The sequence below is a fragment of the Eulemur rufifrons genome, chromosome 13 (genome assembly GCF_041146395.1).
Source record: "Eulemur rufifrons isolate Redbay chromosome 13, OSU_ERuf_1, whole genome shotgun sequence".
NCBI classification, from domain to species: Eukaryota; Metazoa; Chordata; class Mammalia; order Primates; family Lemuridae; genus Eulemur; species Eulemur rufifrons.
In genome coordinates, this window is record NC_090995.1 from 10,738,985 (window position 1) to 10,803,231 (window position 64,247).

The 64,247-nt window shown below is 41.7% G+C and overlaps 2 protein-coding genes across 3 annotated transcripts; both read left to right on the forward strand.

Moving 5' to 3' along the window:
- Positions 1 to 8,064: 8,064 nt before the first annotated feature.
- HSD17B11 (hydroxysteroid 17-beta dehydrogenase 11) lies at positions 8,065 to 32,765 on the forward strand. Its single transcript, XM_069485526.1, has 7 exons — positions 8,065 to 8,435; positions 16,269 to 16,376; positions 18,551 to 18,682; positions 20,172 to 20,278; positions 22,991 to 23,128; positions 29,246 to 29,362; positions 32,034 to 32,765. Exons 1-7 carry the CDS (start codon positions 8,226 to 8,228, stop codon positions 32,122 to 32,124), a joined length of 903 nt encoding a protein of 300 aa, XP_069341627.1. The 5' UTR covers positions 8,065 to 8,225; the 3' UTR covers positions 32,125 to 32,765.
- Positions 32,766 to 40,473: 7,708 nt separating this feature from the next.
- Positions 40,474 to 52,397, forward strand: LOC138393884 (17-beta-hydroxysteroid dehydrogenase 13). Of its 2 annotated transcripts, XM_069485363.1 has the most exons (7): positions 40,477 to 40,821; positions 43,063 to 43,170; positions 44,079 to 44,210; positions 46,061 to 46,167; positions 47,676 to 47,813; positions 50,862 to 50,978; positions 52,251 to 52,397. In XM_069485363.1, the coding sequence occupies exons 1-7, from the start codon at positions 40,612 to 40,614 to the stop codon at positions 52,339 to 52,341; spliced, it is 903 nt and encodes a 300-aa protein (XP_069341464.1). In that variant the 5' UTR covers positions 40,477 to 40,611; the 3' UTR covers positions 52,342 to 52,397. The 2 variants fall into 2 exon arrangements, with proteins under 2 accessions (XP_069341465.1, XP_069341464.1); XM_069485364.1 differs by lacking the exon at positions 43,063 to 43,170 and having other exon boundaries at positions 40,474 to 40,821.
- Positions 52,398 to 64,247: the final 11,850 nt, after the last annotated feature.

A 64,247-nucleotide genomic window follows, 5' to 3' on the forward strand; every position in this document is an offset into this window, starting at 1 on the left:
CAAATATTTAACTTTTAAGAGCATAATTCCCTGTTTCAGTAGTGCAATTCAAACGTGGACATAAAATTTTGACCATCTTAGGCCGGCGCAGTGGCTCACGCCTGTAATCCTAGCACTCTGGAAGGCCGAGGCGGGAGGATTGCTCTAGGTCAGGAGTTCCAGACCAGCCTGAGCAAGAACAAGACCCCCATCTCTACTAAAAATAGATAGAAATTATATGGACAACTAAAAATATACATAGAAGAAATTAGCCAGGCATGGTGGCACATGCCTGTAGTCCCAGCTACTTGAGAGGATCGCTTGAGCCCAGGAGTTTGAGGTTGCTGTGAGCCAGGCTGACGCCACGGCACTCTAGCCCGGGCAACAGAGTGAGACTCTGCCTCAAAAAAAAAAAAAAAAATTTTTTTGACCATCTTAAAAGCCAGATTAAGAACCCTGAGGCCCAGCAGGTCTCCCCAAAGTGGATTCGGGCATGTATCTGGAAACAGAGACTGGTAGTTCCCTGCTAGGATTGTTGCCCTCCCTCTCCCTCAGGCCACACTCTCCCTCTCCACACTGCTGGACTGGGCTCAGGCTGGAGGCAGGCAGACAAAGGAACAGGATGGGGAATGGGCTTGCTTCTTCAAAACCCACCGATTCTCCATGGTGTCTTCTGGACCAGGAATTAGCTGCTGGGGCTACCACAGGTGAAGTCAATTTCTTTGTTGGTTTCAACAGATCTTTCAGATCTGGTGCTGGCTTTGTCATATTTTTCTTTGGAAAGAACCTCAGGGGTTTTTTTTTTAATATAAGTAATATCTTACAGGTATCTCTGTCTTTTCCCCACCTACACCCCTATAATATCCACAGTGATTAAGGAATAAAGACCGGGCTATTGAAGCTCTGTACACACACACAAAGCCAGATTAATCAAATTTTAATAACATTGTTCTGAAAACTGCAGAACTCTTGGCACATAATGACTCTGTCCAAACCTCTGCACTAAGAGACTTCACCATACTCTAGCATGGCTTCCAGTAGCTTAAGGCCTCGTCCTTGGGTTGACATCCCCCACCCCAACCCAACCTGCTTGAAAAAGCGCAGTGTCAGAAGGGTTTACTGTTTATTCCAGCCAAAACCTAGTGGTAGGCAGAGAGGCCCCTAAACCCCCTCTTATTTTGCTAAAGAGAAGCTATGTTAGAAATCTTACAATTATAAATGCTTTCTCTACCCTTTGAGATAAGTCTACCACCTAACACAGTTTCCTCAAGGACTGGAGAGCCATTGCTTTAAAATGCAAACAAACATTCAGGGAGATAACTCATCCCAGGCCTAGTCCCAGTGGGAGGTAGGCTTTGCTCCTGTCATAAAGATAGCAGAAATTTGTTTCTCCTGTGGTTAAGCTCCAATTAAACACAGATGGCCTAATCTCATCAATCAACCACACCTTAAGATCCTTCAATACCTTTCCCTTAGCATAGCTCATCTTTTTTTTTTTTTTTTTTTTTTGAGACAAAGTGTCGCTTTGTTGCCCAGGCTAGAGTGAGTGCCGTGGCGTCAGCCTAGCTCACAGCAACCTCAAACGCCTGGGCTTAAGCAATCCTACTGCCTCAGCCTCCCAAGTAGCTGGGACTACAGGCATGCGCCACCATGCCCGGCTAATTTTTTTTTCTATATATATTTTAGTTGGCCAGATAATTTCTTTCTATTTTTAGTAGAGACGAGGTCTCGCTCATTGCTCAGGCTGGTCTCGAACTCCTGACCTTGAGCGATCCACCCGCCTCGGCCTCCCAGAGTGCTAGGATTACAGGCGTGAGCCACCGCGCCCGGCCTAGCATAGCTCATCTTTTAAAGAGTCTCCAACCTTTTGTTTCAGGAAAGTAGAGTTCAGTTCCTATTGGATTCTCTTTCCTATTGGTTAGATAAGCTTTGCTCTCCTTGTTGTTGACAACTGTCAGACAATGCTTAAACCAGAACTGTATTAGGCAGGCTCTGGTTTGTTAAGCAAGTCCAAAATCTGCTGACAAATTAGTGACTAGGTAGAAGAGGAATTAGGTAATGAGTCACAAAGCCTCCTATCAAAGAAAGGGAGCAACAGAAAGAAATTCTCACAGGAAGTTCCTCAGGCCCTAGTCTTTTAACTTCACGTTCTTTAAAAGAAAGGGGCATGGGCTGTAATCCTAGCACTCTGGGAGGCCGAGGTGGGAGGATCACTCGAGGTCAGGAGTTCGAGACCAGCCTGAGCAAGAGTGAGACCCCCATCTCTACTAAAAATAAAAAGAAATTATATGGACAGCTAAAAATATGTATATAGAAAAATTAGCCGGCATGGTGGCACATGCCAGTTGTCTCAGCTACTCGGGAGGCTGAGGCAGGAGGATTGCTTGAGCCCAGGAGTTTGAGGTTGCTGTGAGCTAGGCTGATGCCATGGCACTCTAGCCCGGGCAACAGAGTGAGACTCTGTCCAAAAAAAAAAAAATGCTGGCATGGACTTAGTTTAAAAAACAACACAGGTGTGCAAACAAAACCAACTCCATGGCACTGGAACTGAAGAGCAATTAGCTCAGACAGCTAGGTCTCCTGGGTTCCTCCCTTCAGGGACCCATACCCCCAAATCTGCTAGAGTGTAGTGAGCACATGTGCTAAAGCCTGCTCTTGGGCAGGACCTGAACACCTTGTCATCAACGTACCCACATCCCAAATTGGTTAAACAGATGTCATCAGAATGTAACTAAAAAGAAGTGAGTGGTTTTTTTGTTTGTTTGTTTTTGTTTACAAAGCACATACTGACCCTAAGGGCATCTTGCAATAGCTGGTGAGACGGGCAAAAGCTACTGGGAAATGAGTATTTTTAAATTGGATAGCAATGTATGTGCATATTGAAATGTATAGGTATGCTCAAAATAAGAGTAAGAATCCTGTTTCCCCCCTTTTTTCCATTCATTTAGTTATACAGTAATGAAAAATGTTTGTTGGGTGGCCATCCGAAACGTCCGTTCGTGGTGCGCTCTTGGCAGAGGAATGACCAGACACACACCGAAAGCAGGGTAAGCACGAAAATGAGGTTTACTGGGAAGAGAGGATTGCAGAGCAAGAGCAAGATACATTCACCACAGATGATGAACAGACACTGTCACAACATAAAGGCCTTGGTTATGGTCTGGGTCTTGTTTTATAGTGTCTGAATTGGACCCTCCTCGAGGCTCAGATGTCACCACTTTGAGTGGACAGTTGGAAGTTACATGACCTGAGTCTTACTACACCTGTGGCCCTCCCATGAGCCTCTCTGAAAGCCAGTTGTTCTAGGTCACTTTTCCAGGTTCTATTGTACCTGTGCTACTTGGCCCGCGGGCTAGAGAGTCCTCTGCATTCTTTTGCAGTTGGCAGGCTAAGTTCTTTTTTTTTTTTTTTTTTTTTTGAGACAGAGTCTCACTCTCTTGCCCAGGCTAGAGTGCTGTGGCATCAGTCTAGCTCACAGCAACCTCACACTCCTGGGCTCAAGCGATCCTCCTGCCTCAGCCTCCTGAGTAGCTGGGACTACAGGCATGCACCACCATGCCCGGCTAATTTTTTCTATATATATTTTTAGCTGTCCATATAATTTCTTTCTATTCTTAGTAGAGATGGGGTCTCGCTCTTGCTCAGGCTGGTCTCGAACTCCTGAGCTCAAATGATCCACCCACCTCAGCCTCCCAGAGTGCTAGGATTACAGGCGTGAGTCACCGCCCGGCAGGCTAAGTTCTGATTGGCAGTTTCTTGGGGTGTTCCCTCTTCCCCCAGGTGTGGCAGTCTCTCACCTTGTCCCCAGGAGGAGCGGGAGGTCCCTAGCTGTCTGACATATTTACTGACTATTGACTATTTACGGAGAACCACCCTGGGTGCCAGGAATACAGCTGTGAACAAGATAGAGAAGTTCCTTCTCTCCTGCGGCTTACTTTCTAGGAGAGGAAAATGACGTTAATAAATAAACACACTAGGAATCCCAGGTTGGGAAAAGCGCTGTGAAGGAAATAGACAACTTGCTGTGGCAGAGGATAATTGAGAGAGAAGTGACTACTTTAGGCTGCAGAGGAGCTGTGTCAGGAAAGGCTTTTCTGAGGAGGTCACATTTGAACCGAGACCCAAGGACGTGAAGCCGCCAGCCATCCGAAAGCTGGGGAAAGAGCATGAAAGGCACAGAGAGGACTGTAAATTCAAAAAAGCTCTCAGGTAGGAAAGAATAAGAATAATGAAGAATCAGAAAATCCAGTGTATTATACTAAAGCACAGTAAGCCAGGGACATAATCATCTGCAGCGAGGCCAGTATGGTAGACACTGCTGGCTGCTTCCCAATATCCGTTCTTTCTTTTCCTTTTTTTTTTTTTTCTTTTCCATGTTACATATAAAAATATCTCTAGTTCTAAATTTTACCTCCCCATGCTAAAGGGGTCATATGGCCCTTCCTGGTCAATGAGATGAAAGTGAAAGTCTATGTGGGTCTTCTGGGAAGGGTATTGCCTTCCTGATGAAAAGGAACTGGCTCATTTTGCCTCCTTCCTTTATTCCTCCTTGAAAAGAGAACACAATTCCTAGAGGAGGAGTAGTTGCTTCAAGACCATAATGACAACAGGCACACAGTGCCGATGGCAGAGAAGGGAGCAAGAAGGAGCCTAAGTCTTTCATGGCCCCTTCAAGTAGCTGCACCAGTTCTGGGCAGCCTGCTTCTGGATTAAGGAGGACAATAAAGTTTATTTAGCTAAGTCTCTATGACTGCGTTTATTTTAGGTAAAAATCCTGGCACAAGAGCCAAACACATAAGGCCTTACCGACTGTGGTGAGAAGTTAGGTTTTTTTCCCAAGTGCAATGAAAAGCCATTAAAATGCCACCCAACTTTATTCTGCACAACGCAGAGAAGTAGGTATTATAAAAGTGGAAACTGGGTAAACAACAGCATTGGGATGGGGATTGGGGTGGGAAGTCAGGTTACTGGATTCTTAATACTTGCTCACACTACTGCCGTCTCCCTCTTCTTTCTCGTAATTCCCTGGGTCAGAAGCAGCTTCCTTCCCCCTCTCTATTCTCTTATGGCAAGGGTTTTCTTCATATCTTCTGTGTTCTTTCAGCTAGGGAAATCCTTCACACTCGCCAATCCTGCTCCTTGATAAGTTAATGCATGCTGAAGGAATTTTTAAAAACCCTTTCTCACTTGACAAAGCCTGGCTTTCAAGATTAATACTGTGCTAGAGTCTAAAAAAATATCCCATTTGACAGTTGTTTCTTTGTTCTAGTTCATGTCTGTCCTGCCCCCTGAAACACTGAAACCATTATTTCAAGGGATGGAGTGCCTCAGGGCAGTCAGATATCAGAATATAAAAAAACATCAAAAAATATTTCAAAAATACCGTCCTCATAGTATTTGTCATTTTGACCGTGTAATTTTGGCAAATTGTTTAACTTCTCTCTGTCTGTTTCCTCACCTATAAAATTAGGAGATATGGTACTCAATGCCATAGAGCTATGAGAACTAAAGAAGGTAAGTTTTATAAAATGTCAACAAAAATTGTAATAATTTTTTTCCAAGCATTTTCAATTTAGTGCCTACTATTTGCTATGCCCTTTACTCATGTTACCACATTTAATACTGACAATAACCCCAGGAATGCTGGTGTGATTGTCTCTACTTTATAGATGAAGATACGGACTCAGAAAAGTTAAATAACTTTTCACGAGATCACACAGCCTGTCTAAAAATTTGTAGAGCCAGGTGTATTTGTTCCAGTCTCTGCTGCTGTGATCATGTTGCCTTTTCCTTTTCTGTTTGAGACACATCTCCCTTTTGCTCTCTTTTATAAGGCTGCTTGTGAGCTCCTCATAAATGCTTTTCATTTAGTGCTCACCTGGATAATCCAGGATAATCTCCCCATCTCAAAATTCTTAGTTCCATCTGCAAAGACCCTTTTTCCATATAAGGTACCATTTATGGGTTCCAGGGATTAGTACCTGATATCTTTGGGGGTCATTATTCAGTTTACTATACCAGGATTCAAATATAGGTCTGTGTGACTATAAGCTTAACTTGTCAACCATGCATTTGTTCACCAAATATTTATTGAACCTTGACACGTGCCAGGTACTGTGAATACAATGGTGAGCAAACCAGTCGCCATTGGTAATTTGGTTCCAAGCCTTTAGACAAAGCTTCATTTCTTTAACCAATTACAAGTCAAAGAGTCTTTAAATCCACCTGTAAGCCCTCACCCCTCTGCTTTGAGATGTCCCACCTTTTCCAGCCAAACCAATGTATGCCTTCCATGGATTGATTTATGACTTTACCGGTAATTCCTGCCTTCCTGAAATACATAAAAACAAACTGTAACCCAATCACAGCCAGTCCATTTGCACAAGGATTCTTGGGTGTGGCCCTGGGCCATGGTCCTCAAATTTGGCTCAGAATAAACCTCTTTAAATTATTTTACAGAGTTTCTGTTGACACTACCAAGTTTATTTTTTAATAGAATGGAATAAGAAATAGCAGAGCCAGAGCCTCAAGATGTGAAAGTCGACATATATGAAAGCAAACACTCACATGTATACTAAGTCACCACATAAAATGTAATTTCTTCCTGTAGATGTTGGGCAAAAAGTTTTGACAAACATTGACCATGTGTCTAGCCCCAATGACACTTTTACACACTGAGGAAGCTTTTATTAATAAAAATCAGTCTAACCGATTTATTCATTTATAAAATAGAGATATATTTTTCTTCTCTACTTCCTAGGAGGCTTTTTTTTTTTTTTTTTTTTTTTTTTTTTTTTTTTTGAGACAGAGTCTCACTCTGTTGCCCGGGCTAGAGTGAGTGCCGTGGCTTCAGCCTAGCTCACAGCAACCTCAAACTCCTGGGCTTAAGCGATCCTACTGCCTCAGCCTCCCGAGTAGCTGGGACTACAGGCATGCGCCACCATGCCCGGCTAATTTTTTGTGTATATATATTTTAGTTGTCCATATAATTTCTATTTTTAGTAGAGACGGGGTCTCGCTTTTGCTCAGGCTGGTCTCGAACTCCTGACCTCGAGCGATCCACCTGCCTCGGCCTCCCAGAGTGCTAGGATTACAGGCGTGAGCCACCACGCCCGGCCTATTTTTGAACTTTAATTTTCTGTGATCTTTCTGGCTTTTAAATATAAAGACTGACCATCATCACATCACAAAGGTCTGTTGTCAAGCCCCTACGTGTCTCGCACACAGCCCAAGTTAAATTACTGTCAAAAACTGAATCTAAAAAATGCATATAACAGTTAGTAAGCTCTTAACCGCACACAAGCCCTATTTAGGTCTTTCCGTAACCAATGTCCAGGATTTTTTTTTTTTTTAATCACCAGGTAACATACATTAAATACGCACATATATAGGGTTCTAAACCAAAAATTATATAGGTAGTCTTTAGGCAAAGCGATTTTCTTTCTATTTTATTATTCATTCTGGAGGCTGTGATGTATTCATCTGAATAAAGACACAATTACTAAAGTGCAATATACATTTTTTTCAAAGTCTAATAGGTCAAGTGAAACACGGTTATTCAAATATACTGCTCTTTCCTGTGGAAACAGCCCCCTTAAATATAAAAATTGCTCCTGGGGCTTGATTATGGCTGTCCTTGAAGGGACAAAATTTCCTCAGTCCTCCAGAAATTGTGCTCAGGTCAGACTTAAATTTGTGTAGGGTCATTTCTCAACTGGGAGCAGAACAATCAGCCTGTTCAGGCTCCTTTAAGATAAGCAGCTACATTTGCACCCCTTATCTACTGATAGGCGACCTTCAACTTTGAAAGAAGCATCTGGACTGCAGACACCGTCAGTGATCCTTGTAAGTTACAGGAATTTATCCAATTTAGGAAAACAAGCTGGTAATTAACCCTCCAAGGGAGGCTCAGGAGACCAGGGAAAAGTAGGCAAAAGACTTCCGTGGCCACAAACTTGTTGGGGCTGCGGGAAAGAGGAAGCATCGCTGGGTCTGAACTTTGTCCTTCCCAGATTTCAGAGCCAACGAGCAGTCTCTCCGCACTGCAGCCGGAGCCGATTACAAAAGACCTAACAAAGCCCCGCCCAGTGGAAAGAACGGTTTCAGAGTTGTTTCTCTTTGACGAAAGAGCTCTCTTTCTTGTTCTCGTTTCTACTCTCTCTGGTGTTTGACCGAGCAACCCCCCAAAAGCAATTCAGAGTGATCGGTAAAAGAAAACGCTCCAAGTGCTGGCAGCCCCAAAAAGGATGAATTTCTTTCTGCGCAGCTTCCTGCTTCTGCCTTTACTAATCATCTTCTACTTAGAGTCTTTGGTGAAGCTTTTTATTCCTAAGAAGAGAAAATCAGTCACCGGTGAAATCGTCCTGATCACAGGAGCTGGACATGGAATTGGGAGACTGACTGCGTATGAATTTGCCAAACTTAAAAGCAAACTGGTTCTCTGGGATATAAATAAGGTAACAGTGCTTGCTGTGTTTTACTTTCTGGTACCTTTCATCTGTGTACGTGTCTGCATTTTGGCGGCAACCACGCCTTACCCCGTCATCTCTGTAAGTATGTAGAAGGAAATTACTGTTGCCATTTTGCAGATGGAGGGGAGGAAAAATGATTGAATATGTGTATGTTCAGCTGATTAATGGACCCAGAGGACATAAGATTCCCAGGTTCTGCCCACCACTGATTTGATATTGTAAGTCCATCCTCACTTTTGCCCTGAAAATAATTTTTAATCTCCTCCTGAAGCTGATTTCTCTGATCCTGCTATTTTATTTTTTTATTTTTTATTTTTATTTTTTTTTGAGGCAGAGTCTTGCTTTGTTGCCCGGGCTAGAGTGAGTGCCATGGCGTCAGCCTACCTCACAGCAACCTCAAACTCCTGGGCTTAAGCGATCACTACTGTTTCAGCCTCCAGAGTAGCTGGGGCTACAGGTATGCGCCACCATGCCCGGCTAATTTTTTCTATGTATATTTTAGTTGGCCAGATAATTTCTTTCTATTTTTAGTAGAGACGGGGTCTCGCTCTTGCTCAGGCTGGTCTAGAACTCCTGACCTCGAGTGATCCTCCCGCCTCGGCCTCCCAGAGTGCTGGGATTACAGGCGTGAGCCACCGCGCCCGGCGTGATCCTGCTATCTTATTCCTATAGAAAAAGTAATCGTTTTAGCGAATATATTAAAAAAGAAGTTTGTACCTATTAAGAAAAGGCCTACTTGCAGTTAATGAGATAGTGCTTTAAAAGATTATACCCAACAGAAAGCAACTCCTGCCATAGTTATTGCTAGGAGTAATTTTTAAAAAACATCTCTTAGTGAAAACAATAAAAAAGAAAAGAAAAGACCTTCAATGTAAATTATTTACCCAGGACAAGTGTTGATGTGGACTTGCACCTTCAATCAAGGATGTGAAGTTAAATGAGCCGTTTACCTAGTTGAGTGGTTGACTGAGATGGCAGTCAACAAACACAGGGACAATCGGGACAGGGAAGCAAACAGGAAATAGGGTCCCATGCCCTCAGTCTAGTTAGGGGAAAATACACATTAAGTAATTACAAGTACAGTGAAAGATACAAACTAGGCGCAGCCCAGGCAGCATGGTCAAGGTTTGGCGTGGTGGTACGGTCAGACACATAGAGCGCTCTACTCCTTAACTGGGCAATTTACTGAACTTTCCAGACCTGTTCTGCAAGATAAAATAACAGTACCTACCTCAAAAAGCCGGAAGGAGGACATGAGGTAATGCACACAAGCATTTAGCACATTTGGTGCATGGCAAACACACTGGAGTTATTAGCTATTATTGCTCCTCGACAAAGTGAAGTTTAAGCCACAATTCGAAGATGTGTAAAAGTTGGTTAGGTTAATGACTTCCAATGCCCGGTACTCGTTTGTACAGAATTTTCTCTTATCTGGAGTGAAGTGCATTTATCCTACAAACATTTATTGAGCGCATACTATCTGCCAGGCACCACTCTAATGCAGAACTGGGGATACAGCAGTGAGGAGGAAATCATGAGCCTCATAAGCCTCATGAGCCAGGGACAGTAAACAAGTCACACTGTATAATAAAATACGTAATGATTAGATTGTGGTAAGTATAAGGAAAAAAGTAAACGATGAAAGCGGATAAGGACTGTGTCTGGGGGGGAGGGCAGGAGGAGTGTGGGGCTTAATCAGGTGCCCGGGGGGGGGGGGGGGGGGGGGGGAGCCTTACTGAGATGGAGACAGTTGAGTCAAGGTCAGAAGATGCTGAGAGCACAGTGAGTCCTGGGAAAGGGCACAGGGTGAAGGAAGGGAGAGAAGTAAAGCAAAGTTCTGGATCTGTGCTGTCCGTGCAATGGTGGGTACTAGCCACTGGCCCCCTGTGGCCGTGAGCCTTTGAAATGTGGCTAGTCTGAATTGTAGGTGGAAATACCTGTTGGATTTCAAAGACTTAATATGAAAAAAAGAATGTAGAATTTTGTGTTAATACGTTGTATATGGATTACATGTTGAAATGGTAATAATGTGGCTACATTAGATCAAATAAAATATACTATTATGCTAAATTAATTTTTAACATGACTACTGGAACAATTAAAATTACATACATGATTTGCATTTTATTTCTTTTATTGTTTTTTTTAATTTTTTAAGAATGATAATGTTTAATTTGTGACCTTTCCAGAGGTTATTTGTATTTTACCATAAAATGAGGTCTTAAGTTAAACAGATGAATCTCTAATTCTATAAGTCAGGCAACAGGAGAGGTTTTTCTGGGGGAAGGGAGGCCATAGCACTTGGAAGTGACCTTTCTGATATCCTGGAAATCGTGTCGTGTCTAGGAGGCCATTTTGTTTGCAGGCAAGGCATTCTCTTTCCAGGTCTGCATGGTTGATAGCATACCCTCCTTACATTGGGTGACTTGAATTAATTAGAGTCCAGATCTTCAAACCTTCCAAAAATATAGAATCTCAGAATTTTAGAGATTTGGAGAATCTTAGAATTATCGTGGCGAAACCCTTTATTTTATAGGGCAAGAAAATTGGGGACAAAAAATTATAAGTCATTCTGATTGGTTAGAGCCACAAGATACAAATAATCAAGGAAGCTGATGGTGTGAGGACTGAACACGTAATTGACCAAGAGAGTCTCTGGAGACGTATTGCTGTTGTTTAGATCTACAGGCTAGGTACAGTATGTTTTTGCTGTTATTGCTCCATAAATCTAACTGAACTACATCTAAGCAAGAGGAGATGTTACTATTCCAGTGTCTATCAGTTTGTTATTTTCATCTAGTATAATCATTACCTATGTCCCTAGAGTAATTGTTATTACTTGCATTAATATTTTATATTATAATCTTCTCATATTTGTGAAATTTAATATGTAAGCAGAATACTAGAAAAGTCAACTGATTCTTTTTTTTTCTTTTTTTTAAATTTAAATAGATTTAGGAGATAGAAGTGGTTTTTTTATTCCATGGCTAAATTGCATAGTGGAGAAGTCTAGGCTTTTAACATGCCCATCACCTGAATAGTGTACGGTGTACCCAATAGGTAATTTTTCATCCTTCACTCCCTTCCTGCCCTCCCGCTTCTGAGTTTCCAATGTCCATCAAGCCACTCTGTGTGACCATCACAACATATTTCTGGGAGACAATACTGGGCTGGAGACTTTAAGGGGCAGGAGCTCCAGATCACAAAGTTTCCTGTAAACTATTGTGTGTACTTTGAATTTTCCTCTGGGGAGTCAGTGGAGGGTTTTGAGCCAATTTCTACTGAAGAGGATCCTCCTATTGAAGAGACTGAACAGGAGGGGGGGGGGGTGGAAGGAGCAAGCCAAGCAGGGCGAGCAGTTAGGAGGCGGCTGTGACAATGCAGGTGAGAGGTGACATCATGGGGACTGTGGGACCAGGTCGGTAGTCGCAGAGCTTGTGAGAAGTGGTCAGAAGAATTAAGGGCAGTGTAGTAAGTTTGTATTTGGTTAAATTAGTATAATTGAAACAACCCATCCTTTCTTCTGAGATTATGTCCTTCCTCCTTTTTTGTGGGTAAAAAATAACGTATTTTTTAATGAAATTACGATGATGGTATATGAGAATTGTTTTGTTAGTTCTTAATGTCCTTATTTGGCCAAATAAAAGGTTGGCAATCCTGGTTCAGTATACACACTCCACTCTTTTTCTTGGAATTTTGTAGATTTTAAATTATGGGAGTCTGAGAATCACTAAATCTGGAGAAGGGTAGGGTGGGGGTTTGGAGCAGTCCAAGTAGAAGAAACTCAACATGTGAAACTCGTGGTCTGGTGATATGTGGAAAAAGAAGAAGGAAGTGAAGTGGAGTTTAAGAATGTTGGCAGATCCAGCTGGAAGGACAGGGGCCAAAGAGAGGGAACTATTACTTAAGGTACAAAGATAAATTATCCCTAGAAACAGTTTGTCAGACTAACCCAAGTAGTGGGTTAGCAACGTGCAGGTGTACCCAATCTCAGGATGTTAGGGACTGACACCTGCACATTCATCATTAAGGCTATGAAAAAGGAGTGTGAAGTTAGGGAGGCATTAGCGGTGACATCAGCTTTGTTCTACTGAGACTGATAAGCAGGAATTATTCATTTTGCTCTATGTAGACAATCCATCACTTCCTGACGGTTCTCATTCCCATGCCTGAGTAGATTAGTTTGGAAAGACAAATTTACAGGAAGTAGTAAACACATAGTATATGCGCACAGACTGTTTATCAAATGAAAAAGTGAATTAATGAATAATTGTAAAAAAAATAATGGGAGGAACCATAAAAACATTTAAATTCTTAGTAATCCTGGTAATGGGTGAAAAGGTCTTAGGTGTGGGAATAGAGGGCAAAAAATGATAACTGAATGTTAAGACTAAAGGAAAACCCAGGATTGAGCTTTAAGAACTGAATCCAACACATTAGAAAAAAGTTACCAAGGGAACTCTTGAAGAACTCTGAGCAATTCCACTGTGCTTTGAAAAATTTTAAAAGAGGAATTCATTCTCCTTCGAAGGTCTGCTTATTTTTTATTTCTTACCAAATGAATATGGGGCACTATCTGAAATTTTTCCTGAAAGAATTAAAACTTAATGTGTTGCACAGTTCAGAGGGTGTAGAAAGCAGACCGTGGCCCTAATGAGATGTATGAGGAAGACCAAAGAAATGGGCAAAAGGGAGACAGCAAATGTGGGGAAAGGGTGTCTTTGCCTCCACACACTCGGTGGTTAAGAAATCCACCACTAATCAGCAAATCTCTGGAAACAGAATAACTGGAAATGTTGGATTTTTATTATACAATTCGTTCAAAGTAAGAGAGTTTGTTAAAAATAATTCATTTTTATAGAGAGGACCCAAAGAATCAATACATTTTTAAAAATTCTCTTAGTGTGGCAAAATACATATAAAACTTACCGTTATAACCATCTTTGAGTGTACAGTTTAGTGGCGTTAAGTACATTCACACTATTGTGCAGTGATCTCTGCTCTCTCTCTCCAGAACTTTTTCATCTTTCCAAGCTGAAACTCTGCACCCATGAAACAATATCTCCCCAAACCCCTCTTTTCCCGGCCCCTGGCAGCCACCATTCAATTTTCTGTCTCTATGCATAAGATACTCTAGTACCTCATGTAAGTGGAATTATACGATATTTATCTTTTTGTGTCTGGCTTATTTCACTTGGCATAATGTCCTCAAGGTTGTACATGTTGTAGCATGTGTCAGAATTTCATTCCTTTTAAAGGCTAAATAATATTCCCCTGTATGTATATACCACGTTAATAAAATATACTTTTTTTTTTTTTTTTTTGTTGAGACAGAGTCTCACTTTGTTGCCCAGGCTAGAGTGAGTGCCGTGGCGTCAGCTTAGCTCACAGCAACCTCAGACTCCTGGGCTCAAGCGATCCTCCTGTCTCAGCCTCCCGAGTAGCTGGGACTACAGGCATGCGACACTATGCCCGGCTAATTTTTTCTATATAGATTTTTTTAGGTGTCCATATAATGTCTTTCTATTTTTAGTAGAGACGGGGTCTCGCTCAGGCTGATCTCGAACTCCTGACCTTGAGCAATCCACCCGCCTCGGCCTCCCAGAGTGCTAGGATTACAGGCGTGAGCCACCGCGCCCGGCCAATAAAATATACTTTTAAAAGGAAATGCTAAAAGCTGGTTACATACGGGAGGGCAACAGAAGGTTTACCTGAGATGTTAATGTTCCTTGAGGAATAAGGGTTCCTCATCAGAGTACACTACAGTTGGTCGAGATTTCAGTAAACGAAAACACCCTGTTTTCCTTTATTTCCATAACAAGCTCACCACACAAACTACTGATTCTTTCCATAGCTGTCCCGACTTGGGTTTCCTGCAACATTAATTTCTGTTGACAGTTTGTATGCTGCTGCTCTGATTTACCGCACTCACTGTGGGCAAATATGTAAGTTCTCCCTGGGTCCATCCACTTGTGCATTAGCTGACCAATTTCTTGGCTTACGAAGTTCACAGACTAGACCTCAATCCAAGACATCTTGTGAGGCATTCCCTTAAAATGAAAAAGGCTAAAAATTGTTCAAAAGCAAGGAAACAAATAAGCAAAGATTAAAAACAAAAAACCAAAACATAACCGTTATGATATGATCCTGCCACTTAAGGTGACTGAAAATCAGTGCCCGAAATTGGGCTCATCACCCCTTTCCTCGGATCTGCCCTGCCCTGTAATGTGTCTGACATGTCACAGCACTGTTGTGCCAGCTCCCAAAACTAAAAAGCAAGGAGGCCAGCTGTGGCTCCTCTCCCTCCGCCTTCCTCATCCAGTCACCAAGTATTGCTGATTTTGCCTCCTGAAGATACATTTTAAAACTTATTCTCTCCTCTCTCTCTCTCTCCTAGTGCCACAATTCAAGTTTGTATCATCTCTTGCCTGAATCACTGTAATTGCCGCCCAATTTTTCTCTCTTCCTCCAGTATTGACCCCTAAAATCTGCTCTCCATCCATCAGCCAGAATAATCAATCAAAACACATAAACCTAACTCCAGAATTTAATCAGTTGCTCTGCTTCATATTTTTTTTTTTTTTTTGGAGAAAACTTAGTATGACATGTAACACCTTAACTTGGCCCTTCTGCTGGTCTTGAATTTTATGATCTGTCCAACAATGCTGATCCTACCAGTGGCTTCCACGGGACCATTCTCCTGTCCATCTTTGCTCACACCCTGCCTGGCACGCCCTTCCACCCCAGGGAAAGGCAGGTGAAAGGGCATGCCAGCCACTTCTAGAATTGCATTGCATGCCTCTCCTCTGTGTTTGCATAACTCCCTGTATATAACTCTGTTGTTAGACTCGCAGTGTATTGGCCTGAACTGTATAAAACTGCCAGTATTCAATCCTTTATTAAGAAAACAGTAACAATTTTATGTGGTCCTACTTAAATATTATACTTATTTTATGTTTCTTTCTGCTAGAACTTTTTGGAGTTGGGACTCTGTCTCATTCATGTTTGAGCTTAGGTTCTCCTAAGCTCAGTGAGTGTGACCCACACATTGAAACGTTGAAAGAACAGATGGGTCAATGAACTGCAGTTGACTCATTATTTATTTTGTAGCCAGTAAATTGATGTCCATGAAGAGCTCTTACTGACATGGAAAACTTAATGTTTTATTTTTTTAAAGCCTGATATGGAATGCACACAAATACATACATTCATAGAGTATTTAAAATTCATAAATGAAAAACATATATTTTAAGATTTTTATCTTAAAAAAAGCTTGCTTTAAACCAGCAGCCTCCAGCCTTTTCGGCACCAGGGACTGGTTTCCTGGAAAACAATTTTTTCAAGGATGAGGGCGGGGGCAGGGGGGGGGAGGGAGGATAAGGGGAGGGGGGAGGGAGGAGGAAGCAGAGCTCAGGTGGTGATGCCAGCGATGGGGAGTGGCTATAAATACCGTTGCAGCTTTGCTTGCCCACTGCTCACCTCCTGTTGTGCGGCCCCGTTCCTAAGTTGCATGGAAGACAATTTTTCCACGGAAGGGTGGGTCGGGAAGGTGGAGCTCTGCTGCCCAGTTCCTGACAGGCCACAGGCTGGGGTTTGGGGACTGCAGCTTTAAATTCAGTTCCAAATAAAAGAAGCTAGGTGAAGTACTGAAAGCAAAATGTTCCTATATCCCTGCCAAAAATGTGTCAGTTAAATTCTTGCCCAATTCAAGTTGAAAGGATCTACTTTTTTTTATTATTTTTAATTATTTTCAGCTGCTGTCATAATGTGCTCATATCAATTATTTTGTTCTCTTGCCCTCTTTGTTGCTTTTGCTAGCATGGAATTGAAGAAACAGCTGCTGAATGCAAGAGACTGGGTGCCAGTGTTCGTGCCTATGTGGTAGACTGCAGTAACCGCGAAGATATTTACAACTGTGCAAAGAAGGTGAGATTTTATGCTTAGTTAGAATCATATCATGTTAGAGCCAGGAGGTATTTTGGAGATTACCTACCTAGTCTGTTCATGATGAAGACACAGTAAGTGAGAAATTTTGTTATGTGTCAAAGGTTATGTATGCATCTAGCTAGTGCCAAACCCAGAACTAGAGCCTCGAAATGAGGTTCTCAGATGTTAGTGTGTTCTGGAACCTTCCAGGGAGCTTGTTAAAAATATACACTCTTGGGCTCTACCCCCAGATGTTTTCTTTCAGTAGGTTGAGGGCTGGGCCCAGAATGCACGCTAAGCACCCTACATGTGTAACACCCAACACGCCCTCACCTTTACCTGTGTATTCTGATACAGGTAAAGATACTTGGATGACACACAATCGCTGCTCTCCACTTCATACTAGCTGTCTGACCTTGGACTAGTTCCTTAACCTCTCTCTGTCTGAGTTAACTATGTCATGGGGATCACAGCCTCATACCTCATAGGGTTATTAATGATGTAAAGTACTTAGAACAGTACCTGGCCCACAGTAATCACTTTGTAAGTGTTATTAGTAGTATAATGGAACTAACAATGTTATCTATATAATTTTGTTACTAGTCATAGAATTGCTGTGAGAATTAAATGAGAAAAATAGTGAAATGATGTAAAATGCATAATACAGTTATAGCCTCTAATAGGCTATTTGCCACCTCTCCCTCAGTCCCCCAGCACACTGTAACACTATCTCTAAATAATGATAACTCTGTTGATAGAGCCAGCTTCTGTCTGGAACATAATGTATACCAAAATGCATCATGACTCCAGAGTCTATCTACCCCAAGAAGCTTAGTTACTTGAAGAACCATAAAAATATTATATAAGATACTCTTGCATTGCTAGCCCTTGGGACTGTGGTAATCTAACCTTATAAAAGTACAGCTTAAGCATCAAGATTTTATGATCTTTCTTGTTTGAAAATCCTGTTGCTACTTATATTAAAGTCCACAAGCTATACCAATTATTTTGAAAAAAAATTATATTGTTTGTGATTATTCCCTGTTGAGTACAAATAGTCTTTACAGTTTAAAGGGTGCCTTCTATGCTCTTAGCAGCAAGCCTTGTTCTTTTGTCCTAATATATATTTCCTCAACTGAAATCATTTTACCTATGATAGCTGCAATAACCTTTGAAATCTGCCCTCAAGAGCTTACATAAGCCCTTCTACAGAACCACTTTAATTTCTCAAATGTTCTTCCTTCTGGATGAATGCCAAAGCAAACTTAATTATTAAGAGAAAACACGCACACATATTAGAAAAACATACAAATGTATTTTTTATATTATTTACTTCATAGTTATATTACCATATTACGTACTCTCCTAGACACCTGAGAAGGTCAAGAAGAGAACTTTAAAACATAGTACTTGTAGACAGGTATAAATGGTGATGAAATAATGATGTATCATAATGATAGTAAAAGCAGTTTACTGTGTGTACCAGATACAGTGCTAACTCCTTTACATGCATTGTTTTATCTATTTCCACCACAACTCACAGGGAAGCTTTGTTATTATCTCTATTTTATGGAGGAGGAATTGAAGTTTTAGGAGGTTAAGTAACTTGTCCAAGGTCCAACAGATAGCGAGTGGCAGAGCCAGAACTCAACTCAAGGTCCGGAGACACCACACATGTTAACTCTTAAACTTCCTGCCACCGCCTGGAGAATGACTGGTGAACAGTAGAACAGAGTGACCCTGAAAATAAAGGCATAGAAATGCAAAAACAGAAAATATGGTCAGCTTAATAGGGTAATCAATTCTGTGTAATTCTCCATACTAGTCCGTGAATTTGCCAATCAATTTAACTTTTTTTGCTTAGCTTTTGAAGTAGTGTTTAAAAAATAAACGCTGCTTAGCCAAATGCCTCTTGAGCTATAATAAATAGAGCAAAGTCAAGTGACTAAATTAAGTTGCAAAAGAAAATTTCTGCATAGTGGACTTGCAGATAGAGTTGTTTGGTACATAAGTACCTAAGATAAAAAGGGTTTTTTTCCGCCCCACCCATGTTAGTACATAGATTATAAAACTACTTTTTCCCACATCTAGTAGAAATACGCATATTCCTTTACTAGTTATTATATTCAAACATACTGTCATACCTCTCAATGAATATATTTTTATTTTTAAAGGTGAAGACAGAAGTAGGAGATGTTAGTATTTTAGTAAATAATGCTGGTATAGTCTACACATCAGATTTGTTTGCTGCACAAGACCCTCAGATTGAAAAGACTTTTGAAGTTAATATACTTGCACATTTCTGGGTGAGTATAACATCTTTTACAAAAACATTTGCTTTTGAAAATCCCAAAGGTTAAATTTAAAGTAGAGCTTTCAGCAGAGGTAAGAAAGTAATAAATCAATGCTAAAGTTTTCTCCAGGTACCAGGGATGACATTATACAAAGAGAGCACTTTTCATGCTATGACTAAATTCCATCTATCATTTCTCTCCCTAAACGTATTGATAGTAATAATAAACTTCAGGTGTTGTGTATATTTAAATTCTAAGCTGGGTTCTCACATCTGTGCATCATCCTGTTTAAAGATAAAGAGGGGAGTTAGGGACCATCTGAGTTGTGATTCTGTAAAGGTGAACAGTTTGCTTTCAGATTCTCATGAGACTCAGGCCTCATGTTATTTCCTGGCCCGAAAATTGCAAACTTTATCATTCATATACACACACACACATCATGTGTGTGTGTGTGTGTGTGTGTGTGTGTTTCTGAAGTCTCCAAATATTGTCCGTATGTCCAGTTCTTAAAAGGTCTCGCAAAGTTTTCCTGGACATGAGTTTGGAATGACTAATCTCAAAAGAATATTGGGGCCAGGTACAGTGGCTCACACCTGTAAACCCAGCACTTTGGGAGACCAAGGTGGGAGGATCTCTTGAGGCCAAGAGCTCAAGACCAGCCCGACAAAATAGTGAGACCTTGTCTCTACAAAAAATAAGAAAATTAGCCGGGCTTGGTGGTTTATACCTGTGGTCCTAGCTACTTGGGAGGCTGAGGCAGGAGGATCAATTGAGCCGAGGAGTTCAAGGCTGCAGTGAGCTGTGATCATGCCACTGCACTCCAGCCTGGGTGACAAAGTGAGACCATGTCTCTAAAAAAATAACAAAAAATAAGAATATTGGGTTAGGTAAAAATGCAGTGTTATTTTTATGTGAATATCCCCAAGTTAAAGAGATCTACTTTTATGTTTTTCTGTTTGTTAAAATGTATGGTATCGTCTTATTTGTTTCTGCATCCCTAGGACATAGTAGGTACTCAACAAATATTTGGTGCGTGAATCATTTAGTAACTACTGGAAGATTGCTATTCATGTCAATATTTTGATGCTATAACCAAACCGTTTTTTAATAATTTCACACTAAATGTAAATTCTTTTGATAACTCTGGAATTATTATCCCTATTCAGTATACGAGATGACAAAGACATCAGTGACAAGAGGTGGAGGGTTAGGGGACATAAGAGGTTATGTAAAAATCACTAAAAAAAATTTGGTGATTTATTTTGGTAATTTAAATGAGATGGATTCTCAAAGCTTTCAGTATCTGATATTTTGCTTAGTTTTTCTAACGTGGGAATCCTGTCCAGTTGCCTTATGTTGCCGCATTTGGCATTTAATTTAGGTTTTTTCATTTGCGCCAGGAACAATATATATTTTTTTAAATCTTTGTTTCAAAATATTCCCAATGGGTCTGCAAATAAAAAATACAATGTTTTTTGTCTTTTACTGAAACTATTTCTAGACTACAAAGGCATTTCTTCCAGCGATGATGGAGAGTAATCACGGCCATATTGTCACTGTGGCTTCACTAGCAGGGTACATTGTCGTCCCCTTCTTACTGGCTTACTGGTATGTGAACATGTGTTTCCTTCGTTGGTTCTTATGCTTAACTCGTATGTGGGATTTCTTAGCCTATCTAATGAGAACACCTTTATAGGCCTTCAAGTTGCTGACATAGGCAGGAAGAGTTGCACAAAGTCTGTTGTATAACAGCATTATCAACTATTAATCCCCTTCTAGATTTCAACGAGAGGAACCTTCTAGAGGTGGCTGCAGGGAATTTATCTAGTTACAAGCTAACCACTTAGCCAACCACTCCTCCCTTTTAACGGCAAGGAATTACAAACAAGAACAAAATTTTTGTAGCATGAGCAAAAATTAATATTGATGATTTCTAATAGGAATAAAAATGAATAAAATTTTGGGAAAACAAAACAGTGTGTATGTGTGTGTTTGTGTGTGCTAGTTAGCTGAGATTCTAAACATTAAAAATATCAAAACAATGAAATTCTTTAAAAAAAAATTTAATGCTTGTGCATTTAAAAAGCCATGCCTTTGTCATAACTGCAGAACTTGAGGCAGGAAGCAGGTCACAGCAAGGGTGTGCTCCATGGGGCTGTAAAGAATTGATCAGTGAGGCCACTGATCCTGCTTGTTGCATACACTCTAACAATTCTTGTCTGCATTTTATATTTTATTGTATATTTACTATATGTTCTAGCAAATAACTTTTAAATTGTCAAATTATGATGGTGCAAATATATGTGCACATACATCACGCTCAAATTTGTTTTCTACCATTGTGCTCTTTTGGAATTAAGTATCTAAATTCTAAAAGCATGGATATAGTTACACATGCAGCTATAGATACGCGTATAAAGATGTAGACATAGGCATTGGTGGGTTGTTTTTATATAACTTGCATTTTAAGTGTGCAAGGGTATATACCAAAGTGCTTTACTCTAACCAGATCTAAAAAGTGGTTATTTTTAGGAAAGGGCAAATGATTTTATTTTGTTGATTTTTTTTTTTTAGTTCATCTATATTTTCTTTCTTTCTTTCTTTCTGAAAATTATTTGTTTTCTACTAGTTTTAAAAATAAATATAGACTTGGATTGAATTTTCACCAAAAAGATGAAATAACTGGTGAAGCAGTCACCAAACAGACCTCTGGTGTCCAGATTGTGTATTGTCTCTTTCAGAGCCGGTTGAAGTTAGGCAATTAATTAGCCCCCAGCCACCAAGGGCTAATACAATTTGGCATTTATTTCACTTCCTTGAAAGACAGTTCCAGGTGTTGCCCCCGGGCTACTACACAACATTCCACTTCCCTGCCCACCTCTTGTCTTAGTTCCTAGGCACTGACATAAGCAAAGAGGGTCAGAGAACCCAGCTGGCTGTGAGCTCTGTCATCGTTTCTCCTTCCCTTTTCCCTAGTAATACTGTAGCTCTTGGGTTCTGATTTGACTCTGCTCCACCGAGCATTTCGCAGTGAAAACCAAGAGAAAATGTGTTTTGTGTGAGAAATCTGTTTTGGTGATTAATGATAGTGGTTTCAGCAGATATAAAGGTTCTCATTGAGCACTGTCAAAGCAGGGTCAACACATACAGTTGTGCAGAATGTGCACTATGCAATTCTACGGTGCAGTATTCACCTTAAGGTCCCTTTAGACGTGAATGGTTTTTCCAGCAGATGGCAGTAAAATTGCTTGAGAAGAGGAATGGCTTTTTAAAATTCATCCAAAGATGCCATTTGAAAGAACAGGCAGGGTTGCAAGCACACAGGTGGTTTGTACACATCCAACTTTGTGAACAATTTGAGGTTTGCTCGCCTTTGCAGAACTCCTCTCTAGAATCCTCAGCTGTCATGGGCCTGAGCTGCTGCAGACTGCGACCCTTTCTGCCACAACTACAAGTTGGTCCTGGGTTTTGCTCAGTATCTGATCAACGAAGGAACTTTCACAGAGTTGCCCTGAAGACTTCTCTGCCAGCAAAAAGCAGTGTTTATCACGTGTTGTTATTACCAATTGGGCAATTAAACTATAACACTGCTTTTTTAAACCTAACCCTTTTTAATTAAAACGTAACATACATTTATAAAAATGAAGAAATTGTAAGTGTACAGCTCAGTGAGTTACTGCAAAGTGGACACATCCATTTTAACTACCATGCAGGACAAAAAAATAGACTGTTAGCTAGGTATGGTGGCGTGTCCTGGAGTCCCAGCTACTTGAGAAGCTGAAGTGGGAGGATCACTTGAGCCCAGGAGTTTGAGGCTGCAGTGAGCTATGATCATGCCACTATGCCCCAGCCTGGGTGACCGAATGAGACCCTATCTCTAAAAAAAAAAAAAAAAAAAAATTTCTCAAAAATTAAAAAAAATATAGAACATTACAAGACCCTTTAAGCCCCTCCTGAAACTCTTCCCAATCACCAATCCCTCCCTCCTTCCCAAAGGTAACCACTCTACTGACATGTAACACCATAGATTAATTTTGCCTGTTTTTGCCCTTATATACGTGGAATCACACTATATTTACAAGATTTATTCACATTGTGGTTGTTGCATCATGTGACTAGACAACACTTTGTTTGTCCATTCTGCCGTTTATGAGCATTTGGATTATTTCCAGTCAAGAATTAGTGGGAATAATGACATGATGAATCTTAATCACTTGCCAGCTTATGACATTAGGCAAGTTACTCAACTTCTTTGTGCTTCGTTTTGCTCATTCTTAAATGTGTTAATAATAGCGTCTCCTTCTCTCCGTTTATTTTCAGCTCCAGCAAGTCTGCTGCTGTCGGATTTCACAAAGCGTTGACTGAAGAACTGGCTGCCTTAAAAAGAACTGGAGTCAAAACAACGTGTCTCTGTCCTAATTTCGTGAACACCGGCCTCTTCAAAAATCCCACTACCAGGTAAGCTGAGACAGAAATTGAAACAGAAGGGTTGGCGGTTGCTATGAATATCAGCTATTTTGTAGGTTTTCCTAAATATTTTAATCCCTGAAACACCTGATTTTCCGATGCCCTTAGTTCATCTTGACTTCAGCTTCTGCAGGTTGTGGAGAGACAGAGAGAGAAAGAGAGGGAGAGAATGACTATAAATATAAATATGATTGACACAGGTGAACTTGCTAAGCCATCCTTTTTTTCTTCCCCTAAGCAGTGTTGCTCAGACTTAAATATACATACATGTCACCAGGAGTGCTTGGGAACCATGTAGGGGCCCCAGCCCCAGATACGTTGATTTCCTGGGTTTGACTGGGGAAGGGGGCCTGGAACTCTATGTTTAAAAAACATCACAGGTGATTCTGATGGAGATAACCCAGGACTACAATGTGGAAAACAGTTCCCTTTGGTAATCTAGAGATTATTCTCCAAAATGAGTACCACACCATTCTCTTTCCTTGGTTAAAAAAATAAAATTCTAAAAGATTGGTTTGAGGATAATATTTAATGTTTCCTCTCTTTGGGAATAGCTTTCGTGTCTTTGTAAACATCTTGCATACTTTTCTTTTAAATTTCAACATTACAGAAAAATACAAATCGGAAAGTTTCCTTTTAAATTTCCTTAAATCCCTCTATGCAATGGAAACCACTCTTAACATTTTAATGACTATCCTTCTAGACATCTCTCTACCTATAGATCCAAAGTCTAAATATTATACAACTGGTGTATATTACACATGAAGTTCTGGGGGCAGGAAGCATACTGCTTACTTACCTTAGCATTGTGTTGTGGGTATCTTTCATGTCCATCAAGTACAGAGTTTCTCATAAATTGTATTGATCATTGGGAACAATAGTATCTCCTAGTAATGATTTTAGGGTTGTGTTCAATTTTCTAGATTTATAACATAGCAAAGCTGTCATAAACATCCTTGTGCACATAGAGTTTCACATTTGGGTAATTATCTTCTTCAGTTAGATCCACGAATGGGGATCGCTCGGTCCAAGGATATACAAATTGTGAATATTCCTACATACTGCCGAATTCCCCTCCAGAGATGATGTACCAACCTGCCCTCCTGCCCACAGTGAGGGGAGAGCACCTCATTGTACTTCACCAGTCTGCCTTCTGCTAATCGTTTAAACACTGCCAATTCAGTACATGAAGAATAATTTTTATTTTTACCCCGATGACTAGCAGCTAGATGAAAGTGTCCGCTTGTGGTTTTTGGTCTTTTATGAATTGCCTATTTCATGGCCTTTGTTCACTTTTTTCTATTGAGCTATAGTGGTTAAATTGATACAGAAGAAAGAGCTCTTTGTACATTCCAAATATCCCTTTATATGTCACATCTGTTGCTATTTGCCTTTAAGCCTATTTTCATTTAGTTTTGCGTTAAAATTTCTCACAGATTTTTTTCCTTCATGGCCTTTAGGTTCTGTGAGATATTTAGAAAGTTCGTTCTTTTCTCAAGTTTATGGAAATATCTGTATTTTATTCTAGTACATATTTTATGATTGCATTTTTCACATTGAAATCTTTGTTCCACCCAAATTTACTTTGATTTAAGCAGTGGGGCTGGGTGTGGTAGCTCACGTCTATAATCCTAGCACTCTGGGAGGCTGAGGTGGGAAGATTGCTTGAGCTCAGGAGTTCAAGAACAGCCTGAGCAAGAGCGAGACCCCGTCTCTACTAAAAATAGAAAAAACTAGCCAGGTGTGGTGGTGAATGCCTGTAGTCCCAGCTACTTGGGAGGCTGAGACAGGAGGATCTCTTGTGCCCAGGAGTTTAAGGTTGCTGTGAGCTATGATGCCACTGCACTCTAGCCAGAGTAACAGAGCGAGATTCTGTCTCTAAAAAATAAAAAACAAAAATAAGTGAGGTCACAGTACAATTTCATTGTTTTTCCCAAATAGGTAGAGTTGGTCTGCACTGTTTTAAATTAACACATCATTTCCCTCATCAATTTGAAATTTATATTAAGTTCACATTTTACTTGGATCTTCTTTGGGATTCTCTATTCTGTTGCATTGATGAGATTCAATCTTTAAGTTCTGTTTTTCCCCCTTAACCTTCTTCTCCTTTCACCTAATTCAGCTGCCTTTGGTGAAAATGTGTTTGAAATTAATGAGGAATATTCAGTGTGGCCGCTTGAGAGGATAGCAGCTTCTATTTTAAATACACTTTATCCACAGGTAGGCAAAATAGAAAGCCAACATTAGGCTGTGATTTTGGAGCTGTCCAAAGATCTCAAGCCCCCAATAGTCTATCAAATAGTCCTAAAAATCTATTTTAAATAATAATTTTGTTAGAAAGTAAAAGTAAGGGTATTTACTTCAAGAAGGTCAGTGCTTAAATTCATCTATTAATATATCAATCAAGAAAACCCTTTAGTGGGGCGTGGTGGTGCGCACCTGTATTCCCAGCTACTCTGGAGGTTAATTTTTTAACCTCATGCCAGGACAAGGCCACCCACAGCTAACTCTAAGGGTTGGGCAGGAGTGCCCTCTCGTGGTGAAACTCTACTAGTGCAGTTGTAAAAGAATGGTGAGGCTTGCAGTGGGGAGAACGGTGACTAAAAGGGCAGCTTGTAGCTGACTCGGGCAGTGCAAAAGCAATATATGCCACCTCCATGTTTGTACCCCTGTAATATTCTGAAATTTAAAAAAAAACTAATGTGATTCTAGCCTAACCACAGAATATAAACTGGCAAAGTCCAGCCACATGAACCCCTTGGAGGCCAGGCTGGTACTAGAGCAGGCCACAAAGGTAAAGTTTGTTTTGATATAGAAACTTAGTGCTTCTATTTAGGAGAAAGAAAGAGCGTACCCTAATTGAACACCTGCTTATATTTTAGACTAAATAAAATGTCATTTTCTTAAACCTGACACCAGTTTTGAGGCAGGTGTTATTCGTCCTCTTCAGTAGATGAGAGTTACCTGAGGCGTGGAGAGATTAAGTTACTGGCCCATAAGTAAAACTGAGATTCGGATCCAGCTACACCAGCCTTTCTGAATGAAGAAAATTGAACCAACTTGTAAATGGCCAAATTCAAAATAAGGTTTAATATTAATGCTGGAACTTAAATTCTCTATTATAGCACATCTAAAATATAGTTTATTGGTTCTTGTATTTACGTGTCTAACACACTGCAGAGAAACTGGTTTACTGTAAAGGCATAATACACCCTAATCTGAGTTTATTGGAATTAAATGTAATCAGATATTCTGATTAATTTTTTGAAAGCTGAGTTATTTTTGTTAAATAAACTTGGACATCAATAAATAGTTTTATTAAAAACATTTATCGAAGGCAGCTATAAATTTCCCTCTGAGAACTACTTTCACTGCACCCCATAACTCTTTCTTTTTTTCTTTCCTTGTGCTGTTAAAGGGAATACCCCATAACTTTTTTTTTTTTTTTTGAGACAGAGTCTCACTCTGTTGCCCGGGCTAGAGTGTCATGGCATCAGCCTAGCTCACAGCAACCTCAAACTCCTGGGCTTAAGCAATCCTCCTGCCTCAGCCTCCCGAGTAGCTGGGACTACAGGCATGTGCCACTATGCCCGTCTAATTTTTTCTATATATTTTTAGTTGTCTGGCTAATTTCCTTCTATTTTTAGTAGAGACAGGGTCTCGCTCTTGCTCAGGCTGGTCTCGAACTCCTGAGCGCAAATGATCCACCCGCCTCAGCCTCCCAGAGTGCTAGGATTACAGGCATGAGCCACTGCACCTGGCCTGATTATTTTTTTGATGGCCAAGAATTCAAGGATACATTTTGTTGAGCATCCCTTTAAAACATCTATTTTCCTACCTGTAATATATATAACACAATTTATGTTTTCTCTAAAAATTCAGGAGAGTGTGTGTGTGAGAGAGAGAGAGAGACAGAGACAGACAGACAGGTACTGGTTTTTATTGGATAGGACCATAAAAAGATGTTATGTAACAAGGTGACTCAAGTTACATTGTTGTATTATCACTGTGTAACATACTTGCATGTATATTTCCGTTTAACTCTCGTGTTCCCAGTGGAGTGTGGGCGCTGGCTTGTGCAGTACTCACTCAGTGATGTCACCCTGGTAACTGAAAATCAGCCAGGATGGGAGTATTTATACCATGCAAATCAGCAAATGCTACAAAACTGGGATGTTTCCTAGAGATCCAGTTGTTAAACATTCACCACTATGCCACTGCATTCTCCCATTTTTCAGGTTAAAAAATAAGAAAAACAAAAAACTTCAGCTTTAAAGAGTTGAAATGGTTTCTTCAAACTTAATCAGCTATGTAAGTGGTGAAGCAGATAATCAAATACATTCCTTCTAACTGAAAATACTCTTCCTCTCTCAGTATTCTTCTACCCCCACACGTACCCTCCTTCCCCACCCCAACAGATGGGCCCTGAACGTTTGTGGATAGTTTCTACAAAATCCCCTAAGAACATTTGTTTAATAGGATTTGCAATTCTCATTAATATTAGAATGTCAGAGAAAAAAAAAATGTTTCCACATACTGACATTTTAATGATTAAGATTCTGTTCTCCCAAGAAATTGAGTTTTTTTCTGAAAGCCTTTTCTTTTGGTTCTCTTAAGATCACGATATTGGACAGTCATTGCATTTCAATGGAAAGTCCTCTGACAGGGGCTGAGAACTTTCGTGAAAGAGATCGGGTACAGTAAAAAAAAGTTCAGTCATCGCAGCACCACTTGATTGGCAGGTTAGCGAGGCCCTAGTGCGGACAAGGGAGTATATTTGCACAGGTGTTCGTAAGCTTTCGTGGAGCTTGGGAATACTGAAGTCTAGTAGCAACATGCTGCAAAGTGAGTTTCCCTTTGAATGCTTTTCAAGGCACAGCATACTTCTGTTTCTGGATTCATCCTCCTTGGCTCCCATACCTGCCTACACTACAGGATAAAGGACTGCTTTGATTGCTTTTGATTTTTACCTCCATTAGGCCAAAAGCCATTGGTTTCATTATTTATATTTCTTCTCTTGTCACAGCTGCAAGCTTTTCACATATGATATAGTATTCTATTATATGACTGAACTATGCTGAGAATGAAAGCTTATATTATGTATTATAAGCTCTATTTTCCTTCACACCTCCAATTATCATGCTCACTTTTAAATACAATACTATATTCAGTTGTCCCAATTTTACTTTACAATATATTTTTTTTCTTTCCAAATGAACTATTCTGTATTTATTTCCAAAAAACTTCAGCCAGTACTTTTTGTCTCACTTCTTTTAATTAGCCACACCCATTAAAAATCTGCCTCCCCAAAATGTTAGCCACCCAAATAGTTTGGTGGCATTGGCAAAATTCATGAGTGTGTTTAATTATGTACTGTTTTTTTTTTTTCCTAAGTCATTAACAAAATGTTAAAAAGCTGAGGACCAATTCTTGTGCAACTCCTCCCTAAGTGCACTTCCCTAACACACAGATTTTTAAAAAGACACTTTTTATAGACCACCTGTTAACCTGTGGTGCATATACCTGGGTGATTACCCAGTGAAGGTGTAACATGGAACTAAGCAACAAAGCCAAAAAGTAAATCAAGACCTAATAAATGTAAGTGTTCCTTGATCCATAAGATTAAGGACCTAGAGCTGAACACATAACCTGTCATATTTTAATGCCCCTGGCACTTCAGAAATTGTTCACTAAAGAGACTTAGTGTATAATAAAACTTTTATAATAGTGTCTGATTTCTTTCCCAAGACTGCTGAAAGTTTAAAAGTGAACTTGTCAGTCCTAATCTTGCTAAATTATCCTAGTTGCTCCTATAAGTCTCACTGGTTAAAAAAAAAAAAAAAGATTGTAATATTGCCTTTATAAAGTTGTACAACTTCACTGGGGTAACCTACGTAGAATATTGAGCACAGTGTGCAGTACCTATAAGCACCGAATATAGGGTTCTTCTTACTATTAATGGTAAAATGGTTGCCATTTCTGAGCACTCTGACAGGCGCTATAAGCCAGTTATGTTATGGTTCCTATGGTAATTTATTTGTTTAGCACCAAACTAAAGCTGGAGCCACAGTGAAATGCTTTGTTTCTGAAGATTGCCTCTGATTTCAGTTTGGGACCCACTCTGGAACCCGAGCAAGTGGTGAACAGCCTCATGCATGGGATCTTGACTGAGCAGAAGATGATTTTTGTTCCCTCTTCTTTAAGGTTTTTACTGGCATTGGAAAGGTAAGCAACGGTTACGTTTGTCAGCAGTAGAAACGAAATATGAAATAGCAATTATCTATTATATAATTTTTACTCAGATTTAAAGTCAGACAGTTGATTAAATGCAATTACACGGAATTAAATTAATAAATATAATAGGCTTAAAGACTACATCAATTTTAAAACCACATTGTGTTCATCATTAAAGGAAGATTGATGTAGCTATTAGGTAAATGAACTGAATAATGTCCACATATTTTTAAGTTTATTTTATTTATTTATTTATTTTTTGAGACAGAGTCTCACTCTGTTGCCCAGGCTAGAGTGCCGTGGCGTCAGCCTAGCTAACAGCAACCTCAAACTCCTGGGCTCAAGCAATCCTCCTGCCTCAGCCTCCCGAGTAGCTGGGACTACAGGCATGTGCCACCATGCGCAGCTAATTTTTTTCTATATATATTTTTAGCTGTCCAGATCATTTCTTTCTATTTTTTTAGTAGAGACGGGGTCTCGCTCTTGCTCAGGCTGGTCTCGAACTCTGACCTCAAGTGATCCTCCCGCCTCGGCCTCCCAGAGTGCTAGGATTACAGGTGCGAGCCATCGTGCCCGGCCTGTTATTTTTTTTAAGAAAGAAATTTGTATATTTCTGGAAGTCTTGTCTTATAAATGAATGGCTACAAAGAAGCATAGTTTTTAAGCATTTTTACATAATAGAACTATAGGACAATAACATTAAGCACAGTTGGGTTTTAGGCATCATTTAAATATATAACAGATAATCATTGAGCTTGTATTTTGCACAAAACCATACTAAAGCATAGGAATTGCTAAATAATCTTTTATACTTTTAGAGATTTCTTGATCCTTGCTACATCCAGTACGTTCCACAGGCTAGCAGCATCAGTACCCCTGAGAATTTATTAGAAATGCAGAATCTCCTGATCTCCTGAATGAGACTTTGTGCTTTAATAAGATCCCCAGATGATTCATGTACATATTAAAATTTGAGAAGCACTTCTTTGGAGCAGTGGCCCTCAGCTTTGGTGCACATTGGAATTCACTTGGGATGTTTAAAAAATGCTGGTGCCTGAGACCTCCTCTCCAAGATTCTGACTGACTCGGTTTGGAGTGTGGCCTGGGCTTAGAGAGACATAACAACTTTCCAGGCAACTGATGTACAGCCAAGATGGGAAGCCGCTGGTTTAAAGAATGTCTCATCATAACACGCTCCGTTTTTACTCAGTTGGGAAAGCTGGATGGCAATGAGGCTGGTCACATGGGAGGGAAAGAGAAGAGGGTCCCTGGTCAACTGGGGGAAAAAGCCTCTCACTGCCTGTCCCTAGACTCAGGCTTCTTCAAGTTGGTAAGATGTCAGGATCCCTTGGGAAGTATATTTAAAAACTAGATTCCTGGGCCAGGCACGGTGGCTCACGCCTGTAATCCCAGCACTCTGGGAGGCTGAGGTGGGAGGATGATTTGAGCTCAGGAGTTTGAGACCAGCCTGAGCAAGAGTGAGACCCCATCTTTACTAAAAACAGAAAGAAATTAGCTGGACAACTAAAAATATATAGAAAAAATTAGCTGGGCATGGTAGCGCATGCCTGTAGTCCCAGCTACTCAGGAGGCTGAGGCAGGAGGATCACTTGAGCCCGGGAGTTTGAGGTTGCTGTGAGGGAGGCTAACACCATGGCACTCACTCTAGCCCAGGCAACAGAGTGAGACTCTGTCTCAAAAAAAACAAACAAACAAAGAAAAAACCACAATAGGACTTTATAGGGCTGAGAGAAATAAATCAAATAATGCATTTAAAGAACTCAGTACCTTGTAAGTACTCAATAAATGTTATATACCACTATCACTACCATTATTATTAACTACTACTATTATTATCATTGCCCTAATTTCCTCTGACTATGAGTGTTTGGTGTTCAATTTCTAAAGTCTATTTTGATGCCATCTAGGCAGATCTCTGTATCATCACACTGACTTACACATTTCTGTTGGAATGGGACAAGTTTCTAAATATTCTTAAATAGAGAGTCAGGAGAAAAAAGGTGAGACCTACTAGTGTCCCTCACTGTTCAAGGCATTTCACGTGAACACACTGCTTCCCCACAGGAACACTGCGGGGTGGGTGTCAGTTTTTCCATTTAGACACTCTAGGAATTTAAACTCAAAGGTGAAATAATTTGCTCAGCATTATGCCCAAAACCAAATGTGGTGTCTGCATTTTCATTTAGCAATTCTACTTGCTCACTCTCTTCGTGGAGCATTTTAAGAATATTGTATTCCAGATTATGAAGTGTAAAATTAGCTCCTATTCTCACTGCCTTTTCAACATCAGGTTTCTTTTGTAAAAAAAACACTTTATTATCTCAACTGTTCAGTTCTGTACACCTCCTCTCTTAGATCTTTTGAAAAAAATGTAAGAATTTATTTATGTTAAAAACTAAGTATTTCAGGTCACTCCTATCCTAAACAAAGCTACACCTCCTTTCTTTTCCGTTAGAAAAGGAAATGGAATGAATCATAAAGAACTTTCTTAGAGTAGCAACTTAGAGTTAAAGTTCTTAATCTTGTTTAAGATGAGCATGACGTGATACTGAAAAATTAAATATAAATATTTCAAAAGACGGTATTTTACAAATGCACTTAATATTAATTTCCTAACTATTTTCATCTATCTTTCTTTTAGGATTCTTCCTGAACGTTTCGTTGAACTTTTAAAACGAAGCGGCAATGTTAGGTTTGATGCAGTCATTGGATATAAAAGTAAAGGGCAGTAAGTCTTCTGAAAACTGATCTACGAGGTTTAAGTTGATTTAATTTAGTATTAATCAGAATTTGAATGTTTGGACTTTTGTTTTTCCTAATTATCCTTTTTCCTTCAATATCACTTTTTGAAGCTCTGTCAGTCCTCATTTATTATCACTTGTGTGTTCTTTAACTGAAAGCTGATGACATATAATACAAACTGAGAAACACATTGATGTTGACTTGAAGGAACATGAGGGAAAAGAATAAGAATGATTTTATTAAAATAATTTCCAGGAGTTTGTGCTTCATCTGAAGGCTTTGCAAAATTTGTACTATGAATGTTTCTTTAAGATTTATTTTTAATTGTACTTAAATTTTATATAATGCACGTTTTCTTTTCTATTCTACATAAAATCAGAACCTTCAGGCTCTCTAAATATAATGAAGGACTGTGTCTAGGGGCATTTCACAGTGAATTTCATGATCTCTCAAACATTCCGTCCTACACGTTACCGCTCTGTTTCCTGAGAGATACCTCATATTCCAAGGCCAAACATTTCAGCAGAAGGAAACTAGAAATGGACTCGTGCTGCAAGAATAAAAGCATCTTTGGGATTTAAGGCAGAGAATTCGGAGAATGTACCCATAAATGGCAATAATAATAAATGGATCAAACTTTAACATTTGGTGTTTTCATCTTTTTATCTTAAACAGAACATGGCTTAACCTTCAAATTAAAGGAAAATGGATTACGTAATCAAAGGTGTTTTTAAGTGTCTGGAAATTTCTTGGATGTGAAGCTCAGTAAGATGAGACTATAAGATCAGATCAATAAATTGAAAATATAAGTAGGTTTCTTGGGTCTCTAGTAAAGAAAAATATTTTCAAGACTATTTCAGACATATACATAAAGCGAAACTTTGCTCTTCGTGTTAGAAAGTTCATACTCAGAAAACATACAAGGCAGCATCGCTGGTCTCTATGAAATGTAGCAAATGAGCTACATTTAGATTCAGAAGCTTTCATGGAGGAAGATTTTGATCCAGATTCTAAGCAAAAACTAACATGTATTCAACATGTGTCACCTATGGTCCTAAAGATTTGACTTACATTAATTCGCTCATTCACCAAGTTAAGTAATCTCATCGGGGCCACTGCGGATTATAAGGATTCTATGGTAATCTCTTTAAGGAAGGTTACGTTATTGATTCTGTAACAGATAAGACAATTTCTCAGAAGGCATCGTTCCTATGATAAATTCTCCCTCTTTCCCATTAATTACTTTCTTCTAATGCAGAGGATCAAAATACAATTTGCAGTTGAAATGTACTCTGCGATTAGTTGATGTAAACACATATCTGAGTCCAAAATTCTTGCTTTCCAAAACATTATATTCAAATAATGTACCAGATTCTTCTCCATACATCAGCCATACCACAGTAGCACTCTCAGGTTAAATACCCACAGAATTTATAGATTTCCTTGAACACTCACCCTGATAGCAGAGAAGGGCACTAGAAGGTGGAGAGCCTGTTCCCATCAGCTTCTAACTCACTTGGAAATATAAATACTGTTTCTTCTTCTGATTAAGTTATACCTGTTCCACCTTGCCGCCCACCTGCCAGTGAAGTAGACTTGGAGAAAGCCTTGCACGAACTTCACTAAGTTCATTGAAACCCACCAGAGTATACTGATAACTTTTCCCTTTTCCTAATAACCATATTTTGGCTCCTAAAACACTTGTCAGAAATTAAAACTTGAACGAGCCTTGGCCTTCACCATTATGAGAAATAACCATTACTTCTTTGGAGATGATGCTGGCCACATGGCGGTCCGTCCCATTTGTCCCATTTATTGAATGTGAATCATGTGACAGGCTCAGGTGACCATTTAACCCCACAGGGATCTGATGCAGCAGGCGTTGTCCGCAGGACTGGAAGCAGCTGTGAACCCAGCAGTAGCAGCAGGAACCCGGAAGAAGGGTCTGGAGCCCTCACTCTGCAGGAAAGGTGAGCGAATACAGTACTGTGGGGATTTTCAGTTTTGTTCTCTGCATTTTTTTTAAAGCTCACTCTAATTCACCAACATCAGGCAATTACTCCTGAGACTCAAAGTCTGAAAACTTGTAAATGTCATTTGAATGAAATTAATCCTAACTCTGAACCCACCTCTCAACAGTTTGGTGGGAAAATCCATCTCTGTCATTCATGGGGCTACTTCGGAAGGACCCACCAGGATCAAACAGCCTTATGTTGTCTTCGGGTAAATGGGGAAAGAATCCTAATTGTCCACTATCAGGACACTCTGTGGCCCTAAACCAGGGGATCCCTTGATGACAAATGGCTCTCTGCAGAGGACAGAAATCCTGACTGCGGCAGGGAGCCCAGCCTCCCTGGACAAACCCCAAAGCCTTCCTCTGAGACCTCACTGTCACCCTGGGGCCCTGCTGAATCTGAGCTGGGACTCCCTGGCCTCTCTTCTATTCCCTTTGAGAATATTCGCGTGCCTGCCTTCAAAAATACTCTTCCTCACCTCCATCCCTATGCCACCATCGTCACTCGCCAGAAATCTAGTCTTTTTATTGGGAATGAGGATTAAAAACAGTGGGGAATTAGGCAAGTAAAAGGGTTGAAATTAGCCCTCAGTACATCTTCCACACTGACTCAGCTGGTGACTAAATGGCTAAAGAGATTTTATTGTGGAGAAAGGAACAATTAAGAGCTTCCTCTCCCAGGTTGGTGACAGATTTATTCCCTGGGACAATTCTGTGCAGTAGACATCATTATTCCCATTTTAGAGATGAGGTAACTATAGCCCAGAGAGGCTAAACAGCTTACCTAAAATCCCACAGCTAAAGATCAAACTGAGAACTTGACCTCCAGCTTGCTGACCTCCCCATCGTACAGCCTCAGTGGAATTCCAAGAGAGTTGCGTTATTGCCCTAAACACCCTCTACTTTCTTCTGCCCAAGCTTTCCTTGGAATTCAAACAATATTCCAAAATCAGCCAATAGAAACCTCTGATGGCAATTGAAACTATTCAACCGAGGAATTATTTTAAAGTGGAATACAATGCTACAATGCAGATGCCCAGTTATTCCTCCTGAAAAAGGCCCAGCCTGGCCTGGCCCTGTATCACCACAGTCTAAAGCTTCCTGAAATTAAAATGCTGCAGTCTGAAAATATAGGTCAGCATTGGGATAGTTGTAATCCACTATGGACACCAAATTCTTCCCCAAAGAAGAATAGATAGGAATTCCCTCTTGACCTTAGAGCCAACATGATCACTCAACGCTTTTTGTGGCTGGGGATGACAGGGCCAAGCCTGGAATTAGAGAGATGTGTCTTAGTTTCATGCCTACCCTGTACTTACAGGTGCCTTAGTACTGCAGAAAGAGCACTGGGCAATCCTAGTACAGCTAGCTGTTCTGGAACTTCAGATTCCTCACCTATAAAAGGATTCAATTACACCGTATAATCTCCTAGATTATCTCCAGTTCCAGTTCCATAAATGTCTTAAAAGTCACCACATGCAAAATATAGCTTCTCCTCTAGGCCATCTGTGTTCCCCAAAGGAAAATGGCACTTCCAACAAGTGCCAAGTGCCCAAGTGCCCAGGCCAAAAACTTGGAGTTACACCTGCCTCTTTCCTTTCCCTCACCTCACCAAAATCCTCTACTGCCCACCACACACGTTCGGTATCAATCGCCGTTCCCAGATTTGTATTTCCAGCCTGGATCTCTCCTCTGAACTCCAGACATACATAAATGCCTTCTTGATATCTCCACGTGTGTGGCCAACAGGCATTTCAAGGTTAGTATCACCAAAACGGAGCTTAGGATGTTATCCCAAACCCTATCATTCCAGTTGCTCTGGCCAAAAAAATCCAGTGTTATCCTCGATTCCTCTCTCCCGTTCCCCACATTTATTACAAAACCAATTCTGTTTGCTCTACCTTGAAAATATATCCAGAATTCTATCAACTCTCACCAACCCCATTGCCACCACTGCGATCCCAGCCACCAACACCTCTTGTTTCCCTTGGTGTTATTCCCAGCACAGCAGCCAGAATGATTCTTTAAAATGTGACATCATGTCACGCTTCCACTCAGAATCCTTCTTATCTAAAACTTAAAGCTGATGTCCTTACCAAGACTTATGAGGCCTATGTAATCCAGCCTTTTGTTCCCACAATTGCCCACACCACCTGGCTACCTGTGTTAGACAGGGTTCTCCAGAGAAACAGAACCAGTAGGAGATTTTACGTACATACATACGTATAATACATATGTGTATAATTATAAATATATATAGGAGGTCTGTCCAGAAAGTATCCAGCCATGTAATATGGAAAATAGAGACATTTACTGAAGAAGATAGAAGATACAAGAAACAATGTACGTAGGACAATGACGCCTCGGTCCCCTTCAAAGTAGGCACCCTGGGACCTCACACAGTTCTCGTAGCATCTCTTAACCTAACCTGTACACGTTCAACATTCTCAGGTGTTCTGCTTGCTACAGGCCTTCTGGAACATGGATCACTTTCCACAGATTCTTGACCATCTTTGAAGCATCTGTGCAACTTTTATTTGTGCTGCACTCATGGCATCGTCCCTGAAAGCCTTCTGAATCATCCGAGTAGTTTCCACAGAGGAACGTTCAAGCTTGGGAAAAATTGTTGGAAAACTCTTGGGCAGGAATTGATGCTGTAATCTTCAGACAAAATCTCTTCTCACTCAGGGAAACCTTAGTTTGGCTTTCACGACCTTCCAACTGATTGGATGAGGCCCATCCACCTTAGGAAGAATAATTTCCTTTACTCAAAGACTACTGATTGTAGATGTTCACCACATCTACAAAACCTTCACAGCAACACCTAGATTAGTGTTTGATTGGATGACTGGGGACTAGAGCCTCGTCACGTTGACCCCTAAAACTAACCATCACACAATCCTCGCCCTCTGTGAGTTCACTCCAGCCCCATGGGTCCCATCTCAAGACCTTTGTGCATTACTGTTTCCTCTCTTAGAACGCTCTTCCTCTAGATATCTACATGGCTCCCTCTTTCCCTTAATTCTTTTTCCTCAGCTCTTTCTTTTCAGGTCTTCTTATTCTATACCTAACATTGCAACCCTCCCCACGTAGCCATACCCTAAAAGATTCTATTCTCCCTCTATTTTCTATTTTTCTCCTTGACACTTATCTCTGTGAAGCACACTATACATTTTGTTTATTTATCTTCTTTATTGTCTATATTGCCCCCAGAGCATAAGTTTCCTAAGGGAATGGATTTGTTTTCATCTTTTTTGTTCACTGCTGCATCCCCAATACCTGGAACAGTCCCGGAAGCAGAGCATATGTTGGATACGTGTTTAATAAATGGATGCCTATTTGTCGTATTATTCTATCTTCTAAACGTCTCCTTTGCCACCACCCTCATTCTGGCCACAGTCACTTCCGGGCTGGATCACTGAACAGCTTCCTAACCGATCTCCCTGCAGCTCCTCTTGTTCTCCCTGCAGAGCACTCTCCAGACTGCAGCATTTCTGGGTGCAAATCTGATGATCTCTGTCCCCTGCTCCCTACCTCTCACTAACCCTCATTAACCGAAGGCTCCAAGTGATTGAGCCTCTGCTCAGTGCTCTCTAACTTCTCACCACCCCCCACTCCCTGTTCTCCAAGTCAGAACTTTTTATTCCTTGAACTCACCATGGTCTCTCACCTCCCCGTGCAGGCAGCCATGGCTTTCTATGGGGTGGCCCAAAAGTCTCCATACAAAGGAAAAATTTTGTAATGAACATTTTGTAAATAATGGCACATTTGGCTGCAATTTCCCATTTTCCCTATGTGTGGCGACTTTTGGGACACTGTGTATGTGGAACACTCTCACTTCCTTCATCATCTGACTTGCCCCTGCTCACCCCCCACCCCCATCCTCAGGGCTGGGTGACTTGCCCTCCCCGTGAGCTCCTGCCGTCCACGATCCTTAGCTCTGTCAAAGCGCTCTGCACGAGCGGGACAGTGCAGGGCCAAGAGACTTCTGTCCTCCCAAGGACACGGGTAGCCAGAAAATAGAGGTAATCACCATAGATTAATTTGACAGTGAAATGTGGAAGACAGGATGGTTTCTTTTCATCTTTTTTACAATGGGAAAGATCTAAAAATATTTGAAAGGGAAAGAGACAGCTTCTCCAGGCAGGAAGAGATTGGAATGAATAGAGAAAGAAGAAGAATTAGGGTAACGAGGAAAGAAAGGTTCAGAACCAGATGGCAGAGATCAGGACTCTTTCTTTGTTACTACAGAGAAAGAAGTAGGGTTGGTCTGTAGTGATGAATCAAGGGGGTTTATAAACCAAAATATGCGGAAGCTCTCCATGAAATGTGAGTTTGGGTTTTGCATGTTTGGATAGCGGTGTTGGAGCCTCAAGGAGAGGTTTATATGTCCTTTAAGATACCTAATTCTGCTTTATCAGTTTGGCAGTACAGAGAACCCTTGGCAGTGAACTAATGAGGCCCCCTAGAAAGGAAAAGAAAGAGTATTTATTTGAAGAGATTATATTCCCAAACCTCTACTTGTCAGATTATTATATAATTAGCCTGAACAAACAGTGGATTAAAGTAATGTTCACAGATCCCATAACTTCTTCATTTTATAGTCTCCAAAGAAATGATGGCTTAGTGTTGACCTTTTTTTTTTTTTTTTTGAGAGAGAGAGAGAGTCTTGCTCTTTTTGCCCAGGCTAGAGTGCCGTGGCGTCAGTCTAGCTCACAGCAACCTCAAACTCCTGGGCTCAAGCGATCCTCCTGCCTCAGCCTCCCAAGTCACTGGGACTACAGGCATGCATCACCATACCCAGCTAATTTTTTCTATATATTTATTTTAGTTGTCCAGATAATTTCTTTCTATTTTTTTTTTTAGTAGAAACGGGGTCTCGTTCTTGCTCAGGCTGATCTCGAACTCTTGACCTCGAGCCGTCCTCCCACCTCAGCCTCCCAGAGTGCTAGGATTACAGGCATGAGCCACCACGCCAGGTCTGTGTTGACCTTTTTTTCACCACAAATACCTCCCACCCATTTTTAACTATTTTTAAATGTGCAGTTCAGTAGTATTAAGTATATTCACATAGTTGTGCAACTATCACCACCACCCATCTCCAGAACCTTCATCATCCCAAACTGAAATGCGGTACCCATGAAACAATAACTCCCCAATCTCCTTCCCGCCATTCAGTAGCAACCACAGTACTGCACTCTGTCGCTATGTATTTGACTACTCTAGGCACCTCGTGTAAATGGAAGCATGCAATATTTGTATTTTTGTGTCTGGCTTATTTCACTTAGCATAATGTCTTTGAGGTTCGTCCACATGGTAGCATGTGTGACAATTTCCTTCCTTTCTAAGGCTGAATAATATTCCACTGTGTGTGTATGTCATATCTGCTCATCCAGTCATCTGTTGATGAACACTTGGGTCGTTTCCACTTTTTGACTACTGGAATTTGCTATAGACTGAATGTGTTCTCCCAAAATTCATGTTATAAAATCCTAACCCCCCATGTGATAGTTCTAGGAAGTGATGCCTTTGGGAGGTGATTAGGCCAGGAGGGCTCTGCCATGGCTTGAGTGCCCTTATAAAAGCAAACACAGAGAGCTCCCTTCCTCCTGCCGTGTGAGGTTATAGTGAAAAGGCAGTCATCTATAAACCAGGAAGCCAATTTTTACCAGACAAGAAATCTGCCAGCACCTTGATCTTGGACTTCACAGCCTCCATAACTGTGAGAAATAAATTTCTGTAGTTTATAAACCACTTGATCTGTGGTAGTTTGTTATAGCCTGAATGGACTGAGACAGAAGACATACCACTTTCTAAGCTGAGACTTCTGCCTTCTGGTCTAAATGCTTTTCCAATATTATCTCAAAGGGAACTGATTGTTTTATAACTGAAAATCTCCCTCAAACTCGAGAGCTTCCAGGGAAATTGGCATCATATGTAAAATGATTAGCCAACTGAATATGGGTGTTGAGCTTTCGTGAAAAAATGAATCAAAGATCTAAACTTTATTGACCTACATTTTATTCAAGTTTCTCTGAAATGCTATCTCTCCTTGCTTCTTTTCCCTATTTAAAAAAAAAAAAAAAAACCGAAAAGAAACAGTTTATAGAAGATACCAAGATATCATTAGCTAATTCAACACCTCCAGAATTGTTTCTAGAGGTGAAACTTCAAGGTGCAATATAGTACATGACAGCTTTTCAGATAAACAAGTTCAGAGGGCATGTGCTTTTGGGCTCTTTTGACCTGAGCTAAGCTACTGCTAGCAGCTGGCATCGCTTCAAAACTCCAGGTGTCTCAACGCATTAGAGCACGTGGACAAAGTCTGCCCCCAGAGCCAGCTTCTTTCTGACAGTCCCACTAACACCTGAGCACAGCTCTTCCCTGGAGCTCCGTGCAGAGGGCATCTCTTACCCAGGACTGGACAAGGACCGAGCCAGAAGGAAGCGGACAGAGCAGAGCCATGAACATTGTCTTGGATATCCTCCTGCTCCTGATCACCATCCTCTACTCCTACGTGGAGTCACTGGTGAAGTTTTTCATTCCGCAGAGGAGGAAATCTGTGGCCGGGGAGATCGTCCTCATTACCGGAGCTGGGCACGGGATAGGCAGGCTGACTGCCTACGAGTTTGCAAAACGGCAGAGCAGACTGGTTCTGTGGGATATTAACAAGGTAATGTACACATCTGCCAACCTTCTAAAGTCACGATGTAAGAAGGGTCTTTTAAAAATTATTGGATTTAGCATCTGCTTGTCTTTGCGTTTTCCTTTTTCAAAGTTTGATAAATTCCATGGAGCCGCCTTCTACATGTGCAGCAAGTTGGTAAATGAAGGGGACTTAACTGAGACCTAAGCCGTGATTTTTATGCCACGGTGTGCAGGTTGATAACAAAGACTCAGGAGGCCGGGCACGGTGGCTCATGCCTGTAATCCTAGCACTCTGGGAGGCCGAGGCGGGAGGATCGCTGGAGGTCAGGAGTTCGAGAGCTGCCTGAGCAAGAGCGAGACGCCGTCTCTACTAAAAATAGAACAAAATTATATGGACAGCTAAATATATATATAGCAAAAAATTAGCCGGGCATGGTGGCGCATGCCTGTAGTCCCAGCTACTCGGGAGGCTGAGGCAGGAGGATCACTTGAGCCCAGTAGTTTGAGGTTGCTGTGAGCTAGGCTGACGCCACGGCACTCTAGCCTGGGCAACAGAGTGAGACTCTGTTTAAAAAAAAAAAAAAAGATACTACTCGAGAGATGGGCAACCCAACCTTCCAAATTCTCTTTGCATCCTTGAATGTTATGGTTAAACATTAGCAGTTTGGCCCTCATTCAACCCAAACTGTTGCTTCAGGAACACAGAGATAAGTGGAGTAAACAACACACACCGCAGCTGAAGCTAGAGCAAGCGTCTCGCTCAGGAAGAGACAAGGCGTTCCATTTCCCTGTGCTCCAGCTCCGTTACTAGACCGAAGCTTTTCTAATTCTTCAGTCAAAGCATGTGATGAAAGCTGTGGTTACTAACAGTCTCCGACGACCTTGAATCTGGAGACCGAAGAGAGAGAATGCAGCGGTTTGTGCAATCTGGCAGTGAGCAAGCTACGAGCCGGAGCCTAAGTCCATGAAAGACTCTCCCATCTTTTTACTTCTCAGCAACCCCCTAGAAGGCTAACGGAGGGGACACGGGCTTTGCGACTGAGTCCTGATGTCTGTCCAAAGTCTGTTCTTGGTGATTTCAGGCTGCTCCAGGGTGTAGCCCACAGCAGTGACCTACCAAGGGCCCAGACAAGGCAACACCTGACCCCTCGTTCAGGGACTGCCCCGAGCAACAGCAACACCACAACCATCCCAATGTGCAAAGAAAATCGCTCTTCAGAGATCCTTGTCTCTTAATCACAGAGAAGAGTTTACAGACAGTGGGAGGAAAAAGCATAATTTTTAAAACCTTATAATCTTCTCTAAAAGTCAGCAGATGTCAAAACTTGAAAATAATTTCTAATTTTCCAGAGATACAGGTCAAGAAACATCAGGGCAATTTTTTCTTAGGAAAGAGGTCTTTGCATTTAGGCTGAAAATAAGTTGCTCTGTAGAGTTATGTGCAAAGTTGTTACATCCAGTGGTCCTTTCCCATTTTCACTCCCAAACACCTGCAAAATATAATATTATATCCCCTGGAGTAGTAGCGTGGTCTCTCTATGAAAGTCTTTCTCAAATAAGGATCCTTCTTTCCCCTTCTCTTCTAGAGAGATAAAGCAGAATCATCGAGAAAAGTTGATGGGCAGAGACATATAGTTTAAAATTACCACTAGTAGGCTGGGCATAGGATTACACACCTGTAATCCTAGCACTCTGGAAGGCCGAGGCGGGAGGATCACTTGAGTTCAGGAGTTCGAGACCAGCCTCAGCAAGAGTGAGACCCTGTCTTTTTCTAAAAAGATAAATAAAATTACCACTAGTTAAGAGTTGCTACTTAACACATTCCTGCCTATTACATAGTTGGTGCTCAACAAATGTGTGTGAAATTTTACTAATTGTTGAGTTTGCCTTTCTTCTCCATACTCAAACATCTTCCATGACACCACAAAGAGCAACACCTTTCAAGAATGTTCTTTAGGCTACAAAAGTAGCCTGCTTTAGAGAAAACCCCTGCTGGAGAACCTCCAAAACCGAGATAAAAAGCTGGAAAACCAAGAAGGGATTTTTTTGGTCATTTGTTCTGTTTTGTTGCTTTGGTGCTCATATGAGCATTCCCTGGCAGAAAAGCCAGGTATAATCTCACTGCAAATTAGGCAACCAGTTTTTCTCACACAATTTTCTTACAAATAAGGAGGCCTATAGGACATGAATGTTAACCTTTTAGAAATTTTCTTCTCCGATGCTTTCTCCCCCACTGTTTTCTGAATTTGTTTTTTTCCAATTATAGCGTGGCATTGAGGAAACTGCAGCCCAGTGCCGAAAACTAGGAGCCACTGTGCATGAGTTTGTCGTAGACTGCAGTAACAGAGAGGAGATCTACAGCTCCGTAAATCAGGTGAGACTCCAGGTCACAGATTTCTTCAGATGATTTTGTATCCACTACCACTGACGTGGAAAATGAAAAGGTTCTTCGTGACTGCCTGATTCAAATTAGATTTTAGCCGCTGCTAACTGAAGTCATTTTGTGGCCGAGGATATATACTTTTTTTTCTTGTGTATAATCCACTGGGCTCTGCTCGTTATAATTGTTTCATATTATTAATCAGCTTCATTCGGATCAGAATTTTGAGCAGTGGCAGAGTGACTGGCAAAGGATTTGTCACCAGGGAAAACGGATCGCTTTCTAGTTTTGTTTCAGTCCTATTAGTTTTGCAGTAATTCCTTTGTGAGATTTTATTGATTTTGGTGCTGATCTAGTCTTCTGTAGAAAATATAACATGAATAATTATTATGGCAATTTTTTAAAAGCGTAAAAACAAATGCTCACAATGAACCAAGCACTCCACTAAACTATTGCATTTTTAAATTTAATCCCTACGATAACCCTATAAACCTCATTTTACAGATAAGCAAATTAAGGCGTCCAGAGATTAAGCCAAACCAAGGTCATGTACCTGATAGGTGGTTGGTTGAACCAGGATTACTCAATCAGCACTTTAAAAATATTTGGTCACAACTGATATGTCAATTTATCAAAACAAATATTAATGTCACTTTACTGATAAACTTTGAAAATCTATGATGTACTGGGGACTGAAATTTAGACATTAAAAACAAACCAGCTGAGCCCACCTTTTATCAGTGTTCTCTTGGCATCCACTGTTGGAGCTAGAAGTTCTTCGTGCCTGAACTCTGAGACACCTCACCCAGCAGAAAAAAGATTCTAATCCCTGGATGATACCGGCCCTAAAGCTCTGAGTTTGTATAACGCACTCAATGAATGTGTTCTTTCAATTGCAAAAGGTGAAGAAAGAAGTGGGTGATGTGACCATCGTGGTGAACAATGCCGGGGCGGTATATCCAGCCGACCTTCTTAGTACCAAGGACGAAGAGATTGCCAAAACGTTTGAGGTCAACATCCTGGGACATTTTTGGGTGAGTGCGAGTCAGAAATATTTCTCGATTTGTGCCCGTTTGACACCTTCTCTTAAGGTACGTGAGATGTATAATCGAGTTCACATACTTCTGGGTCGGAAACTGGCCAGCTCTTTGCCTTAAATCCAGAATCATCGAATTTGTAGAAGAGCCACAGAGTGTCCGAGAGAAGGGTGGAGAGTTCTAGTGGACACAACACTCCGGCACGTAAGCCGCTTGGTCTGTCTTGTCGACCAGCGTCTAACACAAAGCCTGGCGTGTGCCAGGCACCCAACAAATTGTGGAGGTTCGTTGAGGGTTGTCTGTCAGTGTATATCTTTTCAATGCTTTGGAGGAAATATACATGACGTACATTCGCTTGTGACCTCATTTCATGGAATTTTTTAGAACTGAAAGGACGTCAGAACGAATTGGATACATGCAGGGTTGGGGACATTTCTGAGACAAGTTCTACATCCGGTGTGGCTATGCAGACCTCATCTAATTGCTTAGTTTTGTGGAAGACTGAAATATTAATAATTTCAACTGCCTCTTGTAAAGAGCCTTTTATGAATTAAACTTCCAGTGCCTCCATATTAATGTAGGACCAGGGGCAAATCTAGATTCTGGAAGAGATGTGTCCCCCTCCCTTCCCCAGCCCCTCACACATGCTAATGGGAATTCATCATGCCCACCAAACTATGTGGAGACCTCTTGTATTAGTTAGTAATATATTCCCTATCTATAGTTGCATAACGAATTAGATCAAAACTTAGTGGTTTAAAGAAATGATAAATGTTCATTCTCCTTGCACAGTGTTCGTGGATTAGGAATTTGGAGGAGGCTGGAGTTGACAATTCTGGCTCTATGAATTTGCCTAGCGTCTGTAAGGATGGGTCTATAAAATTCTCATAAAATTTTATTGAGCTTTTTGGAGGAAAAGAAAGACGTTTGTTTCCTGTAACATCATGTAATACGCAGTATTGCAAACAGAGAGATACTGAATCTAATGGTGCATAAGGATTGTGGATCGGTAAAGAACTCTTAGCTTACACTATTCAACTACTCAACTGTTTTGACACAGGCACACAAGATTTCACTCTTGTAATTAGAATGATAAAGCCCCAAACCAAAAAAAGACATGACAGTAGATTATCATGGGGAATTTTTTTAGCAATGAAAATTTGGAATTTTTTCCTTAATATTATTTATTTATTTATTTATTTATTTTTATGGTGTGGTTTTTTTTTTTTTTTTTTTTTTTTTGGGACAGAGTCTCACTCTGTTGTCTGGGCTAGAGTGAGTGCCGTGGTGTCAGCCTAGCTCACAGCAACCTCAAACTCCTGGGCTCAAGCGATCCTCCTGCCTCAGCCTCCTGAGTAGCTGGGACTACAGGCATGTGCCACCATGCCCGGCTAAGTTTTTGTATATATGTTCTTTGGCTAATTTCATTCTTTTTTTAGTAGAAACGGGGGGTCTCGCTCTTGCTCGGGCTGGTCTCGAACTCCTGAGCTCAAACAATCCACCCACTTCGGCCTCCCAGAGTGCTAGGATTACAGGGATGAGCCACCGCCCGGCCCTTAATATTGTTTAGATGACATATTCTCGATTCCTTCTGAAGAGAGAATACCAAGATGGGTGTTGGCACGTGACATACAGCGCACAGCTCTCAATGCCAGCTCAAACCAATACAATTTTATCTTTTTTCTTTCTATCATTTGTATCAAGTAATCAGAGAATTTTGGCAAGTATTTAATTTCATTGTGAAAGTTCTCCCAAATGCCATTCTATCTTAACAAGAGTAAAACTACCTGAGTTGGAGACCTAACACTTGTGTCCTTGTTTCTCTTCTTTCTGCAACGATCCTTAAGATCACAAAAGCACTTCTTCCATCAATGATGAAGAGAAATCATGGCCACATTGTCACAGTGGCTTCCGTGTGCGGCCACGGTGTAATCCCTTATCTCATCCCGTATTGGTAAGTATTACTGGCCAGCAGTGGTACAGATTTTTGTATATATTTGTATGTATTTAAGGGAATTAGACTTTACATCCCTGTGCTTGCAGCAGGGTAATTTGGATTTACAGCAGTTATATAGTAGTTTAGAATAAAAAATTGTGAATGACTTTTTCTAAAAGAGTGATACTAGCTGTAATTACATTTAAAATATTTTTAGGCCGGGCGTGGTGGCTCACGCCTGTAATCCTAGCACTCTGGGAGGCCGAGGTGGGCGGATCGTTTGAGCTCAGGAGTTCAAGACCAGCCTGAGCAAGAGCAAGACCCCATCTCTACTAAAAATAGAAAGAAATTATATGGACAGCTAAAAATATATATAGAAAAAATTAGCCGGGCATGGTGGTGCATGCCTGTAGTCCCAACTACTTGGGAGGCTGAGACAGGAGGATCCCTTGAGCTCAGGAGTTTGAGGTTGCTGTGAGCTAGGCTGATGCCACGGCACTCACTCTATCCTGGGCAACAAAGTGAGACTCTGTCTCAAAAAAAAAAAAAAAATATTTTTAGATTTCTGAAAACTCCCTTGTAGAGCAATGAAAGAAAACAGTAATGTCAAGCATGTTCCCATTGTATCCTGGAACGAGTAGACGTTGGTAAAAGAAACAGAAAATCCACAGACTAAGGAGCAAAATGTACAGAAGCTAAAATGAACACAAATCTATGTCGTGGCCTGGGTGTCCAAGCCAACCAAGAGTGGCCCCTGGATCAAAACATTTCCCAGTGTGCTTGTGCTATGAAAGTTCATGTGTGTGTACCTGTGTGCCTTTGTGTGTGTGTGTGTGTGTGTGTGTGTGTGTGTAAGAGAGAGAAATAGAAAGAGAGAACGTCTATCTGATTAAAAGATGCAGATACCATACTCCATGCCGCTGTCAAAGACATTAAGGCAAGAATGTGGGAGACCCCAAAGATATATTACTGTATTTGCAAAATAGCCTTTCCTTGTAAACTCTTCTCCAATCCCCATAATGAAATTTAGAAGCCAAAGTGGCAACCATTGTCAAGAGAGAAGCTATCCACTCAACTATCAAGAGAGGAGAAATGTGCAGAGTCCCACAGAAGTTGGTCAATACAGATACTAGTTTTGTAGTTTTTCTAAATATGATTTTCCTGATTCATGTTTTTCAAAATAAAAGCAGCAATAAAAACTGATTAGAAAATAGTGTGAAGATTGAACGGCAAACATTACATGTAGGGTAGAAAAGTGAACATTGAGCCAGTCCAATAGAGTTATTGTTCTCTCGATATCATTGCTGGTTAAGAAATTTGGGTACGTTCAGAATTCTGTTAATCATATAAGAACATATGAATGAAAATGAATGGCCATTTAGCCTCTCAGAAAAATTGCAAGTGGTTGATTTGAGGGATCTGACTTCTACTTGTTCCCAAGCCAAATGCCACCGCCTTCTCACAGAGATCTGAGCACTGTGTCTCACTGTCCCTTAGGTAAACAATGGCTGATGATTCTCTTGCAGCTCCAGCAAATTTGCTGCCGTTGGCTTTCACAGAGCTTTGACAACGGAACTTCAGGCCTTGGGAAAAACTGGTATCAAAACCTCGTGTCTCTGCCCGGTTTTTGTGAATACTGGGTTCACCAAAAACCCAAGCACAAGGTGAGGTCGAAATCAAGACAGGCTGGGAATCTGGCATGGGAAATTGATACGGAAACTATATAAGAAATTTTTAGGCAGGCCAACTAAGAAAATAGAAGAAAAGGAAGAAGGAAAATATATTTTTCTTTTTAATGTTATTGTATTGGCTTTTCGTTTTCACCTTGAAATTAAATGAATAAAGAGAAAAAAAAAACACACTAAGGACTGGCAGGAATGATCAGCTACCAATGATTTAGACAACTGGTTATTTGTGTCTGGAAAAAGGCCCAACACACGCTCAAGTGCCAAGAGTGGGTGGGAACGGGGTGGGTGGGCTGGAGAGATGTGCTTAAGGGAATAGTGACACTTTCCTCTCCTGAAAACCACACCCCTGGAATGAATGGACCATCTCCCTCTCCCATTAGTGGTTCACCCTCCTCAAATTGAGTATGCAAAGGTGTGGGGATATGCCCCTTTTATATCTCCCACGGCACTGGCCACAGTGCTAACATAAAGTCCTCCAACATTTTCCAAAGTTGCCTGATCCTAAGAATTATCACTTTGCTTACATGAAAAATACCTGTTCATAGACTCTTCATTAAAGATTCTAATTCGTAGGCTGGGATGAGGTGTTTTTTAGTTTTATTTTGTTTTGCAAGCATACCGGCTGAGGCTGGAGGCAGGTTTGGAAAACATTGATATATTAAATATAACCAGAACCAGGTGTGCACGGGCCTGTAGTCCCAGCTACTCAGGAGGCTGAGGCAGGAGGATCACTTGAGCCCAGGAGTTGAAGCTGTACTGCACGATGATCGTGCCTGTGAACAGCCACTGCATTTTAGCCTGGGCAACATAGTGAGACCCCCATCTCTAAAAAAAAAAAAAAAATTACATATATATACACACACACATGTATATTCATATACATATGTATATAACCACATGCATTTGATCACTGTTACCACCTTGTCCTTAAAAATGCAAATGTCCCTAGGAGTAGCAATAAATTGAGTTCCTAGCTCCTTAATCAAGGTGAATTTCTGAATCGGGTATGGTGGCTCATGCCTGTAATCCCAGGGCTTTGGGAGGCTGAGGCAGGAGGGTTACTTGAGGACAGGAGTTTGAGACCATCCTGGGCAATACAGGGAGACCTCCTTCTCTACAAAAAATTTTTAAAAATTAACCAGGCGTGTTGGCGCTTGCCTGTAGTTCCACCCACTCAGGGTGCTGAGGCAGGAGGATCGTTTGAGCCCAGAAGTTCGAGGTTGCGCTGAGCTATGATAAAAGAAAAAAAAAGAGTATATCTGGTTCTAGATTATAGAGGAATAGCCACTAACCCTGTCAAGATGTTATCTTACGTGCAGGAAAAGGCAAGAATTAGCATCATTTATTTTTTAAGGCATATAGTGACTCAGACAAGAGAAGTGGGGGGCTGTGTTCTATTTTGTCTTTTTAAAGTATCTTTTTGGACGGATGTATGTCGTCAGAGTCAGGGGCTTTGTGAAATTTTACTGGCCAGCAGAAATGAGCAAAGGCAGAATTTGCTTTTTTGCTAATTACATTTGCTACTTTGTCTCACAGAACTCAATGAGTATGCAATAGGGAAGTCAACACTGCAGCTCCTGGGTGTTTTCTGGATAGGAACAATAGCCATACAATAACAATCCTTGTGGTAGGCATTCAGGATTCGTATGCAACAAGCTTAGCCAAGAGTATACTGCCACTCTTGGGGGAGGCACAGTCAGTGAGAACAGTAAAGATAATGGGACCCTGGGTAGTGGGGTGCCCGGGGGTGACCTTAGGGGCAGACACAGGCAATGCTAAAGATTTAGGATTGGTCTTACCTAGACTGCCGGCTTCTGAATTTCCTCAGCAAGGACTAAGACATTGATATGCCAGTGTCCCATTTGGCTCAGAGACTGGGTGGATGGATCCAGGGCGGTGAAATCGGGGACAGAAAAGGCAGAAGCCGATAGTTTAGAAAGGTGTTGACTTGTATCACTCTCTGCCGGCTTGCCAGTCGGTGCCACGGAAACCTCAGTCACATAACGATCTGCAGTAAATATCTCAGGAAATGAAGTTTTAACATTCACTGGTTATTTAACTCCTCTAACCAACCTTTCTTTTTTGAGACAGAGTCTCACTGTCGCTCAGGCTAGAGTGCCGTGGCGTCAGCCTCGCTCACAGCAACCTCCAACTGCTGGGCTCAAGCGATCCTCCTGCCTCAGCCTCCCGAGTAAGCTGGGACTACAGGTGCATGCCACCACGCCCGGCTAATTTTTTCTAATTTTAGTAGAGACGGGGGTCTCACTCTTGCTGAGGCTGGTCTTGAACTCCTGACCTCATGCGATCCTCCCGCTCAGCTTCCCAGAGTGCTAGGATTACAGGCGTGAGCCACCGTGCCCGCAGTCTTAACCAGCCTTTTTAGTCATTGGCCATTCAGCCCATGCCTAGACATCTTAACGTTGGTACAAGATTTTAAATCCATTTACATTTTAATTTTCTGTCATCATCTTGCACTACTGGGCACTTCCACACTGGGTTTGCGGCTATTCATATTTCTCAAGAATACATGGACACAGCCTTCAGTGTAAGGAAGGCCGTGGCTTCAGCTGCAATGTAACACTCCTTGTCCACATCTTGTCTCATTAAAGTGCAGGGTAGGCAAGTCAGAGGTAACTCCCAAGTGCTACAGGCCCTCAAAACAACCCAGCTTTACGGACCAGCTCCGCAAGAAAGGAAATATACTTAGCTATAGAATTTTCTCCCTGCATCCAACAGGGCTTGAGACGTCAGGTGTTTCCCTGACGTTTTGATATTTTGACTGAGTGAGCTCTGAAACACATGAAACGCACCTACTGGCCATGAAAGCACGAGATTGGGGTAGCAAATCATCAACACGGGACGTGGAAGAAGCAGGGAGGGTGGCATTAATGCGGTGAGCCCTGGAACATTTCAAATCCTAAATCTCAATTTAGTGAAAAGATGTTAGCTTTCCTGTCTTCACTAAAAAAATTAAAATTTCAAAAACGAAAAATAAACGTTTTCTTTTTAAATTTTGAATCACAGATTATGGCCTGTATTGGAGACCGAGGAAGTTGCAAGAAGCCTGATAGATGGAATACTCACCAATAAGAAAATGATTTTTGTTCCATCCTATGTCAGTGTCGCTATAATGCTAGAGAAGTAAGTACAGCACAGAACGCCTAAAATACCCAGACGCCGATAGAGCTATAATTATGGAGAGTCTTTCAGTTGTGAAAGTTGCCATGGAAACTCTCCATCCCTGGGGAGAACAGTTCAGTTTCATCTGTTATTGCCTTACCCGATCTATAAAAAGAGAATGATTCATTTTCTCTACCATATCTACCGTCTCTGCCCAATCTTTGCTGAAGACTATTCTAACTGAAGGCAAGACCGTTTAAAAAGAATGCAATATAGTGGAGTAATCATAAAGCATCTATTTTTTAAAAGCCTGCTGGGAATTTGATTGGGATTGCATTGAATCTATAGATCAATTGGGGGAGAACTGACATATTAAAAATATTGGCTGGGCGCGGTGGCTCACGCCTGTAATCCTAGCACTCTGGGAGGCCGAGGCGGGAAGATCGCTCGAGGTCAGGAGTTCGAGACCAGCCTGAGCAAGAGCGAGACCCCGTCTCTACTAAAAATAGAAAGAAATTATCTGGCCAACTAAAATACATATAGAAAAAATTAGCCGGGCATGGTGGCACATGCCTGTCGTCCCAGCTACTCAGGAGGCTGAGGCAGTAGGATCGCTTAAGCCCAAGAGTTTGAGGTTACTGTGAGCGAGGCTGACGCCATGGCACTCACTCTAGCCCGAGCAACAAAGCAAGACTCTGTCTCAAAAAAAAAAAAAAAAAAAAAAATATTGAGTCTTTCACTCCAAGAATCAATATATCTTTCTTTTATCTTCTTCAAAATCTTTAAGCAGTATTTTGGAGTTTTTGGTGTTCAAGTCTTGCACATCTTTTATCAGTTTGTCCCAAAGTAGTTCATGGTTTGTTGCTATTGCAAATGGCATTTTAAAAACATTTCTATTTTCCATTATTTGTTGCTAGTTTATGTTTGATTTTTGCATTTTGATCTTGTATTCTGTAGTCTTTCTAAACTTGCTGAACTTTCAATCTGCTAAACTTGCTAAGCTTTTTTGTGGATTCCATCAGATTTTTTACATAGAAAATTATAGTTTCTGCAAATAATGATATTTTTACTTTTTCCCTTACAATCTGTATGGTTCTATGCACTTTGAACTATGAGTATTAAAAAGACATACACACAAAAAAAGAAAGAGAGGTCGTTGCAAAGGAAGAAAGGGAAAACGGGAAAATTAAATGCAAGGCAGATAACACCTGGGGTATTCTAACTAACCCAAAAAAAGGACTCTGGTGTCAAAGATTTTAAATTGAAATTATTTCATCTCTTTTTTCCTTACAGGTTTCTTCCCGAACGTGCTTTGGCAGCTATAAATCGTGTACAGGATATTCGATTTGAAGCAGTTGTTGGCCACAAAATCAAAATGAAATGAATAAATGAGCCGCAGCCAGAGATATCTGCACGTTAATGATATGAATCTAAGTTTAGGACCAGTGCTTCAAAGCTCTATTTCACATTTTCCAGTCATGTTGATACAAAAAACGTTTGGTTTGGCACTAGCAGCAGTAGAATGAATAAGACTAATTACTTGTCTTTCTGTTTTGCAAGAATATTAATGTAGTTTTTAATAGTTGGCTCCATTTTGCATCCCACATCTCTTAAAAATTTCTGTGCTTACATAAACATACTTAAAAGGTCGTTTTTCTTTAAGATATATTATTTTGTTTCTTTCCATTTAAAGGTGGACAAAAACTACCTTCTTGAGAGTAAATACAAAGAGAACTGATTCACACAGGGAAGGTTTAAAACTGTTCTCAAGGCCGGTCGTGGTGGCTCATGCCTGTAATCCTAGCAGTCTGGGAGGCCGAGGCGGGTGGATCGTTTGAGCTCAGGAGTTCGAGACCACCCTGAGCAAGAGCGAGACCCCATCTCTACTAAAAGTAGAAAGAAATTAGCTGGACTACTAAAGATATATAGAAAAAATTAGCCGGGTATGGTGGCACATGGCTGTAGTCCCAGCTACTCGGGAGGCTGAGGCAGGAGGATCGCTTGAGCCCAGGAGTTTGAGGTTGCTGTGAGTGAGGCTGGGCAACAGAGTGAGACTCTGTCTCAAAAAAAAAAAAAAAAGACTGTTCTCGACTAGCCTTCCAATCTGTAGCCAAGCCACAGAATGTCAACAAAAACACCGAGTTCTCAGTTGGAGATAAGCTTAAGCAGGAAACTGGGCTCCAAAGGACCAACAGGTCACTCTGTAAGACTTGGCATTTGGAGGATTTTAACCTCTTCCTTTTTCATCGGCTTAAAACACTGCAAGCATATTCTGGAATGTATTACTTAATTCTGTCCTTTGTTTAACTCTCGTGTCTACCAAAAGTGGAACCTCTCTACTTTCTGTCCTTTTCATAATCTCTTAAAATACGACACCGTATTACACTACAAAAGACCACCCACTCACTCTTTTGAATCTGAATATCTGAAGTTCTAACTCCATGATAACATCTTTCTTTGTAGTTTATGTTTTCATATATCATCGGTCCCAGAGATATTTAGACAGTTTTGAGGTTCAAAAGTTGGATTTCCATCTGAGGTATCTATTAGACTGGAAAGGCAGTATATGTGCATTTACATACATATTGGCAAATTTGTGCGAACGTTTTACAAAATAAATTGCTACAAATTTCATATCTTTCACCACAAGAAAGGGTAGCAATGCTATTGTTACTCATGACGCCATGGCTGTTTGTAACATAGTTGCACCGAGACAATACAAATCCTTACTCCTATGCAATAGCCTGCTACCATGTATTTAATGTTGGTTTTATCGTTACTTCTGACATCGCATCATCCATTGTGCTACCATGAATACTGGCTTCCAGTCGCTCAAAGATTGTAACTGGCAGTTCTTTGATGATAACCATAAATTCAAAGTCTTAACCAGGCTCTACCTACAGGAAAATATGCATGATAATTTGTTTACTGGTCACGTTAAATTGATCAATTAGAATGTTATAGCATAACATAGAACAACGCATCTTCCGACTACATCTTGTCTTGAACCTTTTAGGCCATAATCATTGCGTTCCTAGAACCGATCTCTTTCGTGTTGACTGCACCTTGCCTCCCAGACACCAACCACCAATGGAGAGCGGATTATAAGTGGAGCAGAATGAGCAGACCTGTTTGCACAAGAAATGTCTTGTTCCTCATCCAGGAGAGTTTCACACCAACCGGGGAGAATAGAGCATCACAACCTCAATCGGAAGGGCCCACTGGTGTGGGGGGAGCAAGAGTCTTAAAAGCCTTCAGAAGAGATAGGTGCAGCCACCCCGGATGGACTGCCTGACCCATGACATAGAACTTGCAGAGGGGACGGGTGAGGGCCCTGAATGGCAGTGGTGGGAGGAGAGGGGACAGAAGAACAGCTGATGCCACCCTGCAGCCCTAGGATGTTCTATATCAGAGGTGGCACCATGCTCAGGACACAGATAGAGGAGACACATGGACCCACACATGTGGTTTGGCCAGTGGACCTTGGATAGCCCAGAGCCCTAAATTGGGCCTGTGTCCAATGTGAGTGAGAATTATCCAAAATTAGCGTCATTCTGGCAGCCAAATGTCATGCAATCCTGCAAAAGAAATACCGTGCCTAACAGCAGGAGCAATCTGCTCACCAGGCCACCCTCCCGAAAGTGGAGCCTGGACACAAGGCCCCAGGATGACGCCATAGGGACAAGTCCAACTCCCCAGGACATCTGGTCAACCTTATATGCAGGGAGAGAGACAGAGAGCACCCCAAAGGGGAGAAACAAGGCAGGCACCAGAAAGGCACTTAGCAAATTTCAAAGAAGGCACTCAAAGGACAAAGGTCCCTGAGGGGCAGGACTGGGGCAAGGTCCCCACTTGCCTGGGTCTAAGAGTGGTATAGTCACTGCCAATCTCCAGAGTTATGCAGAGCTTAAAGGAGTGACAAAGTACGTGTATGGCTGCAGAGAAAATGTCCAGTTACTCTCAAGTCTAAATCTTGTATGATGCACATGATAATGTTTCCAAAGATGAAACTAACATCTAACATTAAAGTTACCCAAAACCTTCTTCTTCCCAGGCCTTCTCCACGCCCTTACAGCGCGGCCGTCACAGGAGAGCATATTGGGAATGCGAGCTCGTGGGACCCACCCCAAACTTACCGAATAAGAATCTGCATTTCTAAAAGACCCCTAGGTAATTCATATGTTTGAGAGGCATTGTTTGTTATAACATTAACTTTGAATTTAGTGCAGCATCATGTGAACTGGGCTGTCGTGAATGTACAGTAATTATAACACATCTGACATGTACCTTTGTACTTATTTCTTCATAAATTACAGCAGAAACCATAAGGCGAGAATGCCAGTCCCTGTCCTAAGAGTCCTCTCATGCTTTCCGCCTCTTGCTTCCTCTTAGAGCTAAGGGTTGTCAGATAGCACATGACCTTTTTAATTCACTTCCTCAAACGTGCCAGGTGTTCTGCTGATAACCTCCGCCCTTATCTGATTGGGTATATTATATCTGATCACATTCGCCTGTCAGCTGCTCGAAGCAAGGATGGGATTGCAGAAAGGTTAAGTGGCCTGTCTTCGATGGGAATCTTTTATAGTCACAGTAATCACAGTTAAATTACAAGTAAGAATATTCTGACTTGCCCAAGATGCAATCATTTCCCATTCAAACTAGCTTTACAAAGCCAGCGTACGGTTAGAAAATGTTCATAAATTCACATCAAAACTCTTGTGAAAGGCAAAATCAGGTATCCATTGGACCCCAATAATGACCCACTTATCTCAAAGGAAATTTTGTTACTCTTAAATGTGAGGCCAACTCGAGTAAATTAAGACTTAAATATTCCCAAACAACAGCTGAAAACCAAGTTGCCCGTTTCCGTAGCTAATTCCAATAACTAGGATTTTTTTTTCCTTTTTGTTTCTTAAGATCTCTTCCCTTCTGATGGCTCTTTACTCATTAGTTCCTACTTTGTCCAATTATTTTGGTGTATTTACTCTTCCACATCTCTCCACTGAACTTTCCAGCCTTCCCCTCCCAAGCCCCTACCCACACTCCAATCCAGCCTATTTTTCAGTCACCAGATCTATCCTCTACTATTAATATAACTGGTTGATTTCTACAAACCTTTCCTAAATCCCCACTATGTCTCCAGGACAGTGCTAGGTAGCAACTGGTGCTATAAAAAGAATTTTTACATTTCCAGTGAGAACAGAAATCACATCCTCCCCTGGGCAGTGTGATAGAAAAGGGGTTTCATCTTTTCAAACGTTGGCAAACACACAGACAGGGCTTTTTGTTCTCTGAGAGGCTTTCCTACAAGCCTCACCCGCATTCATTCGTTTAATCTTCACAACAACCCCGTGAGGCAGGTGTCGCTACTGGCTACGATTCGCAGGTGAGCGACTGGAAGTGTCCAGAGCTTGTCCAAGGCCACACAGCTAGTGAGCGGAGCTGTCGGTCCAGCTCCAGACCCCCTGCTCTTAATCATCCGGCCAGAAGGCCTTTCATGTTTGCACAATGTACGTTTCAGTTCCTCCAGTTTTTCTCTGCTTCTTTGGCTGATGTTCTTTCCTGGGGCCCTCTTCTTGCTCCTTAGGACACGTGGCCAGCAGCATCCTAAGACGGCGCCCAAGACTCCCCTCCCCTGGCACACACATCCTGCGGGATCCCAATGGCGGGGAGCAGCGTGGATTTGACCCTGCGGCGAGGCTCTGTCATAGGACACAGCTGACTGTAAGAAACAGAGATTGTGCTGTTGAGCCAACCCAAATCACATGAGGTTTCTGAAAGCAGAACGCTTTTCTCAGGCTGGTCCCAGGAGAAGCCGGGGCAGTGGACTCGGCTGGCCTGGAAGAAAGCAAACATTCATTCAGTTTATCAACTGCACATAGAGAGGGCATAGCCTCCAGGAGTTGAAAACAGTCCTCAGCCCACGGCTTGCAGGACAACGGGGAGCTCAGTCCTTCAACTGCGAGGAAATTAATTCTGCCAGTTTCCAAGGAGCTTGGAAGAGGACCACAGACCTCTACCACCCCGAGCAGAGAACGGAGCCACGCCTTGCCTACACTTCCGACTCAGAACTGTGAGCTAATAAATGCCGTTGTTTTAAGCCCCTAAATGTGTGGTATTTCTCTACACAGCAATAGAAAACTGCTACAGGAAGTCACAGTGGTAGAGTCTATCTCCCTGACTACATAAACACTATGTAACTTTCACTTCCTCTTTCCGAAGTGTGTCAGATACGGTTGTGTGTCCCTGAACCATGGGGATGTGTTCTGAGAGATGCATCTTTAGGTGATTGCACTGTGCAAATATCAGAGACTCCTCATGCACTCCTCATACACTCCTAGGCTATGAACCTATCCAGCATGTCACTGTACTGAGTACTGTAGGCATCTGTAACACAATGGCAAGTATTTGTGTATCTAAACAAGTCTAAACAGAGAAAAGGTACTGTAAAAATACAATATAAAAGAGAAAAAAGGTACACCTGCATAGACACTTGCAATGAATGGAGCCTGCAGGACTGGAATGCTCTGGGTGAGTCAGTGAGTGCAGAGTGAATATGAAGGCCTAGGACATTGCTGCACACCTAGGCGACACGAAAGTTATAAAAAGATTTTTTTCTTTATTCAATAATAAATTAACTTACCGTAACCTTTTTGCTTCCGCAGTCCCCAGCCTTTTTGGCACCAGGGACCGGTTTCATGGAACACCATTTTTCCACGGACCGCGGTGATGCTAGAGTGATGGGGAGCAGCTGTAAATACAGATGAAGCTCAGTAAGTGCCCTCGGGGACACCAGTCTGAGAAAGACAGTGGCCAGACCATCTCGTCCCATCTAAAAATAGAGGGAGCACCTTTAAATTTTTCTTCAGTGAAGAAATGGCTGGCTGCAAAGAACTGTTTGAATAGAATATGTAATATTAAGAAGTGGTCCTCAATCCATTTAGGTGACCACATTCTTTGAACCCCGATGACAGATTTGCCTCCCTCCTCCAGAAAAAAAGTTTACATATAAACACATGATTTTGCATATACTATGTGTAACTGCTTATTTATGCATTTATTTTGAATGACACTCTTTATAAACTAGGAGTCATTTTCCTTGTGCTATAAATATATTAATAGGTTCTTTTTTTTCCTGAAAGTAACAGACTGACCTTTTAAAAAACAGTTCATGTAAAAATATCTGGAAAGCTATATACCAAAATGTTTCCAGTGGGTGGCAGGATTTCAGGTGATTTTTAAATATTTTTTACCATGATTTGTTTCATTGTTATCGAAGCTCCCTGTCTTAGTCATCTCAGGCTGCTGTAACACAAATGCCATAAACTTGGTGGCTTAAACAGCAAACGTGTCTTTCTTACCATTGTGGAGTTGAGAGGTCCAAGATCAAAGTCCCAGCAGATCCGCTGTCTGGGGGGAGCCCACTACCTTCTTTGCAAATGGGTGTTTTTTTATTGTAGCCTCACGGGGCAGGGAGAGAGAAGCAGCGAGCCCTCTCATAAGTCTTCTTCTAAAGGCACTAATCGCATTCATGTGGGCTCCACCCTCATGACCTAATTATCTCCAAAAGGCCGCACCTTCTAATACCATCAAAATAGGGGTCAGGATTTCAACATCTGAATTTGAGGGCAGCACAAATATTCAGTCCATAACACCAATTAAGAGGAAATAAATTCAAAATTAAGAGGAAATAAATTCCCCATTTCAGTATGAAAACTGGATAATTTTAGAGATTGCCTTAATGTAAGAGCTTCTGCTATTCAGCAGCATCAAAATGTCTTTTTTTTTTTTTTTGAGACAGAGTCTTGGTGCCAACAACCAAGCAGAGATACTCACCAAATTCTTAATCTGTTTCTTTTTTTTAATAAGGACAGAAGTTTTATTTGCAGAAAGCCAAACTAAATATAGAACTTGGAGCCATGCAGAATACTAGCGAAAGGGAACTTAGCATCATTTTAATTTATCATTAGTAGCATAAAGGAAAATATATACAAGTTAAATCAACTTCCTTAGCCTTCCTAATCATTGGACACAAATACATTTTTATGAATTTCTTCCTGATGCTTTCTTTCTGTGTGCCCACGTGAGCTTATCACAAGTTCTCCCCGAGGTCAATAAATTTGAGATGACACCTGATACTTTATTGCGTAATTAAGATCATTTGTGAGCCTGATATTAAAAACTGAGTGGCCATCAATTTCACAGTAGTCATTATTTAGTAAACAAACACAGGTGTTATGTTAACGATAACGCTCTAGGCCATAGGGCTGGGTAGGAAAGGAAATGCAGAGCTAAATGGATACGATCCATGGCAAATACTTGGCCTGAGGACTATTCAATGAACCATTCTGCTTTAATGGCGCCAAACATTCAGTTTTGGCAAACCGGATGCTTTTACGTCACGTCAGGTTACTTTTCTAACTTCCTAGTGTGTCAGTATGTTGAATACAGGGCCAGCTTCACAGGCCTGCAAGCTCTGCGGCTCCCCGGGACCCCGTGCTCAGAAGGACTCGACGATTGGTTTAATGTTCTGCTGTCACTGTCTTGAAATTCTCAGTGATTTTTAATAAAGGGTCCCACATTTGCATTTTGCACAGGGCCCTGCAAGTTATGTATTCGATCCTGGCTGAAGGCACCTTTGGTACCAATAAGCTGTCATCTAGAAAAGGCTTTGTAGGCACCATGGCCTCAAGGGGCCTAAACCCAGCCCCAGCCCCAGCCCCAGCCCCTTTCAGCTGGCAAGACTCCAACCTCAGGGTTGTTTGTCATTCATCTAAAAGGTACTCAGTGAATGTTAATGCCCACCCCTCTCCCTACCTCTTCCCCTCTCTGCTCCCCATTTCCCGTCTTTCCCTCCCCTTTTCCTTCTTCCCCATCTTCTTCTCCTTCTTTCATTTCTTTTCCTCCAAATTCTCCTATCACTTTACTAGATGATAACCGGCCTCATTCTGCCTCCCCTCCCCTATTTCTTTTTTCTTTTCTTTTCTTTTTTTTTTTTTTTTGAGACAGAGTCTCACTCTGTTGCCCAGGCTAGAGTGCTGTGGCGTCAGCCTCGCTCACAGCAACCTCAAACTCCTGGGCTCAAGCGATCCTCCTGCCTCAGCCTCCCGAGTAGCTGGGACTACAGGCATGCGCCACCATGCCCGGCTAATTTTTTTCTGTATATATTTTTAGCTGTCCAGATCAATTCTTTCTATTTTTAGTAGAGACGGTGTCTCGCTCTTGCTGAGGCTGGTCTCCAACTCCTGGACCTTGAGCGATCGTCCCGCCTTGGCCTCCCAGAGTGCTAGGATTACAGGCGTGAGCCACCGCGCCCGGCCTCCCCTCCCCTATTTCTAATGTTTCCATTTCCCAGTCCTTTCTTCCATCCCTCCTTCCCCTTCTGTCCTACCTGCACCCACTCGTGTTCCCTCCTCAGGGTGAGGCCTTTGAAAGCTGGGCCTGGTGCTCCAGCCAATGCCAACTGTGCCCCCACATTGACCAAACTCAAGCCATTTTGGTCACACAGAGATGGAGTTCAACCACCGTCCTTTGACATTTCCAACATATGTTCAAATTTTTCTTTCCCACCTTTCGCTCATTTCAGATGGAATCCAAGAAGAATCCACCTTTGAGTTAAAGGATGTCTGGGAGAGGAACTTAGCTCCTTGAAATGATCTGAAAATAGATCATTTTCTGATCATTTCCTAAGGGAAAGGAGATAGACCTTTCAAGCTCCTGAAGTCTTGGAAATTTGGCTAGGCCAAGCTGACCCTGTAGTCCCTGCCGTCGGTGTAGAAACCGCTGCTGTGTTTATTTACACTTACGCAACCTGTCACCTGATGGTGGCTGCGTCTAATCGGAGTCTCTTCACTCTTTGCTGGAAGGTGCTGCCCTCTTTTCCAGCGCCTTGTTAAACAGGGGACAGGTGAGGATTACAAATCTTGGCTGGCAAAGCTCAAACAAAAACACACGAAACCCATCTGGGGGTGGTGCCAAAACAAAGGGCAGCAGGCGTTCTCGGTTTGCCAGAACCTCTGTCCACGCGGACGCCGGGTGATTCTGGTGTGAAGAACTTTGTTCAGTTTCCATAAAGTCAAAACACGTTTGGATGGACATGTCCTCTGGTTCACACGTGAGAGAGACCTTTTCTTAGTTCGGTCAGGGAGGAAAACAAGCTGAGGTAGAGGTTCTGGAACAGAAATCTTAATTCTTCCTTTTCATGAGGGGAAGAGTGGGAAGAGGCCTTTCCAGACTGCTTGCTTCCTTGATTCGTAAGGGACTGGGGTTTTCTCGAAGCAGAGAAATTGGGGCGGTATAGAGAGAGAGAGAGAGAGAACAATTGTTTTGCTGGGTCAGGTGACCAAAAGTGTCTTGTCAAGTAAGTAAAGAAGTATGAGTGGCCTCATCTGTTCGTTCGGGTAACAAGAGCGGCTGTGGGAAATGAGTCCCCAGTTTCCAATGTTAATTAACAAAATGAAAGTTTGGTTTTTACTCATATGAAGGACAGTGCAGCTCAGCTAGCAGTTTCCATGGCGATTCCAGGGCGTAGGGTCCTTCCTTCGTGTGACTCGGCTGCTTTCCTGGGCCTCACTCACAGGCCTCTGAAGTAAATGGTGTTAGAGAGAATGGAGAAGCCTTACCCAGTTTATTTGTTTGTTTTTTTAGAGATAGGGTCTCCCTGCATTACCCAGGCTGGCCTCAAACTTCTGGGCTCAGGCAATCCTCCCGCCTCAGCCTCCGAGTAGCTGGGACTGTAAGGCTGGTGGCGGGCAGCCCTCCCTTCCCTAATGAAAAAGAAGCCCCTCCTATCCCTCAATACCCACCCTAAAGCTGAAACAAAGAAATTCCTCACTCCTGCCGACATCTCCTGGCCAAAGAAGCTCCCATCCCCCAGCCCTAAAAATGTATATAGGCCCACTCAGACTTCTGGACGGGGCGGCTTCTCTGGTTCCACTCGTGGGACTGTGAGGCTCGCCCGGGTGCCTCTCTCGGGGACCCGTTATCCCCACCCAGGAGCGCCCCAATAAAGCCTCTTCACTTATCCCTTTCAACTCTGCTCGTCTTTCTTTCTCTGACACCTGCTACTTCAAAAAAACCTTACAGGGACTACAGGTACGTTCACTCACTTCTTAAAAACCATCAACCCAACACGAATGCCCACTGATGGCTGAATGGGTAAATGAAATGTGGTCTATCCATACCACAGAATATGATCCAATGCTAAAAAGGAAGGAGATTCTGGCATGTCTGTCTTAGCCTGTTTTGCATCGCTATAAAGGAATACCTGAGGTTGGGTAGTTTACAGAAAAAAGAGATTTATTTGGCTCATGGTTCTACAGGCTGTAGAAGAAGCATGGCGCCAACATCTGCTTCTGATGAGGGCATCCAGAAGGTTCCACTCATGGCAGAAGGCGAAGGGGAGCTGGCATCACATGGTGAGGGAAAGGAGGCGAAAGATAAACAACCAGCTACAACCAGCTCTTGCGTGAACTATTAATAACAGAGCGGGAACTCACTCCTTACCTTGGGGGCAGCTCCAAGCCATTCATAAGGGATCCACCCCCGTGACCAAAACACCTTCTACTCAGCCCCACCACCAACAGGGGGATCAGATTTCAACACGAGGTTTGGAGGGGACAAATATCCAAACTACATCAACATGCTGTAAGGTGACTGACCTTGAAGACATTATGTTAAGTGAAAGAAGCCAGACACAAAAAGATGAATCCAGTTTGGTTCCACGTATATGAGTACATGAAATAGCCCAATTTATGGAGACAGAAGTAGAATAGTGACCAGGCCCTGGAGGTAGGAGGGAATGGGAGCTATGTTTGATGGGTACAGAGGTTCAGTTTGGGACGATGACAAAGTTCTGGAGATAGACAGCGGTGACGGTCTCACAACGTGAATATGCTTAATGCCCTGAACTGTATGCATACGAATGGTTAAAAGGGTAAGGTTTTTTTTTTTGTTTTTTTTTTTTTTTGATGCAGAGTCTCACTCTGTTGCCCAGGCTAGAGTGAGTGCCGTGTCAGCCTAGCTCACAGCAACGTCCAACTCCTGGGCTCAAGCGATCCTCCTGCCTCAGCCTCCCGAGCAGCTGGGACTACAGGTATGTGCCACCATGCCCGGCTAATTTTTTATATATATTTTTAATTGTCTGGTTAATTTCTTTCTATTTTTTGGTAGAGACGGGGTCTCGCTCTTACTCAGGCTGGTCTTGAACTCCTGACCTCGAGCGATCCTCCTGCCTCGGCCTCCCAGAGTGCTAGGATTACAGGCGTGAGCCACCGCGCCCGACCAAAAGGGTAAGTTTTATAAAAAAAAAAAAAAAAAAAAAAAAAAAAACCCCTCAACCCAGAATAAGTGGAGAGGGCCCGGGAATAAACAGTCCCTGTGAGGGTAGTGGCTTCCCAAAAATAGCTCCACATTGTGGAAGAGGGAGCACGGGGCCTTAGTGGACACCCAGCCTTTTCTGCCACAGCTGGGAAGGGTGCGGGGCAGGCACCAAATGGAGATCCTCGTGCACGCCCATTCAAATGAAATGTTTCACGCGTCCATATTTGCTTTCAATGTTAATAGTCTGTTCTGGACCTTTCTGAATTGTTATCTAAATGGCTAATATTTATTGAGCCCTTACCAGGCCCCAGACAGTGCTATAAATGTCCTGTACATATTATTTAACCACATTAAAATCTTAATGAGGCAGAAACTCTTATTATCCCTGTGTTAAGATAATAGGAGCAGGCCGGGCGCGGTGGCTCACGCCTGTAATCCTAGCACTCTGGGAGGCCGAGGCGGGTGGATCGCTCGAGGTCAGGAGTTCAAGACCAGCCTGAGCAAGAGTGAGACCATGTCTCTACTAAAAAAATAGAAAGAAATTATATGGACAACTAAAATATATATATACAAAAAAATTAGCCAGGCATGGTGGCACATGCCTGTAGTCCCAGCTACTAGGGAGGCTGAGGCAGTAGGATCGCCTGAGCCCAGGAGTCTGAGGTTGCTGTGAGCTAGACTGACGCCACGGCACTCACTCTAGTCCGGGCAACAGAGTGAGACTCTGTCTCAAAAAAAAAAAAAAAAAAAAAAAAGATAATAGGAGCAGAGAGGTTATATAGGCCAGGACATAAGCTACTGAGAGACACAGCCAGGGAGAAATCCCTGGTCTAATTATAGAGCTCATGTGCTTAACCACAATGCTATGTTGCCTTCTGGGAAGGCGGTAGTGCTTTGTTGACTAATTCTTGATATATTTGGTTAAGACAGTGGGTCAGCTGATTTTAACACTGGCTTACACAAAAGAAA

Excerpts from the sequence above, each read along its gene's own strand:
- LOC138393884 (XM_069485363.1), top strand. The coding sequence starts at position 40,612 with ATGAACATTGTCTTGGATATCCTCCTGCTCCTGATCACCATCCTCTAC. Across the intron at positions 40,822-43,062 it reads TTCTGTGGGATATTAACAAG|CGTGGCATTGAGGAAACTGC; the intron begins GTAATGTACACA and ends TTCCAATTATAG. Across the intron at positions 50,979-52,250 it reads GTCGCTATAATGCTAGAGAA|GTTTCTTCCCGAACGTGCTT; the intron begins GTAAGTACAGCA and ends TTTTCCTTACAG.
- HSD17B11 (XM_069485526.1), top strand. The coding sequence starts at position 8,226 with ATGAATTTCTTTCTGCGCAGCTTCCTGCTTCTGCCTTTACTAATCATC. Across the intron at positions 16,377-18,550 it reads TTTACAACTGTGCAAAGAAG|GTGAAGACAGAAGTAGGAGA; the intron begins GTGAGATTTTAT and ends TTATTTTTAAAG. Across the intron at positions 23,129-29,245 it reads TTCAAAAATCCCACTACCAG|TTTGGGACCCACTCTGGAAC; the intron begins GTAAGCTGAGAC and ends CTCTGATTTCAG.